Source organism: Spinacia oleracea, chromosome 5 (genome assembly GCF_020520425.1).
Source record: "Spinacia oleracea cultivar Varoflay chromosome 5, BTI_SOV_V1, whole genome shotgun sequence".
NCBI lineage: Eukaryota > Viridiplantae > Streptophyta > Magnoliopsida > Caryophyllales > Amaranthaceae > Spinacia > Spinacia oleracea.
This window is the reverse complement of record NC_079491.1, coordinates 115,367,058-115,439,146: the sequence shown is the minus strand read 5'-3', so window position 1 is coordinate 115,439,146 and position 72,089 is coordinate 115,367,058. Positions and strand designations below refer to the sequence as shown.

General features: G+C 38.5%; 2 protein-coding genes and 2 long non-coding RNA genes across 6 annotated transcripts; 3 read left to right on the top strand and 1 right to left on the bottom strand.

Annotated features, from left to right (window-relative positions):
* The first annotated feature begins 17,556 nt into the window (after positions 1–17,556).
* On the top strand, positions 17,557–21,221 carry LOC110777477 (uncharacterized). 3 transcript variants are annotated; one of them, XR_008920927.1, is made up of 5 exons: positions 17,557–17,838; positions 18,110–18,189; positions 18,902–19,809; positions 20,227–20,839; positions 20,970–21,221. It is a non-coding gene; the product is annotated as an uncharacterized lncRNA (long non-coding RNA). The 3 variants fall into 3 exon arrangements; XR_008920925.1 differs by lacking the exon at positions 20,227–20,839; XR_008920926.1 differs by having other exon boundaries at positions 20,227–21,221.
* A 4,867-nt stretch (positions 21,222–26,088) lies between these two features.
* LOC110783633 (uncharacterized) lies at positions 26,089–32,511 on the bottom strand. The gene is made up of 8 exons (XM_021987986.2): positions 32,382–32,511; positions 32,197–32,269; positions 29,464–30,147; positions 29,000–29,241; positions 28,308–28,523; positions 26,665–26,757; positions 26,474–26,583; positions 26,089–26,340 (listed from the first exon to the last, which is right to left on the bottom strand). The coding sequence occupies exons 3-7, from the start codon at positions 29,663–29,665 to the stop codon at positions 26,560–26,562; spliced, it is 777 nt and encodes a 258-aa protein (XP_021843678.2). The 5' UTR covers positions 29,666–30,147; positions 32,197–32,269; positions 32,382–32,511; the 3' UTR covers positions 26,089–26,340; positions 26,474–26,559.
* Positions 31,171–53,788, top strand: LOC130461802 (uncharacterized). Its single transcript, XM_056830020.1, has 8 exons — positions 31,171–31,338; positions 31,419–31,490; positions 34,803–34,918; positions 35,264–35,366; positions 35,906–36,256; positions 53,170–53,233; positions 53,323–53,562; positions 53,643–53,788. The coding sequence occupies exons 1-8, from the start codon at positions 31,171–31,173 to the stop codon at positions 53,786–53,788; spliced, it is 1,260 nt and encodes a 419-aa protein (XP_056685998.1).
* A 315-nt stretch (positions 53,789–54,103) lies between these two features.
* On the top strand, positions 54,104–58,067 carry LOC130460946 (uncharacterized). The gene is made up of 2 exons (XR_008921184.1): positions 54,104–55,521; positions 57,814–58,067. It is a non-coding gene; the product is annotated as an uncharacterized lncRNA (long non-coding RNA).
* Positions 58,068–72,089: the final 14,022 nt, after the last annotated feature.

The following is a 72,089-nucleotide window of genomic DNA, read 5'->3' as shown; positions in this document are numbered from 1 at the left end:
TTGATCTCATGCATTTTAAGACATATTTAAAGCAATAAATAACTTAAAACATGCATAAGATATTTGTGATCTAGTATGGCCCGACTTCATCTTGAAGCTTTGACTTCAAAGTCCGTCTTGAAAATCTCCGTGGGAGGCACCATTTTCTTCAAATAGGATAAGCTATAACTAATTACAACTATTTGATGGTTCGCAGACCATATTTGAATTGAAAAATAACTTTGGTACTTTAGACCAATTACATTCAAATTAATGGTACGCAGACCATATTTTCTATCCTATTTGGGCCATACTAGTCACTTCATAACCTGCAAAACAGTACATATACAATATATACCATTCACCCATTCATTATCATGAATGGCCCACATAGCTGGTTAGTAAAACACATTATGCATCACGTAAACATTTGCAGCAATTAATCAAGGTCACCAATAATCTACCAATTATTCAGTCCTTATTAATTCTAATCGAGTTGTTTTAACCTTAAGGATTTGTAGACCTAATCAAGAGTTTATGACTAAAAACGCTCCCACTCAAACCAATAAATTCATATGCTTTACTAATTTTAAACATAAAATTGTATTTCTAGTCTAACCGGAAACATACAAATTTAATTAAAATTTAAAGCTCATATAAATTTATAATTGAATCCAAAATTTAATTTAATTTCAGTCGCATTTAAATTAATTCATGATTTTAATTTTAGTAAAATAATTAGAATAAATTCCATTTATTATAATTATAATATTCAAAATTAAAATCCAAGAAATTAATTCAAATTATTAATTTTAAAATTAATTAAAATTACGTGAACTGAAATTTTCAAATTAAACATTCAAAACGATCTAATCGTAACGCAAACACCCTACGCGTTGCACGCCCATGGGCCGTACGCACACAGCCATTGCTGGCCATGTGCGCGCAGCCCATGCGCTCGTAGCATAGCTGCTGCTGTCTCAACGCAAGCCTCCGCATAGCGCCCATCGCACGCGAGCTATCGCTCGCAGCGCGCGCGCGCGACATCGCTCGCTGGCGCGCGAGATCGCTCGCTGGGCGCGCAAGCTCGCTCGCTGCGCGCGCGAGCCATCGCTCGCTGGGGCGCGAGATCGCTCGCTGGCGCGCGAGATCGCTCGCTGCGCGCGCGCGAGCCATCGCTCGCTGGTGCGCGACATCGCTCGCTGGGCGGGCGACATCGCGCGCTGTGCGCGCGAGTGATGCTGTGCGCAGCGCTCGTGGCACGCGAGCTTGCGCTCGCTGCGCGCGAGGCTGCGCGCACTTGTGCGAGGCAGCGCGCGTTGTGGCGCAGCTCGCTTGCTGCCCACACGCGACTGCCTTGGCTCGCCCCTCGCCCATGCCCATACGTTCATTGCTCGTGGCACACGACACAAGGCAGGGCTGCTGCCTTGTGCTCGTGCACTACGCCCTTGCTCATTGCATTCGTGCCGCACGGGCGACGAGCTCCCTTGCTTGTCGTCGCATGCCCGCATTATACAACACCCTTAAGGGTAACACGAAGCGTCCATTGCTTCGTGCGTGCAAGTTATTTGAACGAATCGCATAAAAATTTAAAATTTATATTTAAAATTAATGACAAATTAATAAATATTATTAATTTCATAATTTTAGGGCGAAAAATCGAAAATTTATTATCCAATTGATTTCCGATTGTTATGGATTCAAGTCTAGGTCATAAAAATTTAAAATTTATCGTAAATTTACAATTTTTATGGTGGTTTTTAATCATAGGTTTCTAATTAAATTACAATTAATTATGAAAATCAAATTAATTCTAAATTATTCTAATTTTCAACAAATTAATCATAATTACAAATTAGATTGCATAATTAACAAGACTAGGCATTCAAACTTGTTAAACATATGCAGTAGGTCAATCAAAAATTCAAGATTTATCAACAGGAATCGCAAATATTTAATTTAACATCTTAAATTTACGAAATTTTGCATCCGAAAAACTAAAACCTTCGAAAAGTCATAGTTAGGCTTCGAATTTGAGAATTCTGGGTTCGGCAGAAAAATACTATTTTTGTCAAAATTTTAGAATGCCTTTTACATGCGGAATTGACACAAAAATCACTCAATTCGGATGAGTAATGAAGAAACTGCCGAAAAACTGCGTACATATAATTAAATAAACGCAATTTGCAATTAATTAACAATTACGAAAATTAATCACCCCTTTTAATTCTTGCAAATTTGTAATATTTAACCATGTTCATGCAATTTAGATTATGAAAATAATAAGGGGCTCGTGATACCACTGTTAGGTTATGATACATATGACATTTACATAAATCATGCGGAAACAACCATTAACCCAGGAATCATATTATTTACACATAATCATATAGCATAATTAGATGCATACTCTTTGTTGCGTGCCCTCCCTAGCTGCGCCCGAACCGAACAAGAACAAGTCTTTTAGGACTCCAAATGTCGTCCCTCCGTAGATAGTCCACAGCACGTCCGGATCCGCCTTAAGATTGACCAACTAGAATCGCCCTTAAGGTTCTAGAAAATTCGGCACTTTTATGAGCAAGATGTGTTTTAATTTTCTCTCAAAAAACTCACTTTTGAATACTTTGAAACTTGTATATAAATTATGACCCCTAGGCCTTTATTTATAGAGTTATGGAAAAGGAATCGTAATCCTAGTAGGATGCGAATTAATTGGAATTAGAATCCTACATGAATTCTATTTAATTAATTTATCCAATTAGGAATAGACATTTAATCATACACTGACTCTTGCAGATTCAGGAATCACGCATGAGCACAAACTCACACACACACGGCAGCCACAAGGACTGCCCATGCGTGCGAGCTGCAGCCCACGCAGCAAGGCCCACGCATCCGTGGCCTTGGCGCGCGCTGGGCTTGTGGCGTGCGTGCTTGCTGGGCGACGGCCTGGCTTCGTGCTGGGCCTTCGTCCGGCAGGCCTCGTCCGATGCTAATTCGTACGATACGCTTCCGATTAAATTTCCATTTCCGGAATCTATTTCCGATACGAACAATATTTAATATTTCCGATTCCGGAATTAATTTCCGTTTCGAACAAATATTTAATATTTCCGTTTCCGGAATTATTTTCCGATTCCGGCAATATTTCCGATTCTGACAATATTTCCGTTTCCGGCAATATTTCCGATTCTGGTAATATTTCCATTTCCAATAATATTTTCCGATACGTACCATGTTTCCGTTTCCGGCAACATCTACGACTTGGATAATATTCATATTTCCGATACGATCCATATTTCCGTTTCCGGCAATATCATCGTTTCCGGAGTATTCATTTCTTGCCTGTGACGATCTTAGCTCCCACTGAAACCAAGATCCGTCGGTTCCGAATATTCATAGATGGAGTATTTAATGCCATTAAATACTTGATCCGTTTACGTACTATTTGTGTGACCCTACGGGTTCAGTCAAGAGTAAGCTGTGGATTAATATCATTAATTCCACTTGAACTGAAGCGGCCTCTAGCTAGGCATTCAGCTCACTTGATCTCACTGAATTATTAACTTGTTAATTAATACTGAACCGCATTTATTAGACTTAACATAGAATGCATACTTGGACCAAGGGCATTATTTCCTTCAGTTTTATGCAAATAAAATTGATATTTATTCTAGATTGAAATTATAAAAAATGTATTCACTTGAAACATAAATTTAATTATACGTTTTAATTATTTCATATTTAATTATAAATTATAAACTAAAAATATTATATAGAGAATATTGATTTTAAAGAATTTTCAATACTAATTCAAAAACTTTAAAAATAAAATAAAATAGTGATTTAAAAATATTTATTGCTTTAGTACTAATTCCATAACTGAATTTTTGAAAGAATTCGGACTCGGAGCTCAGAAAAAGGCGAACCAAGGACAAAGCTTAGCATAACGCGGAATTGAGGTAACAGCTATTGCTAGTACCCGCAATCCCCTTATAAATATGATTTATGAAAATATGACGTTATGATTGAATTTATGAATAAACTGTTTTGACATGTTTTATGGATTGCGGGAATGAATTATGATTTGTTTGAATTATTCTTTATAATATGATTTGATTGAGTTTTCTCATAAAATGATGTTTATATGATGCCATGAATGAAATGATGTTTTATGGATCCCAGGATCTAAATGATGTTTTATGATATAAAAGAGTTATGTTATTTCAACTGAAATACTAAAGCCAAGGCTTAGAAAAATTACATAAAACATGATAAATAAAAGTGAAAGACCTGGTTTGTCTGGCAGTATATAAACTACTATCTTCTTATCTATCGGTCATGCATGCACCACGGACACCTGTCCACCCATGGATTACGAGCCCAGGCTCAGGGCCCAGGCCCAATGTTACAGTTCGATGATGAGCCCAGGCTCTTATGGGCCCAGGCCAAGTGGAGAATTCCTTCACGGTTCGTACTTGCCGACAACTAGCATGTTTAATTGCAAAGTTTATGACTGAATTAAATATGATGATTTATTAAATGTTTTACATATTCTATTCTCCCTGTGTTATTAAATAAAATGAATTGAAATGAATTTACGCTGATAGAATATTTCGTTACTGAGTATTCGGCTCCCCGTTTTGTTTTCTGTTTTAGGTACTGATGGGGACGATGGACACGAGTAGTGGCGAGGAAATTTTCACTTTAATAATATTCACCTAGTTTATGCTTAAACTTTTAATAGTTTAATTACAGACTTTTAGTAAGTTATGTATTTTTATTTTGGTAATATAAAGGATTATTATATATATTTTGGAGTATTTAATAGCTTATGATTGATGTTTGCCTTGTAATTTCCAAAAGGAAGTTACGGCAGGTAATGTCCCGACCAATTAGGCTAATTCCGCTGCTAAGTATGCTTTAATACTTGATTTAGAGGTCGGGGCGTTACACTAACCCACTAACTCGGATCGGGTTAACCCATGTGATGTTTTGGTCCGAAAGGACACTTCATCTTACCTTATACTCCTCTGTTTTTTAATACACGCAAGGTTTGGACTTTTTACACTATTTATATAATCTACTTTGACTATTCTTGGTGTTTTTTATATAAGATAAAATATAGTCATGTGAGATATTTTTAGATTCGGCTTAATGTGTATTTTCAAAATATCATCTTTTTATAATTTTTGCATAAAGAGAATTTAAGATATAAATGATCAAAGTTGTGCATTAGCATGCATGAAAGTAACAAACGTTGCAAGTATTAAAATATGGAGGAAGTATTAAACCATCCGAAGTTCTATCTCATAATATGTCCCATTTCGTGTCACGAACAAACAATGCTTTAAACTTGTTGAAAGAATTTCACCTTTTAACCAAAAGGTGGGGAGTTCAATCCCCACTAGGGGCATTTTAAGAGAGAATTTTCCTTACCATTCCCCCATTGTCAAAGTATCTGGCCCGCTAACCCGGGTCGGAAAGACCCCTGCGAGGTTTTGGCCCGAAATGACACTTCATCTAACCTTATACTCCGTAAAAAAAAATCGTGTCCCTAATTATTGAATGATCTATCATTTTAAAAACGTTAGTACTAGATTCTAAATTCCTATAAATTTAAAACTTTAAAACTATCGGGTATTTTTCAAATGAACCACTCAAATTGACCGATTTCTGGCCAAAATGATATAAGATCTCAAAATTTCCGAAGTAAACCTGTACACACCTAATTTGTGTCTCTCCTTAAGGCCGATGACGAAACCATTAGCCTAACTTCAAAGCTAGGGCAACTCCGAGAGGAAGCCCCAATTGCTAAAGTACAATGAACTTATTCCAAGTCCAATTGTCCAAAATGCAATTCCCAAATTCGTTCATATCCCGGAACTTGGTACAAAATTCAATTCCAAAATACAAATTTAAAATCCAAACACAATCTCTCAAAACAGATTCCATCATCGATCTCCGAGGCACATTTCCAATCAAAATGCCATTGAGCAATCCAAAATCGGGCGCCGACCGACAAAATCGAGCATCCCCGGCGTCGACCCGTAAAAATCGAGCTCAAACAGTACAAATTTCCTTGAAAATGTTGCTTTCATGGCGTAAATCCAAGCCTTATTCCCCAAGAAAATGGCTCACGCATCTTTCTCCCGTCCTTTTAGTGCTAACGCGCCTAAAGCACAATCGTCATCGTACTTTTTTGTCAGCAGCACTGACATCATGCGCCGTAGGCATTGCGCCAGGCGCCGGCCACGCTAACATTTCTAACCTCTTGTCCTATAACTACCCTCCATTTTTACACGAAAAGGAGGAGAAAAATTAGACAGAAACAAATCGTCATAATGCAAAAATAATTCTCCACAATATAATTCTCTCCCAAAATACAAACTTCCTAAAATCTTCAACTTCTAAACATTAAAGCAATTGGGGAAAAACCTTGGAAGCATCATCCTAGCAAAACTAGGTAATCTGATGTAGGGGAATACAGTTAAACATACATAACATGTGCGGAACAATCCCCAAAGCCAGGAAATATGTATAAAGCATAGATTAAGCAAACTTACATTCGAAGCGTGTTTTCCCGAGTAATGTATCAACGAACACGAACAAAGAACTCCACTTGTCGTTCCTCTACTTGGTTCACCGACACGTTCAGATCCGTCTCGATAATCGTAGCTTAGACAATCACACAAGAGTATTTACTTTTCGGGATGAACAGTTTTCACAGAGAGATTGCATAATTAACAAGGCTAGGCATTCAAACTTGTTAAACATATACAGTAGGTCAATCAAAAATTCAAGATTTATCAACAAGAATCGCAAATATTTAATTTAACATCTTAAATTTACGAAATTTTGCATTCGAAAAACTAAAACCTTCGAAAAGTCATAGTTAGGCTTCGAATTTGAGAATTCTGGGTTCGGCAGAAAAATACTAGTTTTGTCAAAATTTTAGAATGCCTTTTACATGCGGAATTGACACAAAAATCACTCGATTTGGATGAGTAACGAAGAAACTGCCGAAAAACTGCGTACGTATAATTAAATAAACGCAATTTGCAATTAATTAACAATTACGAAAATTAATCACCCCTTTTAATTCTTGCAAATTTGTAATATTTAACCATGTTCATGCAATTTAGATTATGAAAATAATAAGAGGCTCGTGATACCACTGTTAGGTTATGATACATATGACAATTCATAAATCATGCGGAAACAACCATTAAGCCAGGAATACATATTATTTACACATAATCATATAGCATAATTTAGATGCATACTCTTTGTTGCGTGCCTTCCCTAGCTGCGCCCGAACCGAACAAGAACAAGTCTTTAGGACTCCAAGTGTCGTCCCTCCGTAGATAGTCCACAGCACGTTCGGATCCGCCTTAAGATTGACCAACTAGAATCGCCCCTAAGGTACTATAAATTTTCGGCACTTTTGAGCAAGATGTGTGACTGAATTTTTCTCTCAAAAACTCACTTTGAATACTTGAAAACTCGTTATAAATTGTGAACCCAGGCCACATATTTATAGGGGTATGGAAAGAGAATTGGAATCCTATTAGGATACGAATTAATTAAACTTAGAATCCTACAAGAACTCTAATTAATTAATTTATCAAATAGAATTAGGAATTTAATCATTAACCGAACTCTGCACGTTTTAGGAATCGTGCATGAACACAAACTCACACACACACACACGGCAGCCACGATGGGCCGCCCATGCGCGTGCGTGCGAGCAGAAGCCCACGCAGCGAGGCCCTCGCAGCCGCGGCCTTGGCGCGCGCTGGGCCTGCCTTGCGGTAGGCCTGGGCGCTGCCTTGGCTGGGCTTGTGGCGCGCGTTTGGCTTGCTGGGCGATGGCCTGGCTTCGAGCTGGGCCCTCGTCCGGCAGGCCTCGTCCGATGCTTATTCGTACGATACGCTTCCGATTAAATTTCCGATTCCGGAATTCATTTCCGATACGAACAATATTTAACATTTCCGATTCCGGAATTAATTTCCGTTTCGAACAAATATTTAATATTTCCGTTTCCGGAATTATTTTCCGATTCCGATAATATTTCCGATTCTGACAATATTTCCGTTTCCGGCAATATTTCCGATTCTGGCAATATTTCCATTTCCGATAATATTTTCCGATACGTACCATGTTTCCGTTTCCGGCAACATCTACGACTTGGATAATATTTATATTTCCGATACGATCCATATTTCCGTTTCCGGCAATATCATCGTTTCCGGAGTATTCATTTCTTGCCTGTGACGATCTCAGCTCCCACTGAAACCAAGATCCGCCGATTCCGAATATTCATAGATGGAGTATTTAATGCCATTAAATACTTGATCCGTTTACGTACTATTTGTGTGACCCTACGGGTTCAGTCAAGAGTAAGTTGTGGATTAATATCATTAATTCCACTTGAACTGAAGCGGCCTCTAGCTAGGCATTCAGCTCACTTGATCTCACTGAATTATTAACTTGTTAATTAATACTGAACCGCATTTATTAGACTTATCATAGAATGCATACTTGGACCAAGGGCATTATTTCCTTCAGTCTCCCACTTATCCTTAGGGACAAGTGTGCATTTCCTAATTCCTTTGTCGCTCGATGCTTGCTCTTGAACATAAGGTAAGAGTCGTCATCCTTATTATGTCCAGAGGTGTTCCTCGGTTTCAGAGTTCAACTGATCAAATAAACAGATAATCATAGCCTATGATTCATCCGAGCACGGCCATGCATTTCACAGTTTCTAGCTCTCCGAGTGGCCTTGTACAACTTTTAAGCATCTCATCCCGATTTATGGGAGGACAATCCTAATCTTGCGATCTTGAGATTAGACTTCGTTTGATAGGTGATTACCTGAGCGTTGCCTTTATAGCCTCCTTTTACGGTGCGACGATTGGTCAACGTCAAAGCAACCAGTTCTCAAACAAGTAATCTCAAATCACTCAGGTATTGAGGATTTAGTGTCTAATAATTTAATGAAATTTACTTATGACAGATTTTTATCTCTTACAGTAAAGTTTCATAGGTCTTGTCCGATACTAATCTTCCCAAAGTAAGTATCTATGCAAATGATTATGACATTGCCATGTCCACATAGTTCAAGAAACAGAACTACTAGTCATCTTGCATTCTAATCGTCTGACGTTTTCTATGCGTCCAATTTTATAGAAAACTCCGATTAGGGACCATTTTCAACCTTTGACATTCAAGTTCACTTGATAGACATTTCTTAGTCACAGGACTGGTCCTGACAGTCTATCTTGAATATATCGTCAAATTGAAGGGACTCATGATTTAATAAACCACAAATTAAATGGAAAAATGAATTCTTTTCATTTATTGTGAATGATTAACCAATAATGTTTTACAAAGATTTAAACTCTAAAACTTTAAAACATTAAATAGAGACATCAAAGCCATTCTCCAATATGCTTGATTCCCATAGCTGCAGTGTGCGAGTTGTGCTTCGCTTGCGGCAGAGGTTTAGTTAATGGATCTGATATGTTGTCATCAGTTCCAATCTTGCTTATCTCGACTTCTTTTCTTTCAACGAACTCTCGTAGAAGGTGAAATCTACGAAGTACATGCTTGACTCTCTGGTGGTGTCTAGGCTCTTTTGCCTGTGCAATAGCTCCGTTATTGTCACAATACAGGGCTATTGGTCCTTTAATGGAGGGGACTACACCAAGTTCACCTATGAACTTCCTTAGCCATATAGCTTCCTTTGCTGCTTCATGTGCAGCAATGTACTCCGCTTCAGTTGTAGAATCCGCAATGGTGCTTTGCTTAGCACTTTTCCAGCTTACTGCTCCTCCGTTGAGGCAGAAGACAAACCCAGACTGTGATCTGAAATCATCTTTGTCGGTTTGGAAACTTGCGTCCGTATAGCCTTTAACAATTAATTCATCATCTCCACCATAGACCAGGAAGTCATCTTTGTGCCTTTTTAGGTACTTCAGAATGTTCTTGGCAGCAGTCCAATGCGCCTCTCCTGGGTCTGATTGGTATCTGCTCGTAGCACTGAGTGCGTACGCAACATCCGGGCGTGTACATATCATAGCATACATTATTGAACCAATCAATGATGCATATGGAATCCCATTCATTCGTCTACGCTCATCAAGTGTTTTTGGGCACTGAGTCTTGCTTAGAGTCATTCCATGAGACATGGGTAGGTAGCCTCGCTTGGAGTCTGCCATCTTGAACCTATCAAGCACCTTATTGATATAAGTGCTTTGACTAAGTCCAATCATCTTTTTAGATCTATCTCTGTAAATCTTGATGCCCAATATGTACTGTGCTTCTCCTAAATCTTTCATCGAAAAACATTTCCCAAGCCAAATCTTGACAGAGTTCAACATAGGAATGTCATTTCCGATAAGTAATATGTCGTCGACATATAATACTAGGAAAGCAATTTTGCTCCCACTGACCTTCTTGTATACACAAGATTCGTCTGCGTTCTTGATGAAACCAAAGTCACTGACTGCTTCATCAAAACGTATATTCCAGCTCCTGGATGCCTGCTTCAATCCGTAGATTGATTTCTTTAGCTTGCATACCTTTTTAGCATTCTTTGGATCCTCAAAACCTTCAGGCTGTGTCATAAACACAGTTTCTGTTAAAACGCCGTTTAAGAAAGCAGTTTTGACATCCATCTGCCATATTTCGTAATCGTAATATGCAGCGATTGCTAACATTATCCGAATAGACTTTAGCATTGCAACTGGTGAAAAAGTTTCATCGTAATCCACACCGTGGACTTGCCTGTAACCTTTTGCAACCAATCTAGCTTTGAAAACTTCAAGTTTCCCATCCTTGTCCTTTTTCAGTTTGAAAACCCATTTGCTTCCAATGGCTTGGTAGCCATCTGGCAAATCGACCAAATCCCATACTTGGTTTTCAGACATGGAGTCTAATTCAGATTGCATGGCTTCTTGCCATGGCTTGGAGCTAGGGCTCGTCATAGCTTGTTTGTAAGTCGCAGGTTCATCACTTTCAAGTAATAGAACGTCATAGCTCTCGTTCGTCAAAATACCTAAGTACATTTCCGGTTGAGATCTATATCTTTGCGATCTACGCGGGGTAACATTTCTAGATTGATCATGATTCTCACCAGATTCTTCTAAAGATCTCTGAGTTTCATCCTGAATGTCATTTTGAGCATTCTCTAGAGTTTGTTGTTCGACTCGAATTTCTTCGAGGTCTACTTTTCTCCCACTTGTCATTTTGGAAATGTGATCTTTCTCCAAAAAGACACCATCTCGAGCAACAAACACCTTGTTCTCAGATGTATTGTAGAAGTAATACCCCTTTGTTTCCTTTGGATAGCCCACAAGGATACATTTGTCAGATTTTGGATGAAGTTTGTCTGAAATTAATCGTTTGACGTATACTTCACATCCCCAAATCTTAAGAAAAGACACATTTGGAGGCTTTCCAAACCATAATTCGTATGGAGTCTTTTCGACAGCTTTAGACGGAGCTCTATTTATAGTGAGTGCAACTGTATTTAGTGCATGTCCCCAAAATTCTAATGGAAGTTCGGCCTGACCCATCATTGACCTGACCATGTCTAGCAAGGTTCTGTTCCTCCGTTCCGACACACCGTTCCATTGTGGTGTTCCAGGAGGAGTCAATTCTGATAGAATTCCACATTCTTTCAGATGGTCATCAAATTCATAGCTCAGATATTCACCGCCTCTATCAGATCGCAGTGCCTTAATCTTCTTGCCTAATTGATTCTCTACTTCACTCTGAAATTCCTTGAATTTTTCAAAGGATTCAGACTTATGCTTCATTAGGTAGACATAACCATATCTACTGAAGTCATCAGTGAAAGTGATAAAGTAGCTGAAACCACCTCTAGCATTTGTACTCATTGGTCCACATACATCTGTATGGATTAAACCCAATAGTTCATTTGCTCTTTCTCCAACTTTAGAGAAAGGTTGCTTTGTCATTTTGCCAAGTAAACATGATTCGCATTTACCATAATCCTCTAAGTCAAATGGTTCTAGAGTTCCTTCCTTTTGAAGTCTTTCTAAGCGTTTCAAGTTTATATGGCCTAATCGACAATGCCACAGATAGGTGAGATCTGAATCATCCTTTTTGGCCTTTTTGGTATTTATGTTATATACTTGTTTGTCGTGATCTAATAAATAAAGTCCATTGACTAATCTAGCAGATCCATAAAACATCTCTTTAAAATAAAATGAACAACTATTGTCTTTTATTAAAAAGGAAAGTCCCTTAGCATCTAGGTAAGAAACTGAAATGATGTTTTTAGTAAGACTTGGAACATGGAAACATTCTTCCAGTTCCAAAACTAGCCCGGAGGGCAACGACAAAAAGTAAGTTCCTACAGCTAATGCAGCAATCCGTGCTCCATTTCCCACTCATAGGTCGACTTCACCCTTGCTTAACTTTCTACTTCTTCTTAGTCCCTGTGGATTGGAACATAAGTGTGAGCCACAACCTGTATCTAATACCCAAGAAGTTGAATTAGCAAGTATACAATCTATAACGAAAATACCTGAAGATGGAACGACTGTTCCGTTCTTCTGATCTTCCTTTAGCTTCAAGCAATCTCTCTTCCAATGCCCCTTCTTCTTGCAGTAGAAGCATTCGGATTCAGAAGTGGGTTGACTGACCTTCCTCTTTACAGATTTGGCGCCAGTTCGCTTAGTTGGGCTGGCCTTGTTGCCACCTTTTTTAGCATTCCTCTTCTTTCCAGATTTCTTGAACTTGCCCCCACGCACCATAAGCACATCCTGCTTATCACTTTTGAGCGTCTTTTCAGCGGTCTTCAGCATACCGTGAAGCTCAGTGAGCGTTTTGTCCAGACTATTCATACTGTAGTTCAGTTTAAACTGATCATACCCGCTATGAAGAGAATGCAGGATGGTGTCTATAGCCATTTCCTGAGAAAATTGCTGATCCAGCCGACTCATATCTCAATGAGTCCAATCATTTTGAGAACATGTGGACTTACGGGCTCGCCTTTCTTAAGCTTGGTCTCAAGAATTTGCCTATGAGTCTCGAATCTTTCGACTCGAGCCAGATCTTGGAACATGTTCTTCAACTCACTGATGATTGTGAAAGCATCTGAGTTGATGAACGTTTTCTGCAGATCCGCACTCATGGTGGCGAGCATTAGACATTTCACATCCTTGTTGGCATCAATCCAACGATTGAGGGCTGCCTAAATGACCCCGTCGCCTGCGGCTTCGGACATCGCCTCATCTAGGACATACTCCTTTTCTTCCTGCATAAGAACTATTTGCAAGTTCCTTTGCCAGTCAAGGAAGTTTTTCCCGTTCAACTTCTCCTTTTCGAGAATTGATCGAATGTTGAATGAATTGTTGTTTGCCATATTAAAAACTACAATTGAAAAGAATAAACAAATAAATAACCATTCACAGTTTCTCTTAATAAACTTAAATTCTAGCATACATGCATAATTCAATGTTTATTAAGCATTTTATTCAAGTTATGTGTTCCGGCAGGTGTGAATAAAATGATTCCAAGATCCTAAAATCATTGAAGAACTAAGCACAGTTTGTCGACTTAATCCTAAAACATCTTAGGTAAGCAAAAGCCTTTTGCTAATAGTCTAGAAACTATTCTTGGTTGATAGGTACGTCTAAGAACTTATTAGGTAAACCTATCGATTTTGCCACGACATAAAAGGACTCCTTACTTATATCGTTGAGTTTCACCAAAACTAACATGTACTCACAATTATTTGTGTACCTTGCCCCTTTAGGACCAATAAGTAACACCTCGCTGAGCGAAAACTATTACTAGATTGATGTAAAGGATATCCAAGCAAGTGTATATTTTGGCATGGCACCTTTTAACTCAATTTTTAAGTTTGGAACTTAAGGCTCTTACTATGTTGGTTAGATTTTAAGTGAACTAAAATCCTAAATCATGCAACATAATCAAGCCACAATCTTATGCATAATTAAGACATATTTAAAGCAATAAATAACTTAAAGCATGCATAAGATAAATGTGATCTAGTATGGCCCGACTTCATCTTGAAGCTTTAACTTCAAAGTCCGTCTTGAAAATCTCCGTGGGAGGCACCATTTTCTTCAAATAGGATAAGCTATAATTAAAACTAATTACAACTATTTGATGGTACGCAAACCATATTTGAATTGAAAAACAACTTTGGTACTTTAGACCAATTACATTCAAATTAATGGTACGCAGACCATATTTTCTATCCTATTTGGGCCATACTAGTCACTTCATAACCTGCAAAACAGTACATATACAATATATACCATTCACCCATTCATTATCATGAATGGCCCACATAGCTGGTTAGTAAAACACATTATGCATCACGTAAACATTTGCAGCAATTAATCAAGGGCACCAATAATCTACCAATTATTCAGTCCTTATTAATTCTAATCAAGTTGTTTTAACCTTAAGGATTCGTAGACCTAATCAAGAGTTTATGACTAAAAAGCGCTCCCACTTAAACCAATAAATTCATATGCTTTACTAATTTTAAACATAAAAATGTATTTCAAGTCTAACCGGAAACATACAAATTTAATTAAAATTTAAAGCTCATATAAATTTATAATTGAATCCAAAAAGTTTAATTTAATTTCAGTCGTATTTAAATTAATTCATGATTTTAATTTTAGTAAAATAATTAGAATAAATAAAATTTATTATAATTACAATATTCAAAATTAAAATCCAAGAAAATAATTTAAATTATTAATTTTAAAATTAATTAAAATTACGTAAACTGAAAATTTCAAATTAAACATTCAAAACGATCTAATCGCAACGCAAACACCCTACGCATCGCACGCCCATGGGCCACATGCACACAGCCATCGCTGGCCATGTGCGCGCAGCCCATGCGCTCGTCGCATAGCTGCTGCATCTTCCCATCGCAAGCCATCGCACAAGTGGTGCTCGCTGCGCGCGCGCCAGCGCTCGATGCACGCGAGCCATCGCTCGCTGTGCGCGCTCGCCAGCGCTTGCTGTGCGCGCTCCATCGCTCGATGCACGCGAGCCATCGCTCGCTGTGCGCGAGCCATCGCTCGCTGCGCGCGATCGACGCTGGGCGCAGCGCTCGTGGCACGCGAGCTTGCGCGCGCTTGCGCGAAGCAGTGCGCGTTGTGGCGCAGCTCGCTTGCTGCCCACACGCGACTGTCGTGCCTTGCCTTCGCCCATGCCCATTCGTCCATAGCTCGTGGCCCACGACACAAGGCAGGGCTGTTGCCTTGTGCTCGTGCACCATGCCCTTGCTCATTGCATTCGTGCCGCACGGGCGACGAGCTCCCTTGCTCGTCGTCGCATGCCCGCACTATACAACACCCCTTAAGGGTAACACGAAGCGTCCATTGCTTTGTGTGTGCAAGTTATATGAACGAATCGCATAAAAATTTAAAATTTATATTTAAAATTAATGACAAATTAATAAATTAATATTAATTTCATAATTTTAGGGCGAAAAAATCGAAAATTTATTATTCAATTGATTTCCGATTGTCATGGATTCAAGCCTAGGTCATAAAAATTTAAAATTAATCATAAATTTACAATTTTTATGGTGGTTTTTAATCATAGGTTTCTAATTAAATTATAATTAATTATGAAAATCAAATTAATTCTAAATTATTCTAATTTTCAACTAATTAATCATAATTACAAATTAGATTGCATAATTAACAAGGCTAGGCATTCAAACTTGTTAAACATATACAGTAGGTCAATCAAAAATTCAAGATTTATCAACAAGAATCGCAAATATTTAATTTAACATCTTAAATTTACGAAATTTTGCATTCGAAAAACTAAAACCTTCGAAAAGTCATAGTTAGGCTTCGAATTTGAGAATTCTGGGTTCGGCAGAAAAATACTAGTTTTGTCAAAATTTTAGAATGCCTTTTACATGCGGAATTGACACAAAAATCACTCGATTTGGATGAGTAACGAAGAAACTGCCGAAAAACTGCGTACGTATAATTAAATAAACGCAATTTGCAATTAATTAACAATTACGAAAATTAATCACCCCTTTTAATTCTTGCAAATTTGTAATATTTAACCATGTTCATGCAATTTAGATTATGAAAATAATAAGAGGCTCGTGATACCACTGTTAGGTTATGATACATATGACAATTCATAAATCATGCGGAAACAACCATTAAGCCAGGAATACATATTATTTACACATAATCATATAGCATAATTTAGATGCATACTCTTTGTTGCGTGCCTTCCCTAGCTGCGCCCGAACCGAACAAGAACAAGTCTTTAGGACTCCAAGTGTCGTCCCTCCGTAGATAGTCCACAGCACGTTCGGATCCGCCTTAAGATTGACCAACTAGAATCGCCCCTAAGGTACTATAAATTTTCGGCACTTTTGAGCAAGATGTGTGACTGAATTTTTCTCTCAAAAACTCACTTTGAATACTTGAAAACTCGTTATAAATTGTGAACCCAGGCCACATATTTATAGGGGTATGGAAAGAGAATTGGAATCCTATTAGGATACGAATTAATTAAACTTAGAATCCTACAAGAACTCTAATTAATTAATTTATCAAATAGAATTAGGAATTTAATCATTAACCGAACTCTGCACGTTTTAGGAATCGTGCATGAACACAAACTCACACACACACACACACGGCAGCCACGATGGGCCGCCCATGCGCGTGCGTGCGAGCAGAAGCCCACGCAGCGAGGCCCACGCAGCCGCGGCCTTGGCGCGCGCTGGGCCTGCCTTGCGGTAGGCCTGGGCGCTGCCTTGGCTGGGCTTGTGGCGCGCGTTTGGCTTGCTGGGCGATGGCCTGGCTTCGAGCTGGGCCCTCGTCCGGCAGGCCTCGTCCGATGCTTATTCGTACGATACGCTTCCGATTAAATTTCCGATTTCGGAATTCATTTCCGATACGAACAATATTTAACATTTCCGATTCCGGAATTAATTTCCGTTTCGAACAAATATTTAATATTTCCGTTTCCGGAATTATTTTCCGATTCCGATAATATTTCCGATTCTGACAATATTTCCGTTTCCGGCAATATTTCCGATTCTGGCAATATTTCCATTTCCGATAATATTTTCCGATACGTACCATGTTTCCGTTTCCGGCAACATCTACGACTTGGATAATATTTATATTTCCGATACGATCCATATTTCCGTTTCCGGCAATATCATCGTTTCCGGAGTATTCATTTCTTGCCTGTGACGATCTCAGCTCCCACTGAAACCAAGATCCGTCGATTCCGAATATTCATAGATGGAGTATTTAATGCCATTAAATACTTGATCCGTTTACGTACTATTTGTGTGACCCTACGGGTTCAGTCAAGAGTAAGCTGTGGATTAATATCATTAATTCCACTTGAACTGAAGCGGCCTCTAGCTAGGCATTCAGCTCACTTGATCTCACTGAATTATTAACTTGTTAAGTAATACTGAACCGCATTTATTAGACTTATCATAGAATGCATACTTGGACCAAGGGCATTATTTCCTTCACAAAGAAATATAGAGGAGAGAGACTAAGAGCGTTTACAAAGTTAGGGTTTCGAAAGGTGATTTGATCTGCAATTCACAATTTGGTCCGAGCTTAATCGAATTTACAAAGTTAGGGTTTCGAAAGGTCTATGGAGTTGATCTTCAATTCACAATTTGGTCCGAGGCGTAATCGAATTTCTTGCAAGGTCTAGCCATTGGTTGCGAAAATTCTCTCTCTCACGTCGCTTAATCGAGTCAGAGGGTTGAATTGGAGCAACTTACCAGGACAAATTCTCCTTAAACCAGCCGAGTAATTCACGGTAAGTAATTGATTCACAATTCAGGTTTGTGTATTAATAGTATGAATTTGGATAATTTTGTGAGGGTTTGGTTCGATATTGTTTTTCCCCCTTTTTTACACATTTGTCGAAATTCTCAAAGTTTAATATTGATTGATATTCTGTAAATTTGAAAGATTTGATTTAGTTTTACTAAATTTTGATGATGGAAGGCCTAATAGTTGAAAGATGAAAACAGTCCTGAGTTTATGAAAACAGTCCTGAGTTTAATCCTTTTTTATGTTATTGGCAGCTCTTTTGGTTGGATTGCTGAGATTGTGAAGAAAGGTTTGACACCTCCTCAGATTTGTGTGATTTTGAGGGATTCTCACGGTATTGATCATATTTCACTGACTTGGATTTATGTTTATCATATGCTTGTATGATATCAATTTCCAAATGTACGTTCATCCTAGTGACTGAATTCTCTATGCTATACTGAGGCAACTAGTACTCCATTTTTGGGGAATGCAATGTTATGTTACTGGATGATGTTAGTTGTCAGTCACTTGGTTTATATCATGTCGAATTTTATGGGTATTCCTAGGGGTTAAAGTTAGGTTTACTCAAGTCTATGTTATTACTCATCTACAAAATATTTGCTTAATTAGATTGAAAAAAAATCATCTCAAAATGAGCAAATGAGCACTAATAAAGTTTTGTCTACGCTTTGTTAACACTAGGTGTACCCGGTAAGTAACGAGGGTTTAAGATCAAAGTTCTCGTTTAAATGATGGGGCTTATAAGGAGGCTTCTATTGTGACTAAATAATCAGATAATACATTTTTTTACAATTTGATAAAAGGATAACTTTGTGCATATCTTTGGAGAAAGCGTACTGCATGCTCTTTGTGCTTTATTGATCATAAAAACGATGATGCAGCTGTAAAATCTATATATATATATATATATATATATATATATATATATATATATATATATATATATATATATATATATTAGCATTTAGATGTGCTTGGACCTTTAACTTTGTGTTTGGATTTGCATATAAACCTTTAACTCTTTTTTTTCTGAACTGTCGTAGAGTTCGGTATTGTAGAACGAGAAGCTGGAAACGGTGGTATATTTCAGCTTGCATCCTCTTGGAAATCTGGCATATAACTCTTGTAGATTCTGGAAGTTGCTCTTGTTATTTTTGGTATCTATTCCCTTCAACTCTTTAGATCGAGTTCATCAGTTCCTGTTGTACATTATCCTTCAAAGTGATGATACTTTGTCTTTTCAAATAGAGTCGTCTTTGTACATTAACCTTTATGGGTCTTTCCCCGGCCTTCTCCTTATAACTAATCAAGTACAATTGTGAAATTACCATTTTTCTGATTAATAAATCATGTGCCTACTGCATTTATGTTTTCAGTCACTTGATATGTCAATTTACGAAGGGAATCCTGCTGATGTTATTCATCCCATGAGGCTTGAGTTTGATGTTTTTGCAGCCTTATTTTGTTTGCTGAGTTTTGTTGTAGTTGTTTAGTTTATTCTTGGTGGTTTAGTTTTGTGGTTGGTTTCTTTTTACCGCATACCTACTCAGCACAAAACAGAATTAGAATCATCAAGAATTTATATTTTCTTTATTAGAATCATCAAGAATTAGAAACACCTGTAGTTGTACTTTATCCTTCCTTCACCCACTCCTCTGATTTTATGTTTAATTTGCCATTATGTCCCCCATACAAAATAGATGGCTGGCATAACATTTGTGTGACTTATGTTTGTATAGGCTTCCGTAGTTGTTTATCATTTTCTTCCCCCTATTTAAAAGTTCAGCTTATTACACTTTAGTTCATATCTGCAGTGTAAAACCTGTTTGTGGAAATTCATATGCTTGGTAGTGTTTCAGCTAGTGAAAGCGATTCCAAAGGATGCATCTAGTCGCCGCATGTTAGTGAGCAAAACGGGCAGTCCGGGGGGACAAGTAGGACAATTAACTAGGTAATATATTTGTTTTGGCATTATATTATGTTGCATTTTCTCATTCTCTAATACAAAATCTGATTTCTGTCTCCCTTCTTTTTTTTTTCTTTTTTTTTTGTCTTCTGAACTTCTAAAAAGAAGTGGACAACTATGGACTAATGTATGCAATGTTTATTTCTTGAGATGGGGAAAACTATGGACTGTGCTACTGTTCGGTTCCAAAATTTAAGAAATGATCTACCTTCATAGTTGTTGCACATGATACAGATTGGAGTTTTGAGCTTTTTTACCTTAGCTGACTAATATTGAATTTTGATGTTGTGCTTGGCTGTTTGCTGCACATTAGGAAAGTGTTGCTGTTATTTTCTTTGTTGTTGTACCTGCTTCAGACTGCTTTTGTTGCTTGCTTATTTGTTATTCTGTTCTTCTAACCAGTTTTGGAGTTGCTTGTCTATTCTGATCTGCAAATGTTGTCCTGCACCTCCTGCTTATGTTCTTCCCCTGCTGATGTTATTGTTCTGCTCTTCTTCCGGTTTTGCATTGTTCCTTCTGGGATGCTTAATGTTTCTGCTTTATGCTATGTTTACTGTTTCTGGATAGATGGGAGGTGGTGACATACAACACTATTATACTCTCCTGACAGCTGCTACAAGATCTTCCCAGAAATCTGGCTGCCATACATTGACTACTTCATCTCCCTTTCTTTTATAATTTACTTTTAAATCCTCATTGTGTTTCATTTATTTTTTAAATCCTCTGTAAGTTGATATGCTGGTAAAATAGTTAACTATCTGATTTTTCTCCTTGCAGACCTAGACTCACATGGTTTGAGGGTCTGAAATTGATTTGGCTGGTTATATTAGATTCAATTGCAGTTTATTTTGAGTGGTTCTGCAGTAACCACTTTTGAATAAATATATATTGTTTGCTGGACATATATATATATATTGTCTACATTTCTGACAATCATCATCTCATAGAATGGTTTTTCCAATATATATCATCTCATAGAATTGTTTGCTGCACAGATTCATCATCTCATCTCATAGTAAGTTTAGGGTCTGAAATTTCATGCTTTAGTTGAATAAATATGAAGTTTGTTAAATTATTTAATTTATCGTGTTTTAGCTAGTGCACCATCTCACTAACTTGTGCCCATTCGTGATTTAAACTTGCAGGAGCATGGTGAGCTAAATGGAGAAGAAATGTAGATCTAGCAATGACATGGTGGAGGCTCTTGTTTGTTTTTGAGTCATTTTGTGATTTCTAGTAATGTACGTTGAATTTGTTTATGTGGATTTTAATTTTATGCATTTTGTCATTAAAAACACTAAATTAATTAGTGAACGATTATTTTGTAATGCATGTGTCCTATGGGCATTAATATTATAATATTACTCTTTAAGTCAATGAAAATCTTTTATTATTGACATCCTTTCTTAATTTAGAATAATAATTTTAATTATTATTGTCAATAAATGAACCCGTTGCATTAGGTGCTCAACAGATCGATTTATTTTGACAATAAATTACCGTTGCATTAGGCTAAAACGTGTTGCATTATTTCTTTAAGCCATTGTAGATATCCGTCGCATTAGCTAAAATAACCGTCGCATTAACTAAAATAACTGCCGCATTAGCTTAAATGTCCATCGCATTAGCTAAAGAACTAATGCGACACCCATCTAAGGACCGTCGCATTAGATGTTTATCTAATGCGACGGTATTAATTTTCCCGTTGCATTAGGTCACTGATCGTCGCATTAGGCCTAATGCAACGCCACCGGATGTAAGGGTCATTTGTCGTCGCATTAGGTCTAATGCGACGGATTTTGATGCCTAATACAACGTTTTTAGGCATTGCATCAGATAAGAAATGTAGTAGTGCAGCTAGCTGTTCCGATCACTTGATCTCACCGAATTAATTGTTCGCAATTAATCTGAACCTTGGTATTAGACTTAATGCACCTTGGGTGAAGGACATATTTCCTTCAGTCTCCCACTTGTCATTCAGACAAGTGTGCATTCACATTCCTTTGTCACTTAGTGTTACTTACTGAACATAAGGTAAGATCCAAGCCATCCTTATTAGGTCCAGAAGTGTTTCTCAGATTACAGAGTTCAACTGTTAAACTTTTACAGAAGGTTAAGCCTTAACCATTCTGAGCACGGCCATGCATTTTACAGTATCTACCTCTACGAGAGGCCTTGTTACACAACAACACCATATCCTATCAAAGATAGGAGGAAAATCCATTCTTGCAATCTATGAACACTTAATTTGATTCATAGTACGCCCAATACCTGCTTTTATAGCCTCCTTTTACGGTGCGACGTTTAGCTAGCATCAAAACGAACTAATTCTCAAACGAGCATACATAATCGCTCATGTTCTGAGGAATGGTTCTAATCACCATTAATGAGAACTACCTATGACATGACTTTAATCTCTTAAAGTGTTCTCATGGTTAATCCGATACAAGATCCAATAAGTATCTATGCAAAAGATTCTGACATCCAGTCAATTTAGTTTCAAGAAACAGAACTAAAGAATCTACTTGCAATCTAATCTTCATTAGTCATTGGTCGTCCACCTTTCAATGACCTGGATTAGGGATCCTTTGTGACTTCAATAATCAAGTTCACTTATGGGTGTTTCTTTGTCGAAGATTATTCGATTACTTATTTTAAGTTCACTTCTGAGGAAATTATTCGATTAGTTATTTTAAATTTTCGATTTTAATTTTAATAATTTTGTGTATATTTGAAGTTATTTATTTAAATTAATTTCGAAATTTTTTATTTACTCTAAGTGAGGAAAGGGTAGATTAAGAAGGGCATATTTAGACTAAGTATGCATTTAAGTTAAGTATGCATTGTTAATCAAGTGTTTATGTGATTATGCCTTGATTATGTGATCTTTTACTTAAAGTTTGATCATGTCTTGTTTTGCTTTATGTGATTAATTGCATCACGATTCATGATTAAGCATGTACTTGTGCATTGAAATTGTATGGCTCAACGAACTTACCTTGTTTTTGGAACACTTTAGTAAGACTTTGTAGTTGCTAATTTTCAGGATTTAAGATGTTGATTTCAAAGTACGCAAACCTAGGAAACCTAGAGAAGCTAGATCGTGAAACCCCACACATTTATGTGAAGAAGATCGAGTTTGCTTGCAACTATTTTGCTACAGTTCAGAACCTGCCCGAACTAAGGAAGAAAGATGTTATGGAAGAAATGGTTATTCATTGCTTACCTTCTAGAAACCCATACATAGAGCTTAAGAATCGATTTCGTGATATGCATTTGGAAAATGGTATTCCTAACTATTACAAGTATGGTACTCCAGATGGTAGATGGAGATATGATTTGGAGATTATGACCACAATTATAGAGCTTGCGGAGGAATGTTTTGATGATGGTAAAACTGTGGAAAACATCAACCTTACAGGATTAGATAATGAGACAGAAACTCAGATGGATGAGGATAGTGATGATGATGTTGTTGAGATTGAGAACCCTAATACTATCATTCTTGAGCCTACTATTGAGATCTCCAATGACACAAAGATTGAGCCAGAGACTAACAATGATGAAGTGAAAAGTGAGCTACAACAGAATAATGAGGATATGGAGTATGAGTCTGATCCAGACACTACTAGAATTTCCGTGTTATGGCGACGCTTTTTCAGCTTATTAGCGACGCCTAAAGGCGTCGAGAAAAAAGGCCTCGACGCCTGTCCCTCCGCGTCGAGAAATTCTTAGTCGAGATTTTGCAACGCCTTTAGGTGTCCAGACTTGCGACGCCTTAAGCTGTCCAGGTTATGAATCAGGCGTCCACAATTGCTACGCCTTAAAGTGTCTTCTGTATATTTTGGCATCGACAATGGCGACGCCTTTAATTGTCCAGGCAATGGTGGATGCGTCGACTACCTCGACAACTTTAATTGTCCAGGCAATGGTGGGTGCGTCGAGCACCTCGACGCCTTTAACTGTCCAGACAATGGGAGGTGCGTCGAGAATCTCGACGCTATAAATCGTCGTATTGGTTTTCTTGGCGTCGAGAAAAATAAGATTAAACCTGGATTGAAAAGGTTTGTCGACGCCCTTTTGAGTCCTTATTCTAGAGATCATTTGACATCCACATTGTTCATGACGCTTTTCCGCGACATCACAAAAAGTTATGGCGGGAAATTTAAAACATAATATAAAACGATCACAACATCATAAGATGTCCACAATTTTTTGGTAAGCTAGGTTTTCACCTGTACGTATATATATAGAAATATTGAAATAAGTACGTTACGTACAAATATAATCCATAGTGCATTGATATTTCTAATTAATAAAGTCTAGAGAAACTAAAATTCACAGCTAGTAAAAGGGAAAAAAAAAGCCTAAAATAACTAACTAGGATTGTTCGTAGACGATGGTTCGTAGTAGATAATAAAGACTAAAATAATTAGCTATTACAGACGATTGTTCGTAGTAGCCAATATGAAGCTCAACTGTCCCAAGCTGCTTCATTCTTTTGTTGCTCCTTTATCACGTTGAACAACCTTCAAAACAAAATAAAGAAAAATGTAAAAGCAAAATATAACAAGTAATAGACCGATAATTTTGGTTAATTTGGATTTCTTAAACCCCGCCCCCCATGCATTAACCAACATAGCACCTCAAAACTCACAAAAAACACTAAAAGCTAACAGTACGATGCTGCCAATATGAGAGCTGCAAAACTTGCACAACTAGCTACATAATTCTTCCACTTAAAAGCTCACAGAACTAGCTTGTATCATTCTTTCACAACTTCTACATGCATTAAAATCTAATGGGATACGCAACACAAAGATGACTATGACTACAGTAATGCATAAAAGATTTATATTGGACAAAACATAAATTTACCAACATTCAGCATAAGAGAATGTCAAAGCTCACAAGTTCCATTGCTTGCCAAACTTAACCAAACCCGCGTTATGGCTAGTACTCAAACAACAAACTAATTAACAAATAAAGTTACAACGGACTATTCAAGAGGCAAAACCGCGAGAGAACATTAATCATAAAATCTGATGGTTCATGTCTCTTATGTGGAACTGACATAACAAGTTTGAAGACAATAGACAGGCTATGAATAACAAGTTTGAAGACAATAGACAGGCTATAAAAGCATGGCATTAACACTGATGGTTCATGTCTCTTATGTGGAACTGACATCGAAAGTCATTCCCACATTTTTTTTGACCCTAAACCTTATATAACAGGAAATGCCGGGGGAAGATTTCTCAATGGATTGATATGGGTGTGAAGATTCAGACCCAGAAAGGTACAGTAAGGCTTGTCAGGAAAATCACGTAAAGATTCAAAGTTTCCGTGTTACATTTTCAGTGTATGTGTTTTGGCTGTGATATATCAGATATGGAAAGCCTGAAATAATATCCTATGGCATCAGTAACTGGATATAAGATCACAAGTTATTGCTATACATCCACCTGCTCTACAGACGTACACCAGAAGGAAGAGGAGACAACCACTGCAGCAGGTAGCAGCCACACCAGAGGCTTGGCTGATTGCTTTTTGGTTTAATGCTTTTGTCTTATGTGGAAGTTGTAAATAAAAGGGGGAGGGAGGCAAACAGGAAGCTAAGGGCATCTTGGGAGTATTGAACTAAGAGGGAGAGTAGAGACTTCTCGAAAGTCTCTTGGCTATTTGAATTGTAAAAGCTTCAAGCTTACAACCTTTCTGTCTATCAATACAAACAACAACAGACTTCCCTTTATAATATTGTGGCTGTAATCTGTTAAGAGTTAGTTGGTTCTTTGGGGTTATTCAGTTAGTAGCACCTGGATATAAGATCCAGTATATATGAAATTTATCAACTGCAAAACATATGTCAATCAGTTCAATTCATTTGATTCAGCCCCAGAATATTGCTTTATTCTCATCCAAGGATGATTGACTGGATTAGGATAGACTGTTTTGATTAAAACTCTCTGTGGGATGCTAAGTCTAGCTGTGTACTATTAGTTTGTTAAAGGTATCATTCAGAACAACGCAGCAAACTTTATATAACAACATGCAAAAAGAGTTCAAATGATAAGAGATTAGCATAATTACCCTTTTGTGTGCCATGCTCAAGACTTGTTGTGCTAAACTTAAAGCTTCTGTACGAACTTGACCTACAAGTTGAGCAAGTTGTCCAACAAGATTTGTAAGCAGAAAATTATTCTCTTTAACTTGGGCTTGCAACTTTCCATTTTCCTCCTCAAGTGTTTCATTTTTCTTGCTGAGTGCTGACATTTCTTCTTTCACACTTTCCATCTGTACTACGGTCCTCTCTCGAACTTTCCCATACCCTTGCTTCCTTAGCACACCATGCACCCCATAAACGTCTCTCTTTCGAACTCCAAGTCCGTACCCTACAGGGCGTTCGGGAATCTTTCCACCATGCATAGTGTCCTCAAAAGCTGCATTTTCAAGTTCTTGTTCAAATTTAGAAGGATCTACAGTCCTCAACGTTTCCATCTTAGCCTTTGCATCATCCTATACAAACAGTTTAGGATAATAGTATGAATTTCATAAACAAATTAAGAAGCAGACCCATATTGGTTTATCAATCACCTAGCTTTTTCATAACAAAAGTAGCTGAATTAATCTATTAAATTTGAACTCATACCACAAAATCTTCAGTGACTGTGTCTGTGCCTGGAAGAAAGGTCCCGTCCTTGCCGGAATGAGACTTTACCCAAAGGGCTAATAAGCTCATTCTTTTCCATGCTCGTCTTCCTATATATGAATATCAATATCAAAAGTATTAAAGAAAATCTGAACCAGCGTTAATAAAATAGAAGAAGCCATGATTCATACATAATCAGCTTGTTGATTCGCATAGCTGTTACAACCAGATCTATGAAATTGATTTTGAGCGGCCCGTGCAGCCTTTCCATATTCTGAAAGTTTCTGCACTCAGATTCAAAGAGATATATTAAGAAATAGTTAAGTCTTTTTAGTAAATAAATTAACAAAGATCAACTAAAAACTGTTGCTAGAATTTCTGCCAGTCTAGTTAAGTTTTGATGTAACTCCTATAAGTTGTTTTCATATCTAGCCCTTATTGGCATTTTGGTAAAACACCACTTGTGCTAACTTTTCTTTCTCTCTCTGATGCAGAATTATCTTTTCTTATTACCTCGCGTTTTATAGCTTTCTGTAAAGAGCCGGGAATTGTTTATGGGATGAATGTACCAAAACTACAAACTGCATTTAGTTAGACTAGTAATGTTGGTATAATACTGATACTTATTTTTCTCATATATTTCTACTACTACAGATATCTGCTGCAACGTTCCCAGTAGGACTGGGAGCAATACCAGGTCTAATAATGTCTGAGGTATGCATGCATATTTTTTGAGAAATGATCAGTTAATATTTGTAAAGCCAGAGGGTTTAAAAATCACTATAAGAAATTCCTCAGCTCTATCAAATAAAAAAGAACCTCAACAAAGACCAGTGACATACCCATGCCAAATTATTAGAATAAATACATGTACGAAGGCAAATTAGCTTTTCTTTAATGTTTCTTACGCCAGCAAACTAACTGATTTGTAATGTCTCGCATACTTGGTTGCATCACATAAGAACCAAATACCCTTTCAATTTTAGAACACGTAACAGTTTCCCACTCCACTCTTAACCACACCTGAATATAAATCAAAGTTCTTGGTTATCATCAACTTGTGTAGATTGTAAAACCCTTTAAAATTTGCTCATGATATAGTGCAAGGACCAATGAAAGCTGAGATCTGCTCCCACTGTTCCAAGTTCACCAATGACTTACCTTGTAAAGTCCCCATACTGCTCCAAGTTCATCCCTTGACTTATAATTCATTTGTGTTTGATGCATTTACGGATCCATCAAGTTGGATTAAAGGACGTTAAAATCAAAAAATAGCAAAACAACCCACAAGATAAGTAAGGTCCAAGGGACTGCAATCATGCAAGAATATTTCTACTGGTATGATATAACCCGAGATACACCCAAAAACCATCAGTAATACCAATTACGGAGTAATAAATACTGTATAACCATTTCACATACTTTCTGAGTGACATTAGGCAATTCTGAGGATTTCCTATAGTGAGTGCAACAATGTTCTGTGCAGATTAGTTTGTTGCAGTGTGTACAGTCTGTTCTGTGCAGTTCTGTGCAGATTAGTTGTGCAGTGTGTGCAGTCTGTTCTGTGCAGATTAGTTTTCTGCAGTGTGTACAGTCTATTCTGTGCAGTATGTGCAGATCAGTTCTATGCAATCTGTGCAGTCTGTGCAGATCAGGTCTATGCTGTTCTGTGCAGTCTGTGCAGATCAATTCTGTGCAGTCTATTATGTGCATTATGTGCAGATCAGTTCTGTGCAGTCTGTGATTTCATTTATTAATTGAATCTTGTACTTCACTGTCATTTGTGAAAAAAAAAATACATCACTCAAAGTTCAATGAAGAACATGGTACTTACTTGCCCTTCATCCGAATCCCAATACTTAACCAACTTTCTCCATTGAGCACTGCTAATTCCATGTCGTGGCACAGCATCGCACATCTGAGCGACTGTTTTCTCATTTGGTTTGTAGTAAGTCCCCTTAAGAGAGTGTTTATATTTCCTCCAACTTTTATTGGCACGCTTTAGGATTTGTTTGTTATATTCCGGATGATCAGGAATAACAAAGCGATCCTTCAGGAAAAGCATTTACTAACATCAGGAAAACAAGACATGCTTTGAAGACAAAAAGGATTTCATATAGATCATATTTACTAAAATCAGATTGCTTTGTTCCTAGTTCATTGTATATTATTTATAATATGAGCAAATGAATATTTATAGGTTAAATTAGCATGGTTTTGTCATAATGGATTATCATGACTCATGTAATGACAGCCTACAAGACGTATCTAACCTTACACAATTCAGAGCAGCAGCATCAAATAATTTGTATTATTAACACCATTACTAGTTTCTAGTTTCTTATTGTTGTTCAGTAAGATTGCATTGCTGAAAATGAATCCAGATTTTGTAATATACTATAGTGGCTTAGCCGCGCGTGTTGCAAAACTGACTGAAGCGAAAAGAATAAAACATACTAAGTACTATGCACTCGTGAGGCGAAATAAAATAAACTTCTAGAAACGGGAATAAAGACTTGAACTTACTCTTATTTGTTCTATCATCTTAGCTTTTACATCTGCATCGATATCAGGCCACTCCCGTTCTCCAAGTGGACAGTATTCCTCTACCTTTGCAATACTACCAACGAATCTGACCAACATTTGGCCACCTTTCCTAAGCGGTTGGTAAAGGTCATTGAATTCAACATAGTATTTAACGCCGTTGTTACTCCAGACGTCGATTGTTTGAATAGAACCACTCACCAGTTTAACATTACGCTTCGCATCTGCATAAAAAAAGAATAAGTGAACATATATACTTTATACATAAGATTACGAGAACAAGAAGACGTATATATTCAGCAACTCTACAATTTGGACAGAAGGGAAAAACAGAACAGATATAGAACAGAACATAACATAAGATTGCTTTATGCAGTAGCTTTCTAGTTGATTTATATTGGCCGGCAACTTCTTACAACTGAACAATCCTATATGCACTAACTTACCAATGGTCAAAACCTCCTCCTTGTCATCAAAATCTATATCTACAGGCCAATCCGGATATGACTTCACCCTTAGGGACTTCGATTTTGTTGAGTTCTCTTTTGGTTTTTCATTATTGTTTTGTTGTTGATTGTTCTGAGAAGCTCTTGAGGATGGTTTAATATGAGTAGAAGGTGGGATAATAGGTGGCATATTGGGTGGCATATTAGGTGAGATATGACTAGCAGGCGAGATACGAGGTGGGACATGACCAGAGGAAGTAGAAGGGTGTTTTTGTGATTTTGATGTATTAGAAGGTGGAATACTAGTCGGAACTTCAGGTGAGATCGTGGATGAAAGCTTTATCTTTAGTTGTTGTCATAAGTGAACTTGATGGTAAGGAAGTAGGTGGCCTTTTCCATATAGCTCCGAGTATGTCTTCGGTTTGCAATGCACTTTTTGATGTAATCGAACATGGAGGTGCAACCACTGATGTAAGTGTACCTTGTGGAGAAAACGGTCCAAATTTGACAGCAGTAGTAATAGAAGAAACCTGAGATGATTGTGGTTCAGTAGCATGTTTTTTGGTGGGTTGTGAGGCCTCTTCACTCAAAGATGAGGTATGTGCGGTATCTGGACCATGTGTACCATCTGTTTTAGCAGCAGATCTAACCCTCTTGCGATAAGTCATCTCGTACTATATAGCACTGCAAGACAAGTCACATAAAAAATGTAATCAGTATTATTCTAATATATAAATATAATATAACTGCAAAAGAGGTGACTGAATTACATAATAAATATAGAATATAATGTAATCAATATACTGCAAAAGAGCTGACTGAATTACAGATTTAATATTATGTAATCAGAGTTCAGATTCTAGATTAGCAGCAAGACTCAAGTTAAGCTTCCAAAGGTAAGAACAAAGAATCCAAACAACGAAACAGCAGAAAAAGTTAGAGGAGTACAGACCACTCCCTAACAAACAACACAACAACCGCAAAAAGAAAGGCACGCAACACAAGAATGCACACAGCATAGACGAAAACCACACTCCCTGTAACCTGACTGCAACACCTGGACTTCCTGCAGAGCAGACTGCACACAACAGGAGCACAAAACACAATCTTTAATATATGTCCATCTTTCTTGTCTTATTAACACAACCAGTCTTTCAAGAGTTGGATTTAAATCGCCATTTTAAACTTCTGCCAAGTATTAGCAATACGAACCTCTCTTGAATCAAATTTCATATAATAGATTAAACGCAATCTTCAAGCTTTGTCTTTCTTGTCCTATTAACACAACTACAGTCTATCAAGAAGAGTTGGATTTAAATCTCCTGTTTAAGCATTTTCTGGCATCCAATACATATAAATATATCTAATCCAAATGCGAAGTACACCATGATGAGTCTGACCAATGATCTTGTGAGGTCCAGACAATTCATTAGCATGTTTTCAATCATAAATTTTCAACTAATGAAGCAAGCAAGTAAATACAGATAAATATTAAAGACATAGCATTTGAAAAACAGAAAAAAAAAAAAAAAAAAAAAAAAAAAAAAAAAGGAAAAAAAAACCAAAGTACAAACTTCACACAACCTTCTCCAAGCAGTTCTAGTTAATCAAAGATTGATATTAGACAGATACAAGTACTACCAGTCTACCAGAGACTGTCAACCACCAAATAGTCTTATGAAAGAACTTCATGTTAAAGGAAACGATATGGCCACACATAAGGCACACTGCAACAAACTAATCTGCACAGAACTGCACAGAACAGACTGCACACACTGCACAACTAATCTGCACATGGTCACTCTAGATGAGGCTCTGAAGACAGCGTATCAGGCTGTTTTGTCAGCCACTAGTGCTGTTTCTATTCTTGTGTCTGTAAGAGTTTCTTAATATTGTAATTGAGTTTCAGTTTCTGTTGGTCTTAATGAAATCTGAAGTTAATCTAATATTTGCAGGACACATACAAAAAACACATTCATTCTTTACATGATAACGTGACACAAATTACCATTGGTGAAGTTCTAAAAGTGAGTTCTTGGTTTCCAAGTATGAGACCATGGTACTTTTACTTGGAGACCACCTGCAACAGGCTTGTATAAACTCAACACAGATGCAGCGATTTCGAAAGATGGAAAAGTTGGTTTGGGAATGGTGGTACGGGATGGAGTAGGGGATGTTCTTATGAGTGCAGGAGGTAGAATGGAAGCAACCATGCCAGCAATACAAGCTTAGGTAAAAAAAAAAAATATTGGGCAGAAAAATTCAAGATAAACCCTACTTCTTCGCCTCATTTACCTTTTTTTTAAACTGTTTTTCATCACATAAAAAATATTAAAATACATAAATTATATACAAAATACATAATAATCCACAACACCAACAAATTAAAAATTCCGTTTGCAATTCAACGAGCACAGAACACGTCATTTTCATAATTCACAATTCGATATAATTCACATAATTCTGTAAATTTAATAATTCACATAATTCTATCAACTGAAAATAGCATAATTCACAATTCGATTGAGCCATAATTCACATAATTCTGTAAATTTAATAATTCACATAATTCTATCAACTGAAAATAGCATAATTCACATAATTCACAATTCGATTGGGCCGTAATTCACATAATTCTGTCAACTGAAAATACCAATGAACCGTAAATCCCTCAGAAAACAAAATATCAATGGATTCGATTGAGAAAACAGAACAAATATATCCAATAAATACCTCAGAAATTTCAGCAGACTATTGAGCCGTAAATCCCTTCGAAATTTCAGCACCTCTTGCGATTTTCCACCAACTGTGACTCGTTGAAATATGATAAGAAGAAGAAGAAGAGAATCAAAAATTCAGATAAAGAAGATAAATTAAGAAGAAATAAAACAGAGGAAAGTATAAAGTTAAACACAAACCTTGATGAATATCAATGGCAGAGAGTGAACGGTTTGGAATTTCCAGGGAATTGAAGAGACGACGCGGTTGTGTTTGGTGTTTTAGCTAATTAGGGTTAGTAATACGTGAAGGACGTGTGTTAGTTTTTAGTTTTAGCAATTTTCTTCTTCTTTTTTAATTAATATATTATTTAATTAGAGTATAGGCGGTAAAGTTTAATTTTCACCAAAATTTTGAAGCGCGCAGGCCGGTCTGAGTTGTTTACTAGAAACACGTGCAAGGCACATGTTTTCTCGACGCGCAAATGCGTAGCAAACTGGTTCGACGACAAAAGGCGTCGTCAATAAGGCGTCGCCAATTTTCTCGACGCCATAAATCGTCCTAAAATCACGGAAATATTTTCGCACCCCCAACGCACCCCCCTTGGCGTCGAGGCACAAGCGTCTTCAAATAGGCTATTTTGTAGTAGTGAGAGGAAGACTTTGATGACTTTGAAGGCCATGAGCACTCTTCACTAGTTTGTGAAGGAGGTTGGATAGTAGAGTAACATTTTAAAGACTTTTCTAATGTAATAGCTAGTGCTTAAATTCTAGTGAAGTAATAAAGTAGTAAACTACTATTTATGGTTTTAGTGGTTCAGTTTTGTGGTTTTTCGAATAAAGCACGATCCAAAGGATGTATTATTTTCCCATTGAAGTAATAAAGTTTAGAATTCTTTCTTTTACCTCTAATTCTAAGTTTATGTTCTCTTTGAGCGATTATCTCAAATGAATTTCATGTATTTCTTCAATGAAATTGTACTTGCAAGGTGGTTCAATTTTCACCACTTGAACGTTGTGATGCGGACTAAGAGAGAAATCGGCCCATATTGGCGCCTATCTTGCTTAGGGTCTGAAATTTTCGTGCATGTCTACTAATTGTATGGCTAGTTAGTGCAATGTTTCAGTAAGGCAGTGGCCAAACTCAGTTGTTAAAGTTAGTCTTTTGTTTTGTTCAGGAGAAGGGAAATGACTACCCAAGGGGTTGCCGATGTGGTTAGGAAACTAGCTGAAGTAGTGCAGAACTTAGCACAGAATAGGAATAAGCAGGGAGTTGATCCAGATGGTGAGATGTTTAAGAAGGTGGCCTAGAGTAAGCCTCCTTTGTATCAAGGGGAAATAGACCCATTTGTACTTGAGAACTGTCTAAGGGAGTTCGATAAGCTTATCATAGCTGTCAATTGCCCAGAAAACCTTAGGGTTAATAGTGTTGTGTATTACCTTAGGGGAGAAGCTGATTTGTGGTGGCAGAGGTGTGAGGATGCTTTGAGAGCTACACCTGGATTTGGATGGGAATCATTCAAGGTAGCCTTAAGAAACAAGTTTTACCCACCATATCTGAAGAAGCAGAAAGCCCCAAGACTTCATCGAGTTGAAAATGGAAGGGATGTCTGTAACTGAGTACTATTCCAAGTTCATAGAGCTGTCTAGATTTGCACCTGAAGTCACTAGTAGAAAAAACCCCTGTTGCAACCCCCTTGTTGCAGCGTACATGTAATAATACGCTTCAACAACCAGTAGGTCAACGCGGGTCAAACTTTATAAAGGGTTGTTGCAGCGTACAAATTAATTGCCCGCAGCAAGAGAGTTTTTTGTAGCGTACAAAGTAAAAGCCCCCTGCAATAGCCCATTTATTTTGCAGCGTACAGATAAAAGCCCCCTGCAATAAAAAAATTTCGCTGCAAAGCTAATTAAGAAAAATATTTCATCTCAAACCTAAGGACCATTTCCACGCTCAGTACTCCCTCTTCTTCCCTCAGCTTTCCCTGCGTACTCTCTCACCTCCTCATTCTTCTTCTTCTTCTTCATCTGCTCTCTTTCTCTCTCTAATTCGTGGTTTTTTTGGGTTTTTTGCAAGTAATTGTTGAAATTGGGTGACAATTCGTCTTGGTTTTTGTGAAAATTTGCTCGACTCCTTCTCTTCAAGCATCTGGCCTTCGACCTCAGCCTTCGAACTCAGCCGCCGTCGAACTCAGCAGCCGTCGAACTCAGGCGTTGCTCGGCCCTGCGTCGCTGTCTTCGCCGATGGGTCTGTGTTCTCGCCTCATCTCCCCCATCGCGTTCTGTTCTCGCCGTCTCAGTCCCAAGTATTTCGATCCCTTACTCTCTCCTGCGCGAATCTGTTTGAGGAGGTATAGTTTTCTAACTTTTTGTATTTGTTTTTCCCTAATTTCGTATTTTTAGGGTTTGCTTTCAGTCAATTCTTGATTTTTCCCCTAATTTCGTATTTTTAGGGTTTGATTATATAAATTATTCTTATTTTTTGTGTTAATTGATACATTTTTTCCGATTTTGATTGTTAGGGTTTGATTTTTTTCCGATTTTGATTGTTAATTTAACTTGGGGACATTTATATGACGGTTTATTAATATAATGGGGAATGCCTTCATTATTGCATTTTAGACTTCAGAAATTCATATTTTGGTAAATGTATCAGTTTACTCGACTCAAGCTTGGTATGAAATGTGTGTGGATTATGATTGTATTGGACCATTGGTGTTTAATGTTTATGCTTCATGGTAATACATTGGGTTATAATGGTTTATGTTATTCAAGATTATATTCATTGACTGAAATAAGTACGACTGAAGGTATCAATGGTTATGTCACCAACTCAGCGACCAAAGGGTGTGCTTGGTTTCTGGGCATCCTTGATGACGGCATTGGGGAATATGGAAAATATGCCAGTAAGAATCTCCTTGGTTAAGGGCTTTAGTTGGAGTTCCCTTGCACTATAATCTACTTTCATTGCTCATTAGTTTTAACTTAAATTGTTTTTTTCTGGTACAAAACCAATGGTATCCTTGTTATTTTTTCTGCTCTGTGGGTTGTGGTAACACAATGCTGCATGTCCTTTTATGCAGGACATCGTCTTATGAAGACACCTCTCTTATAGGTCTATTTTTTTCTAACCCTGTGATCTGTGTCCTAGGGTTGGATCTGGTTCAAGGTCCTCTTCTTAAAGGTGTATGTTTTCAGACCCAGACCTTACCCAGATGTGACCCACATACCTTGTATTTTTCTTTTTTATATTACAAGTTGAAAATCTGAAACACGCAACAAGTTAACTGGTTTTCCCTAATCTGACCATTTGTTTCTATTTTGCTTATTGTATGGAAGTGCTGATAGAGAGGTGGTATACAAACTAAGAATCCAGATTTCTATCTTGAAAGTTCTGAAGCTCCTTAATTTCTTTTAATTTAAAATTATAAAAAAGAACCCAACATAGTATGACTTTGAAGGTTCACTCCTATTAACCTGTTAACATCTGAAAGACAAGCTTTCATATGGAAACTCACACAGAAAGTTGATAAGTAATCAGGGTTAGAAGTTAGGGCTGATGGGTATTAAATTAAGTCACTGTATGTTTGCTTTTTATTTTTCTTTTGGATGTATCGTATATACTTCATATAATTCATATGTGGAAGATTTTCTTGATCATGAGATGAATTGCCAGCCTACATTTCCAGAAGCCACAGCCATATCCTAACATTTGTTTATTGCAGGAGAAAGTGGGTGACTTAGGTGATGTTGTCCGAGAAGGAGGTGGAGCACTTGCAAAAATCCTATTCAGAGGAGTAACAGGAATGTTCACAAAGCCTCTTGAGGGTGCAAAATCATCTGGTGTTGAGGGTTTTGTTCAGGGTGTTGGAAAAGGATTAATAGGTGTTGCTGCTCAACCAGTAAGTGGAGTGCTGGATCTTTTGTCAAAAACTACTGAGGGTGCCAATGCAATGAGAATGAAGATACAGGCTGCTCTAACTTCTGAAGAACAACTCCTACGGAGGAGAATGCCGCGTGTAGTTAGTGGTGATAACCTGCTTCGACCTTATGATGAGTATAAAGCACAAGGACAGGTAATTATTGGTTCTGATTGCATTTAACTTTGTATTCACCATTATTTTTATGGCAAGATATGTGTATTAAATATTGTTCTTTTATATATATGGATACCTAGAGCTGCCTGCTTGATTCCTATTACGTCTTTATTTTTTGTCACTATATATCAACAAGCATGTAAAATATAATCCAATCTATTTATGCACATTCATGACTTCTTTGGCCGTTATAGGTCATATTTAGGCTAAAATGACATTTTCGCTCCCAACTTTGATCTAACAAACTTAAAAACTAATTTCAAACTTATTACATGATTCATATGATTATTTTTAACTTTCTAGGACTCATTCCAATCCATTTATGCACATTTAAGGCTCATTGTGTCGTTATAGGTCATATTTAGGCTAAAATGACATTTTCGCTCCCAACTTTGAACTTAAGAACCTAATGATTCATTTTAAACTTATTATATGATAAATATGCTTAGTTTTAAGTTTCTAAGACTTATTCTAATCTATTTATGCACATTTAATGCTTGTTTTATCGTTATAGGTCATATTTAGGATAAAATAAGGCATTTTCGATCCCAACTTTAAAATAAAGAACCTAAGGACTTATTTTAAACTTATTACATGTTTAATATGCTTAGTTTTAAGTTTCTAAGACTTATTCTAACTACTTATACACATTTAAGGTTTGTTTGGTCGTTATAGGACATATTTAGGCTAAAATGACATTTTCGCTCCCAACTATGAACCAAAGAACCTAAGGACTCATTTTAAACTTACTAAATGTTTTATATGCTTATTTTTAACTTTCTAGGACTCATTCCAATCCATTTATGCACATTTAAGGCTCATTGTGTCGTTATAGGTCATATTTAGGCTAAAATGACATTTTCGCTCCCAACTTTGAACTTAAGAACCTAATGACTCATTTTAAACTTATTATATGATAAATATGCTTAGTTTTAAGTTTCTAAGACTTATTCTAATCTATTTATGCACATTTAATGCTTGTTTTATCGTTATAGGTCATATTTAGGATAAAATAAGGCATTTTCGATCCCAACTTTAAAATAAAGAACCTAAGGACTTATTTTAAACTTATTACATGTTTAATATGCTTAGTTTTAAGTTTCTAAGACTTATTCTAACTACTTATACACATTTAAGGCTTGTTTGGTCGTTATAGGACATATTTAGGCTAAAATGACATTTTCGCTCCCAACTATGAACCAAAGAACCTAAGGACTCATTTTAAACTTACTAAATGTTTTATATGCTTATTTTTAACTTTCTAGGACTCATTCCAATCCATTTATGCACATTTAAGGCTCATTGTGTCGTTTTAGGTCATATTTAGGCTAAAATGACATTTTCGCTCCCAACTTTGAACTTAAGAACCTAAGGACTCATTTTTAAATTATTATATGATTAATAAGCTTAGTTTTGAGTTTCTAGGACTTATTCTAATTTACTTATACCCATTTAATGCTTGTTTGATCGTTATAGGTCATATCTAGGCTAAAATAAGGCATTTTCGCTCCCAACTTTAAAATAAAGAACCTAAGGACTCATTTAAAACTTATTACATGTTTAATATGCATAATTTTAACGATCTAAGACTCGTTCCAATCTATTTATGCACCTATAGGCTCATTGGGTCGTTATAGGTCATATTTAGGCTAAAATGACATTTTCGCTCCCAACTTTGAACTAAAGAACCTAAGGACTCATTTTAGACTATTAGGACATTGTCATTAGTTTCTTGAATGTTAAAATGTGATATTTAATTTGTATTTAATCTAATGTTTAATTTAAATTTCTGTTTTTGTAAAGGTCTACACTCCGAGGATTGCGCCTTATGCGAGGAATTTGATGTGGTTCGTGAGCAATGGGCTAAGTTTTTTACCAGCAAGTATTTATTATTGGCTTTAGCGCGCTTGATCGAGTTGGTTTAGTTGTTATAGAATCAATTTTATATTAAAATGTATGTTTATGTTGAAATTGGAACATATATTTAAATGTAATATGTGCACTTTGGTTTTGGGATATATAGTATACAAAACTCCAGTTGTTGTTTTTATATTTTTTATACAGGTTGCGTTATTCTATTATTGTTTTGACAGGTTTCTATATTTGGTGCAAGGCACTCTAGGTATCCCTAAACAAAATTAGAATTTTCCCGCCAAAAGTGCTTTGTTGCAGCGTACATATATATTGTACGCTGCAACAAGGGAAAAAAATTTCGCAAAATTTCAGACTTGTTGCAGCGTACAAATAAATGTACGCTGCAAAAAGTTGAGTCTTTTGCAGCGTACATATATATGTACGCTGCAACAAGTCCAAAATTTTGCCAATTTTTTGGCACTTGTTGCAGCTTACATACATATGTACGCTGCAAAAAACCCCTTTTAGCAGCGAACATTGTACGCTGCAACAAGTTCAGACTTGTTGCAGGCCCCCCAGTTGCAGCATACGATGTACGCTGCAACAGGGGTCTAAAAGCCCGCTGCAATAAGGGTTTTTTCTACTAGTGAGTGGTGGCAACGGAGGAGCTTAGAGCTCAGAGATTTGAGATTTGAGAGTGGATTGACTATGGATTTGCAATTGATGCTTGCTGGAGAGACTTTTACATCTCTTGACACCTGTATGGAAAAGCTGCCCATTTGTATGGCCTGTAGCAAAGGAAGAATGGAATTGGTGAAAAGAGGAAGGATGTTGGTAACCAACACCAAGGTGGTGGCCAGCAGAATCAGGGGAACTTTAAGAAAGACAAGGGAAACAACCATTTCCAGTTCAGGGGAAACCAGGGCAGAAACTGAAACAATTTCCACAATAACAATGGAGATAAGAATCAGTCTGCAGAGAATGGAACGAGAGTCTATGAGTGTATACGTTGCCATACTAATCACCCAGGTCGAGACTGTAGATACCTACTTTTGTCCCCATTCCCGAAAGGGAAGGTTCGATGATGAGAACGTAAATCTCCACTTGACAACGCATCTCCTATAAAATAACGAATCTCAATTCCCCTTTTCATTTCACCCGAAACCTGCTATTTATAGAAACCTGCTATTTATGGAAACCTGCTAAAAATAGTAACTGCCGTAATGGGTAGTCGTTAAAAGTGGCAAGTCATAAAAGATAGAAACCTGTCAGAATTAGGTGTTGCACTCCAACATAAATCCTAAATGAGATAGAAATTGCGAGAGAATCCTATTCCTAATACGATTCGAAAATAAGAGTTACGTATTAATTAAAATCCTAACGAGCCTAGAGTTCGTAACGGGCCCAGATGCATTCCATCATAAAATTAATACGCACTAAAAGACTCGATTAAAGTCTCATACACTCCGGATTCTAAGAATCCTAATCTGACAAAGAAACGGCCCAAACCCTATTTTCAACGCCTGGCTCTGGGCGCCGAAATCTTCGGCGCCCAGCCCTGGGCGCTGGAAATACCTGGGACGTGTTCTTTCCTAATTCCTCGTGGATTAGAGTTCTACAATTCTATCTTTCCACGAACTCTTTTCTATAAATAGGGCCCTAAGTTCGACGTGAAAAAGACACAACACACCATTATTATTCTGAGTATTGACTCTAAACCCCTAAGCCTAAGCCTCACGCTGCAAAACTGATCACGCGTTCTGTCGCAATCGATCCAAAAATCGAACAGAACGTATCCTGTCCCATAATTTGAGATTCGTTAAATAAAAGGAAAAATAGCAAAGTCAAAGTGGTTAGTTTTCTGAGAACCGTGACGCACCTCTCAAGGGTGCGTCGTAATGTGTCCCTCTTCCATGGTTTAATTGCTTTCCTCGCCCTTTTATGAACTGTTAAACTAATTAAATCTGATTGTTCTATCACGCCTAATAAAGATAATATGTTGGGAAATTGGATTATCATGCTAGGTCCCTTAAAACAATCTAAATCAGATAATCGCGTTCGATCTAGTACTATATGTTGCATATTGTTAAAATCAACTCAGATTAGTTTAATAGTTAACGCATGTCCCTTCAATTATTTATGCTGAGCTAGTAAGGATATCCTGCCTCTGGAGTGATCGAAGAGCGAATACTCCTCTCAGTAGTTACAGTCCCCCGAACCCTCAATCTCTACCTTGCGGGTGTATGTTGAGAGATCCCTACACCAAGGATCACAAGGGAACCTACGGCCGTCGTGGTCAAACATAATTGCACTCCCTTTATGTCACGATAACCGGGTTTTGTCAGTTTTTCTCATTGTCGTTAAAAACTAAATGACGACTCCTATATTACTAGTCAATTGGGTGTAAACTCACAGGAAATCCAATTACACTTGATTTGACAAAAAGAAACGTCACACCCACGAGGGACAAGGTCACGCATTAGCCTCGTGCTTTTTCGACCCCCTCACAATGGCAACTCCACTGGGGATAGTGAAGGAAATACTCGTGCTCGTAGGTAATCAAAATAGCCGAAGGGTGAAACGATCCTACCCCGCGTTTATTTCCCCATCAAGTTGGGACGACCTGAAAATCAGCATATTAATGTGAACGGGCATAACCGCATAACGAATCTTGGCTCCCTTGGATGTTTCATCTCGGGAGTTGGGACTAAGGATACCCATCGCCAACCGGGGGGTGCATACGCTTTGAATGTTGTCCACTCGGCACTTTCGCTAGTAGTACACCCGTCCCAAACGCAATCGCTCGCCCATTAGGTCCCTCTCATTGGTGCATGCCCCCTTGGCTTACATCATGATTGGCCTTTTGGGCGAAATTCGTCTGTTGAAGGCACTACCTCGACCGGGGCATGTGTTGGATCTGCGATAGAAGCGATACCAAGCCAGGCGCAAATACTACCCATAGAAGCCTATCATAAACTACATGAAATATTATTATTGCCTCATGATGTAATGTTAGTTATGTGTAGCGAAATATGTGATTGTGTGTGACAAACAATGTTAGAAAACCAACGACCTTAAAAATTGCCCAAACATTCATAAACCAATTGGCCAAAGAGTTATACCGAAACACGTGATCCGCAAACCCGAACGATCGCCACGAAAATAAGCGACATTCGGGATAACCTGTAACGAATCCCACAAACGCTGCACAACGCGTAAGGACGTTATTAGGCAAGCACGCTAAATCAAAGTCGCATAAACAAAAAGTAGACGTAAACAGAAAACGAGAACCAGCCAGGGACGCATTTTCAACGCCCTTGGCTGGGCGCCATAATTTCTCACGCCCTACGCTGGGCGCTGAAGTTGCTGCCTGGACTTTTGGTCAGGCGCAGCAGCCTCGGTGCCCGCGCAAAAAATATGTAGCAAAAAAAAAAACCATTCGTAAAAAAAAAATTGCTGCAAGGGCGTATGAAAAGCACTCGATTCTTAAAGCGACTAAAAAATATATAAATAACTCTTCGAGTCATTGTTAGGCCTCCTACGACGACAATTCTCGGCACCAAAACCGAACATGCCAATAACTATGAATGTCACAATGGGGAAGTGTTTCGAAAATCCAAAGAATGACCAAAAGAAAGAACCAAAAGTGTACCAACAAAAGAAAGAGCGAAGAAACCAATAGAGAGAGTCAAAGTCTAGACTAAGTAATGCTTGAAACTTTGGGGCCTAAACTTTAGCTTATCTTATGCATAGGACTGGTCCTGCCACTTGGTGCCGATCGGGAAATCAAAGGTTAGTGCGTCTCGAAGATACATCGCCAACACCAGGTTTAGTGACTCCAAGCTCCGTCCGTCATCCCTCATCTCAAGGATCTCCGCTTCCCCAACCTCGATTCGCACCCTCAAACATGTCCATCGAAGAATTGCGAGATCAGATGGCCCAAATGACCCAACTCATGGGCCAACTGAAAATGGAAAACGAAGCCTTAGCGGCTGCACAAGCCAAAAATGACCTCGATACGAGAAGAGGATTGAAAAAATGGTCCTACAGCAAACCATGGGGAGCAAGTACTTCTCCCTTGATCCTGAACCTTTTCCTGGCAAACTACTTGAAAAGTTTAGTTCATCTGACTTACCAAAGTTTAAAGCCACGGACAATCCCCGTGATCATCTATTGAGCTTTGTGAATGCTATGAACTTGAAAGGCGTGGATAAGTCCATGTATTTACCTGCCTTTCCTTTGTCCTTGGAACCTGTGCCGCTCAAATGGTACTACCACCAGGACCCTAAGCTCTTCCCCACTTGGGAAGACTTTGTCAATGTCTTCATCAAGCAATACTCGTCGAACATGGATTTTCAAGTCACCATGCGCGAGCTGGAAGTTCTCTTCCAAAAGAAAAATGAAGGTTTCACAACCTACTTTGCTAGATGGAGGGACCAGGCGGCCCAGCTAATCAATAGGCCTCCCGAAACAGAATTGGTCCAAAAATTCATTGACAACCTGGACCCGTCTTACAGACAACACCTTAGATACCTGGGACTTGACACTTTCAAAAGAGTTTATGATGTGGGAATAAAGATCGAGGATGACCTCGCAAAAACAATACAAAGTAAGCCCGCATACAAAAGCAACGCCTACAACAGGGGCAACACATCCCAAGCCCAAGAAGTCCATGCCGTAGAAGAGACTCCCGCCCGAAGAAGCCCTGGAAGATGGGTCCGAGATCGAAAGTTTGCCCCACTCGGGTCAACTTTAGTACAAGCCCTTGAGAGACTAACCAATCAAGGAAAGTTGAGGCCTATAGGCCCCACCCGTGACCCTCCTGTCAAGAGCAAATATTGGGTCGAAGGTACTTACTGCAAATTCCATCAAGGAAATGGGCATGACACCGAAAACTGCTGGAATCTAAAAAACACGATCCAGGACCTGATAGAGGATGAAGTGATACCGCTCCCTAACGTTGGCAAACCCAACAACAACAAAAGCCCACTTGGCTCTTGTCACCTCTCTCTCGACCAACCAGAAAATGAGAACTTCGACCCTACGGTGTATATTACACCTCAAGGTGCACCACTCGCTGTGGTCCCTATGGGTCGAATCGAGAGAGAAGTGTGCGGTGTGTGGGATGATGATGCTGAAGATATCTACCTGTCTCAAGTCTCGGGCCAGGACCTCTTTACTGAAACTTGGCCCGGGTATGCTCTCATTGACACCACCCCTCAGGAACCCGATCCGGAAGGATATATCAATCGGATATTCGCCCACCTCCTATGGACGATATCCCAGTCAGACAAACTCCTGAGAATGGACGGCACACCACTGTCGCGGAAGCCATTGAAAATCCTCTCTTGAAGCAGCTAAAAAGAACCAAGGCCGAGATTACCATCTGGGACCTCATGTGTACTTCAAAGGAACATCACAAAAAGCTTATTCGCTCACTCGACCTCATCTCAGTACCTACGGATATCACACCTGACTCATTGGTTAACCACGTCACGAGAGATGCTGGAGAAAAGGCCATAGTTTTCACTGACAAAGACTTGCCCAAGGAGGGGGGTGCTCATAATAAAGGCCTCTATCTAGTGGTCGGATGCAAAGGACAAAACATCCCCCTAGCGCTCGTAGATAACGGTTCAGCGGTTAACGTTTGCCCATTGCGAACCGCCCATTGCTTAAGGCTAGGAAACGATGACTTCCAAACCTCCACACAAGGGGTGCGAGCCTATGATAACTCTCGAAGGCCTGTGTTGGGAAAAATCAACCTTACCATACAAACCGGGCCTGTGGCACGCACCACAGAGTTTCAAATAATCGACATCAAGCCCACTTTCAACCTCCTCTTGGGGCGACCTTGGCTCCATGACTTGGGAGGTGTGGCTTCTACCTTGCACCAAATGGTTAAACTTAACCATAACGGGGTAATACTGGAAATCCGCGCCCCTCCCCTCGACGTCAATTGTACTATGGTTGGAACGGCCGAAACTGCAGACGACCTTTATGGGTTTCAAATGGATGAAGCAATCCAGTTCGTCGAAGGTTATGATCCAGCATTCCTAGACCCGCGCGCATCCCGAGTCGTCCCTAGAATGCTGTTAGCTCAAGGTTAGTTCCCAGGAACCCCATTGGGCATAAGGAAGAAGGTATGCACATTCCATCCTTTACCCAACAAATCTACTCCCTTTGGCTTAGGCTATGAACCAACGGAGGAAGATATTGCTGACCGCCTGTCTGGGCTACGCCTCAACAAGGCCAAACAAACCACCCTCCTTTCCCCGTATCAAAAGACCCTTAACGGGATGTTCGTTCGGGAAGGAGAAGAACACCCATGCTGTGATTTCCCTGAACCCTTCGTTCAGGATGGCTTGCTAAAACCCGGATTTGAAATTTTCCATGACTGCCACACCTTGGATGAGGCACCCCACCTCACCAAGACCAAAACCGCTGAAATATTGGACAACCAGGCTCTATGGACATTGTTTAACGAATCGAGGCCTATGGAGGACGAGACTGTGATGACTACCCTAGCTTTACAAGATGAAGGTTTCGATCCAACCCGGTTAATCTCTCCTGCATCAACACTAGAAGAGATCGAGAACGGATGGGTGAAGACATTTAGTGGGTCAACGCAAAAGGAATAGAATTCAAGATGAGTACCGGTGAAGGACCAAAATTTTACGAGACTAAACCCAAGGCTTGCGCCATATAGAGCACCATAGTAAAAAGCGCCTAATAGTTCTTTAGATTGGTAGAAAAAATAAAGGCTTTAGATGATCCTAAGACCCCTTAGAATATAGGTTAATTTTATTTCAAGTGTGTTTCCCTTACTTTCCAAATTAATAAAGGCGTAATATTCCTCCTAAAAACTTTATTTCTAACACTAAAAAAAAAAAGAAGCACCAAACGTACTTGCAAAGAGGCGGCCCACTCTAGGCCCAATAAACAAGGCCCACTCGGTCTTGAATCGTGACATCGAAATTCATCAAACCCCAAAAGAGAACCATATTATCATATTACCAAAGCATAAGGGTCTAACCCATACAACCCAAAGAGAGCAAAAGAAACCATACAAATGTTGGTAAAAAAAAAAAACTCATAAAAATAAACGCCGCCCCCGGCATCAACACGCACCTCAGCCCACTCAAAAGCCTATACAAAGATCTTCATATCCTCCACACACTAACCCCATTCTCAAAACTATTTCGAGTCACGAATAGAAAAAATTAATCCGGACAAAAATGCGTCTCACGCTAACAGTCAAAAAAGCCTCCGAAATAGCCTCAAAATTGATTTTAATACGAATAAAAAGGCAAAGCACAAAACAAAGAGAAAAGAAATAAGTGCAAGAACATGTGAAGCAAAGCGTCGAAAAACGACCGCCCAGAAGTCATTTTCAGCGCCCAGGGCTGGGCGCCGAAATCTTTGACACCCCAGCCTGGGCGTTGAAACTCTCTGCTTACCTAAACTTTTTTCCAGAAAGTGTTCGTCATTTTATCCGCACATAACGGAAAAATAACGAACACTTGGGGGGTACAGCACGTATCTAGATATGCGTACCAAAAAATAGCCGTACAAAAAACACATGGAATTTCATTTTTTATACACGGCTTACGGCAAAAAAAAAACAGTAGACGAAAATAATGACGATACTTCACTCATTTGACCGATTAAATAATATGTTTCCACCTCAGGGCATAACTATTAAGATCCGGCATCCTAGAATTTATTCTAGCTAGAACTACGCGCGACCTGATTCTAACAAAGATACGTAGGCAATCCTATTTATGGATTCGGTCCAATTAAAATAGCAAAATATATATAAATTGTGCAAAAAGTGTTAGACATATATTAAAAAAGAGGGAGAAACAAAAAATGAAAATAAAATAAAACACGCCTTTATTAAAATGTAATAAGAAGGAAAACAAAAGTGCTAAGAAGGAAAAACAAACACAACTAGAATAAACAAAGGGCACCTACACCCTAGCAGGAACTACACTATTCTAGTTCATCCGGATCATCAAATAAAGTCTTGTAGAGGGCAAGGTTCGCAGGATCCACCCCCACAGTCTTCTGCGCTGCCCCTATATCAATCTCCATAAGAACCGGCTTCTGGACACTAACTTCCAAAGATGCCAAGACTTCAGAAACATTCTCAGTTACAGCCTGCTCAGCCTCAAGGGCACAGACAGTGGCGGGAGAAGGATTATCAACATCAACTAGATTAGTCACCGTTTCTACAGGCGGTTGAGCCTTCCTAACCCATACATTGTTCCGGCGACGATCTCCGCGAGAGCTTACATTTCTTTTAGCAACGGAAGACCCTTTCATGTTAGGCATCTTCTTAGGCCTAGAACTGGAACGGGGAGGAACTTCCTTTCGCTTTCGATCAGGACGAGCTTTCACAGTCTTAATACCATGGGTGCGAGGATTGGTAGAATCACGACCCTCATATCTAACCCGAATACGAGGTTTCAAAAGCTCAGCCGGCTCCCCATTTCGAGCCTCGGTCCTCACAGATTTATCATCGGAGCTCATCCACAACTTATAGTTTTCAGAAAGACCCACAAAGCCATTTGTAGCTACGGCCCAACGCGGGAGACCATCATAATACTTAGCCCATGCTTGAACCCGTGCTTGTGAAAAGGCCGCTACTTTAGGTGGTACCGTATCAGAAAAGGGGATAGTCTGCCTTAAGCCGTATTAACGCATGACTCGGTAAGGAAAAATATAAATGGGCCGGGATAGCCCCAACAAAGAAACATAAACCGATACATCAGAACCCCCCGTCATAGTAGTCAAACCCCACCACGGTATCACCCACTTAATAGAACAGATACCATGAGTAAAAAAGGAGGCCCACTCGGCCTCGTCCTGGCCTCGGTGCAAACACTTCCGGTTACCCAAGGCTATAGGGAGATAGTGTTTAGGATCGGCAGGAATTTCTAAGAGCCTAAGTCGTTCCATGAGCCAAATCTGCAAAAAACGAGTACGATCAGATCGAAAAATAATAAATAAACAAACGAAGCCCGGGGCGCAGTTTCAACGCCCAGGACCAGGCGCCGAAAATTCTAACGCCCAGCCCTGGGCGCTGAAACTCAGCTCCAGGCAGGACGAGTAAAAAAGAATGCAAAAAAAGATGCGCAAGGAAAAGATCGATTACCTCCAGTAATAGGGGGCTCCCCTTAAAATATTCATATTTGGCATCCTTCTTCAGTTCATCCGCACTCAGCAAAGTCTCGGCAACAACCAATGGTATGATAGAATAGCAGCTTTCCATCTGGCTAATCAAGGGATCAACCTTATGTCACCGAACTCACCATTGTTATTCGACAGCAAATAATGATTCAACAAGCAAAATACAAGGGCTCGAATGTTCAATTTTTGTTTAGTCATATTTTACTAGGTCTAAAGTGGTGTTTTACAAGCTTTGCCAAATTAACCTCATCACCTACAACAATCCCAGCAAGCATGTTAGCATCTAGTCCTAGGAAAGCCCCTATGGTTGTTTTACCCTCTTCAATGGTGCCAAGAGTGGCAGGAGTAGCATTAGTAGGATATACAAGGATCGCGGCAAATTCGTCTGGCAAAGGACATATTTAGTTGCCCCGAAAGACAAAAACATGATGATCGGAATCCCAAAAGCCTAGGGATGCATGCAGGAAGTTATAATCAATATTAATTTGTTGTAAGCCTAAAAGTGCCTCTAAGTGGTATTCTTTCAACAAAGCCTTTTTTGTAGGAGTAAGGGCTCGTAGCCAACGCCTAACAGCCCGTTGGAGTGAGAAAGGAGGAATCGACATAACGAAAGCAAGGAGTGATTAAAAAACGCAGCAATTACAAGAGAGAAGGAAATTGAGAGTGATAGAAAAAATAGGGACGTATCTAGCCCCTATATATAGCTGAAGACATCAAGTGACATCCTGATCCCATTCGGAAACGCGTAAAGAAATCCGAAAACCAAAAATCGCCAGGAGAGGACTTTCAGCGCCCACGGCTGGGCGCCGAAATAATTAACGCCCTTCTTTGGGCGCTGAAAATGCAGCCCAAGGCTCAGATTTCACAAAACGCGGAACATGAAAGGACTTAAAACCGTGTCGCTAGACGCGAGGCCCTATTGCAATTAAGATCAAACCCAAAAGCACCTTTAGCACCCAAATATCAAAAAATGAATGTTAAAACTTGGTCAAAACTTAGACTCGTTTCAAGGAATATATGTGTACACTTTTCAAAACAAATATGAGCAAAATAAATATCAAGGTCATTCTTCGAAACACCAAAAAAATATTGTTAAGTCGTTCGTTTCTCAAAAATGAAAAATTTTTGTTTGTCAAAAGATTAATCAGGGCCAAGCTAAACCGAATATTATTGGAAAATAAACTTTGTCGCCCGGAAACTGAAGTCGCACTCCACGACTTCGTCAAAATAGCATACCACCATAAAGGTCACTCGCACATACGAGCATGACCCCAGACATGATTAAAAGACGTTAATAAGCTACGTATCCCTCTTGGCGAAAAATGACCGACGAGCCCAATTGCTTGGGGGCTCGCGAAAAAATAGATAAGAGTGTGCAAGGTTAAAATCATGCTCCCGGACTACGCTATACACAGTCCCGTGTTTGGATAATCTAAAAAAAAACGGTATTTTAAACAAAAATAATATCGTTAACAGAAATATACACAGTGTGGGCCCACTTATAGGACACACTTAATCAGGAAATATTGCGACCCACCAACAGGTTGCAAACACAAAAGCCCTTCTACATAGGCAAAATGAAAAGAAAGTAAGAAATTCAAAATGGGCTCGCCCACCTTCAACAGGCGGGGTCTGCGTCACTAGCCGCGCAGGTCCTCAGTTTTCGAAAAATAAAGTCTTCAAATTTAAAATAGGCTCGCCATCTTCAGCCGGCGGGGTCTACGTCACAAACCGCGTATGTCCTTATTTTCAAAAAACACAAACAAATTTCAAAATAGATTCGTCCACTTCTATCGGACGGGGTGTCCACCCTTAGCGGACAGGTTCGCCATCTTCAGCCGGCGGGGTCTACGTCACAAACTACGTAGGTCCTTATTTTCAAATTTCAAAAACAGATTCGTCCACTTCTATCGAACGGGGTGTCCACCCTTAGCGGACAGGTTCGCCATCTTCAGCCGGCGGGGTCTACGTCACAAACCACGTAGGTCCTTATTTTCAAATTTCAAAAACAGATTCGTCCACTTCTATCGGACGGGGTGTCCACCCTTAGCGGACAGGCTCGCCATCTTCAGCTGGCGGGGTCTGCGTCACTAACCGCGCAGGTCCTTAGTCGCTACAGCGATAACTTTATTCGGTTTTCCCTTTTTCCAAAAATTAAAGGATTGGTTTTCCGTTTTTCCAAAAAAGAACGATGTGCTGGATTTTCCTTCGTTTTACGTCCCATAAAAACAAGGGGGTTTTCTCGTTTAGCTAGCCCTGAAAATGAGAATCTTTAAAAACATTTTTACCTCGTGATTGGGCTTGGCCAGGCCCAATTACACTTTATAGCTTTAATTTCGAAAACATCTGTAGCTACTCCCAATGACAAAGTGAGGGAGTTTCTACGCCTCTTTAGATACTTCCAATGACAAAGTGAGGGAGTTTCTATACTATTCGTTGACAAATCCCAATGACACGTGAGGGATATGTCGACACTTCAAGTGATGACCCTTAAGTCAAATGTTATCACTCGGGGGCTCGTGAGACCCTCGCAAAAGCAGGTCACCATGGCTTGTGTGACGCACTCCGTCTAATACATTGACCATCGTCTTACTCCAAGACTCGGTCAAAGTGGGGGCTAACTGTAGACACCTACTTTTGTCCCCATTCCCGAAAGGGAAGGTTCGATGATGAGAACGTAAATCTCCACTTGACAACGCATCTCCTATAAAATAACGAATCTCAATTCCCCTTTTCATTTCACCCGAAACCTGCTATTTATAGAAACCTGCTATTTATGGAAACCTGCTAAAAATAGTAACTGCCGTAATGGGTAGTCGTTAAAAGTGGCAAGTCATAAAAGATAGAAACCTGTCAGAATTAGGTGTTGCACTCCAACATAAATCCTAAATGAGATAGAAATTGCGAGAGAATCCTATTTCTAATACGATTCGAAAATAAGAGTTACGTATTAATTAAAATCCTAACGAGCCTAGAGTTCGTAACGGGCCAGATGCATTCCATCATAAAATTAATACGCACTAAAAGACTCAATTAAAGTCTCATACACTCCGGATTCTAAGAATCCTAATCTGACAAAGAAACGGCGCAAACCCTATTTTCAACGCCTGGCTCTGGGCGCCGAAATCTTCGGCGCCCAGCCCTGGGCGCTGGAAATACCTGGGACGTGTTCTTTCCTAATTCCTCGTGGATTAGAGTTCTACAATTCTATCTTTCCACGAACTCTTTTCTATAAATAGGGCCCTAAGTTCGACGTGAAAAAGACACAACACACAATTATTATTCTGAGTATTGACTCTAAACCCCTAAGCCTAAGCCTCATGCTGCAAAACTGATCACGCATTCTGTCGCAATCGATCCAAAAATCGAACAGAACGTATCCTGTCCCATAATTTGAGATTCGTTAAATAAAAGGGGAAATAGCAAAGTCAAAGTGGTTAGTTTTCTGAGAACCGTGACGCACCTCTCAAGGGTGCGTCGTAATGTGTCCTTCTTCCATGGTTTAATTGCTTTCCTCGCCCTTTTATGAACTGTTAAACTAATTAAATCTGATTGTTCTATCACGCCTAATAAAGATAATATGTTGGGAAATTGGATTATCATGCTAGGTCCCTTAAAACAATCTAAATCAGATAATCGCGTTCGATCTAGTACTATATGTTGCATATTGTTAAAATCAACTCAGATTAGTTTAATAGTTAACGCATGTCCCTTCAATTATTTATGCTGAGCTAGTAAGGATATCCTGCCTATGGAGTTATCGAAGAGCGAGTACTCCTCTCAGTAGTTACAGCCCCCGAACCCTCAATCTCTACCTTGCGGGTGTATGTTGAGAGATCCCCACACCAGGGATCACAAGGGAACCTACGGCCGTCGTTTCACTCTTCGGCTATTTTGATTACCTACAAGCACGAGTATTTTCTTCACTATCCCCAGTGGAGTCGCCACTGTGAGGGGGTCGAAAAAGCACGAGGCTAATGCGTGACCTCGTCCCTCGTGGGTGTGACGATTCTTTTTATTCAATCAAGTGTAATTGGATTTCCTGTGAGTTTACACCCAATTGACTAGTAATATACACTAGTAGAAAAAACCCCTGTTGTAGCCCCCTTATTGAGGGGGGCATATATAAGCGAGCCTCAATAACCACTTAGTCAACGCGGGTCAAATGTTTAACTAACAGGTTGGGGCGGGCTTTTGTGGTATTCGCTTCTATAGAGCCAGTTGAAGGGGGCTTTTATTTGCCCGCCTCAATAGACACCCGTCTAAAGGGGCGGGCTTCCCTTTGTTCGCTTCAACAGGTCTTCACAAAATTTTAAACACTTAAAACACGTACAGCGCTATGACTGCCAAACAGATAAGATTTTAGAATCCTTTCAAATCTCTATTCCAACGCATCACCGGCGAGTTCGCACCGCTTCTCACCGCGCGGCTCCACCACCACCACCACCACCTTCCTCGCCTCCTCTTCCATAGTACGTAGTTGCCCCCGACCGTCGTCTTTCCTATCTCCGACTCTGTTTCACGCAATCTGTCAAGGTTAGTTTATAATTGATTCTTGTTTTGCTTGGTCTTAAAATTCAGTTTCCCTTCAATTAGTTGAGCATAATGAGTTGATTATGCAGAGAATTTAGGCTAATGTTCCAATATTGGATGAATTTAAAAAATAGGGTTTGATATTTGTGGTTTTTCTAGTTCAGTTACAAAATAGGGTTTGATATTTGTGGTTTTTCTAGTTCAATTACAAAATAGGTTTTGATATTTGTGGTTTTTCTAGTTCAAAATAGGTTAGTTTACAAAAGCATTTAGATGCAAGGCCACCTGGTAAGTTTTCGAAGCTTCATCAGTAATTTGTGCTATAGTATTCTGGTCAACCAAAGCGATGTTTTATTTTACCCCTTTTTCGACACTTTCAAACAGACGTTCTTGTATTACAATAAACTAAATCAAACTTCTAGCTGAATTCCCCTTTGGCCCTTACGGAGTAGTAGTTAAGTTAGTTGTCTCCGTAGTCAAGGATCTATTAGAAACAACCATTTCGCAGTAATAAGACATCAGCAAAAAAGTGTGTTTCTGCAAGAATTAGTAGGCTGCAGACATCTGACCCATCAGAACAGACTACGCGCGAGACTCATTTGAGGCACTAGAGTAATTGTACAATATGATAGGCTAGAAGATCAACAAACAAAAACCTATAGATTTGGGTTGTAAACTTGTAACTTGTATTATTGGTAAGGTTACTGTATATAGGCATTTGCTAACTGATACATATGTGAAACATTTCCAGATATATAAGATGCCAAAAGATAGAAATATAGTGCATCCGTTTACTAAGATTTCAGCTTCCAACAGAAGCTTAATGGATGATCAACACATTTCATTTAGTGGCCTTCTATAGAAACATCCTACTGTCCTAACAAGATGTGCTATAGTCTGTTCATTAGTTACTGCCAGTTTTGGACCTTCGGGAAAAAAATATTGAACCGGGGATAAAAAGGGGAACTTTCATTGCTGAATTATTGATTGAATACTTTGCTTCCATTGGCTGTTGATGAACCTTGCATATTATTCCTTCCAAAAGCATATTTTGGGGATTAGATAGATAAAACATATTCCTGTTTTGTTTGCGTTTTACTACAAGTGCAACAAGTTCTAGTATTGCCAGGTTCAACGAGTTCTCTTTTTGGTTGAATATTGTGTGTATCCTTTTTCAGCTCACTGTTTAATTTCATTTCTAGGTCCATTATAGTATCTTCCTACATAGCTGTATATCATGAAGCAGAATCTCGAGGAATCTGAAACTTTATATACTTGTGTGCTATTCTAAATACATGTTTTATCTGGTGCAGGCACTTGATAAATCGCAACTTGGAGCCCTTCTTCGTCAAAGAGGCGAAAAGCTTGATTCACCAGGTCTGTAATCATATACGTTGAGAGTATCTATGATATGTTATTCATAATTAGCCTTTTTTACACCAAATTTTATTTTGCTTTACATGCAGTGCTTGAAAATGGGGAAAATTGGAGTGTGGGACAACGACAACTTGTTTCATTGGGCCGTGCTTTGCTTAAGCAGGCAAGAATACTTGTTCTTGATGAAGCCACTGCTTCTGTTGATACAGCGACAGATAATCTTATCCAGACTCTAATAAGGGCAGAGTTCAGGGACTGCATAGTTGTGATGATAGCACACAGAATACCAACAGTTATGGATAGTGATTTTGTGTTGGTCCTCAGTGACGGTAAGTGTGGGGATTCCTTGTTTTTTGTTTTTGGTCTATATTTCTTAATTGTTACCCTTTTTTTCTTGCAAAACTATCAGGGGATTTCATGATTAGAATGCATGCATTGTCTTTGAATCCCCACCGTATTGGCCTAAGAAGACAAATTCCCATGTACTCCCCTCCCCAAACAGAGGCTTTTGCTTTGATTTTTCCAACCGTCTGCTTCAATGCTCATGATTCGTGAGTGTCGTAGTACTCACGATGCATTTCATGCATTCCCATGTAATTTATGATTTGTTTCCAAATCAGTGTGCTCAACAAGTCGGCGCCCGCGAGTGTGGCTATTACATTATGAAGTTCATGCATGAAATAGTCACGTTACACCATAACTCTGATGAGCGGTTAGATAATGTTCGTTCTTTTACCATATTTTAGTTGAAATACTAATACTAGTACTTGTACGTAGTAGAATTCTTAATTTACAAGTAGCATTACTTATCATGTTACTTATTTCAGGCTTACACTCCAAGAAATGCGTCTTATACCGATGAGGAAATAGATGTGGTTCGTGAGCAATGGGCTAAGTTTTTTACAACCGAGTATTTATTTACTTAGTTTGTTTAGACACAAAGATGGAAGCGTTTATATCTTCATGGATTTGGTAAAGTTCTTTAATTTTTCCATAATTACAAGTCTGCTGGATTTGCTAATTTATTGCTTTGAATACTAATCTGTTGGTCTTGCTGCTGCTGTGAATACTGATCTGCTGGTCTTGCTACTGAATACTAATATGCTGGTCTTGCTGCTGCTGTTGTGATTTACTGATATGTTGCTAATTTATTGCTTTGAATACTAATCTGCTGGTCTTGCTGCTGCTGTGAATACTAATATGCTGCTGTGAATAATTGACCTTATCATAAATCTATTGATGTGTATGAATATTATGCTACAAGCCGTTTTTGAGTCTGACATGCAAAGGCCATTTAATACAAGTTGTGTTCAGGAAATTCCAAATGTTTGAACTCTGAAATCAATATATAGGATAGGTGAAGAACTGAGAGCAGTGAAGAGATTGATGAGAATGTTTTTTCTAACCCATTTTATCTGAAAGAAACTCCCCTTGTTCTGGATTGAGAATGTGTAAAGCCCTAGCTTTACTCTCTCCTGCAGACACAAGAACCACAGTAGCAACACCCAAATACAAGGCTAAACAACGAGACCAAGAACAAAACAAATAGGAGAAGGGGAATTCGGTTGATTGGCTCTTTAACTCAGATCAGAACTGTGCAGTTCTGTGCACTGATCTGCGTGCCTCAACTTTGAACAAAACAAATAGGAGAAGGGGAATTCGATTGATTAGGTGACAAGTCTCTTTAACTCTCTATAATTTTTTGAATAACTTTCTCTTTCCTCTCCACCTTTACTTATACTACTTGGCTGTTTACAACCATTAATGACTGCTACAATTCTGCTTGTCAGGTAGTGCCGTAGTGGTAACGGTCTTTAGAATTTCACTTTTGCTCAGTTGAATTCCAATTAGTTCAGTTTAACTTAACACTAATATAGTCCATTTTTCGATAAGTTCAGGTTGGCCTCAGCTGATCTTAAGATATACTGTCGGTGATCTATGCCCACGTATTGTGGTGCTAACTATAGCAGATTGGTAAACTATGGCAACAAAGCAAGGAAAAAAATATTATCATTTTGTGTGCTAACTGTTTCCTTCGTACTTGCTTGGTCCGTCATTGTGTTGAATTGTTTTATCTGTTTGAATTTGCAAAATTGTAGAAATCAAATTATATGGCAGCCTCCTCCTGTTTTCTTTCTTTTTTCTAATTTATTTGTTTATTGAGGTGGTTAAAACATCACAGTTTTTGTTGTTTTTACAGCTTGTTTTGAGTACTGGAAGCGGTGTTAATGGTTTCACTCTAGATCCATCTCCTTGGAGAGTATATTTTAACTCATCCAGACATCAAGGTAAGGACACTTCCTGATTAGAACTAGCTAGAACAGATTGTTGTTACAGTGAGGAATCTATTTACTTAGCTAGTTATTGTCTTTAACTTTAGCAATTTCACAGCACAGTCAGTCCAAGGAAGTATGAGAAACTTCGGGTTTCATATATATCATCATCAAATTTTGGTTGATAGATTATCTGTTAGTCACTTTAAGTTTTCTGAATGTACGAACCAGAACCGCTCATTTCCTTTCCTAATTTTCTTTCTTTGGAATCACTCATTGAACTCTCTCTCTAAAGTCAGCTTTAAAACATAGTAACAAGTACACCAGGAAACAATATTTATGCTTCCAAAAAGTAAGCATATGCTGAATATGTTCGTCCTATGTCTTCTGTAAGCTTCTTCCACTTTCTTTAAATTGATTAGCCCCTTCTCTTGACCTGCACCACCTGTAAACAAGAGTGGCACGTTTCCGGCTCTAATTGCATATGATCTAAAATGACATTTAAGGCTCATAGGATCGTTATAGGTCATATTTAGGCTAAAATGACATTTCCGCTCCCAACTTTGAACTAAAGAACCTAAGGACTCATTTTATTCTTATTACATGACTAATATGCATAGTTTTAACTTTCTAAAACTCATTCGACTCTACGTATGACATTTAAGGCTCATAGGATCGTTATAGGTCATATTTAGGCTAAAATGACATTTCCGCTCCCAACTTTGAACTAAAGAACCTAAGGACTCATTTGATTCTTATTACATGACTAATATGCATAGTTTTAACTTTCTAAAACTCATTCGAATCTACGTATGCACATTTAAGGCTCATTGGGTCGTTATAGGTCATATTTAGGCTAAAATGACATTTCCGCTCCCAACTTTGAACTAAAGAACCTAAGGACTCATTTGATTCTTATTACATGATTAATATGCATATTTTTACCTTTCTAAAACTCATTCTAATCTACGTATGCACATTTAAGGCTCATTGGGTCGTTATAGGTCATATTCAGAGCTAAAATGACATTTCCGCACCCAACTTTGAACTAAAGAACCTAAGGACTCGTTTGATTCTTATTACATGACTAATATGCATACTTTTAACTTTCTAAAACTCATTCGAATATGTTTATGCACATTTAAGGCTCATTAGGTCGTTATAGCTCATGTTTAGAGCTAAAATGACATTTCCGCTCTCAAATTTGAACTAAAGAACCTAAGGACTTATTTGATTCTTATTACAAGATTAATATGCATATTTTTAACTTTATAAAACTCATTCCAATCTACATATGCACATTCTAAGGCTCATTGAGTCGTTATAGGTCATATTTAGAGCTAAAATGACATTTCCGCTCCCAACCTTGAACTAAAGAACCTAAGGACTCATTTGATTCTTATTACATTATTAATATGCATATTTTTAACTTTCTAAAACTCATTCGAATCTATTTATGCACATTTAAGGCTCATTGGGTTGTTATAGGTCATGTTTAGAGCTAAAATGACATTTCCGCTCTCAACTTTGAACTAAAGAACCTAAGGACTTATTTAGTTCTTATTTCATGATTATTATGCATATTTTTAACTTTATAAAACTCATTCCAATCTACGTATGCACATTTTAAGGCTCATTGAGTCGTTATAGGTCATATTTAGAGCTAAACTGACATTTCCGCTCCCAACTTTGAAGTAAAGAACCTAAGGATTCATTTAATTCTTATTAACTGATTAGTATGCATATTTTTACCTTTCTAAAACTCATTCCAATCTATGTATGACATTGAAGGCTCATTGGGTCGTTATAGGTCATATTTAGAGCTAAAATGACATTTCCGCTCCCAACTTTGAACTAAAGAACCTAAGGACTCATTTGATTCTTATTACATGACTAATATGCATATTTTTAACTATCTAAAACTCATTCGAATCTATTTATGCACATTTAAGGCTCATTATGTCGTTATAGGTCATGTTTAGAGCTAAAATGACATTTCCGCTATCAACTTTGAACTACAGAACCTAACGACTCATTTGATTCTTATTACATGATTAATATGCATTAGATCTGTCTAAATTAGAGCTGTTCCACCAACTAATTAATCATGGTTTGACAGGCACCAGCTTTCGTGGACACTTGAATGCTCACAGAGCAATTAGAAGTACATGTTTAGCTGCATGGTTTTCAACAACTTAATTATCTCTATAGTCTGCAACTATATGTTTTTATGCTTCAGTGGAATGTAAACATAATATCGTGAGTGTAAACTTTGGTACTCATGTATATTTTCCTTCCATCTTGCAGGGATCGAGTCGATTGGAAGAAATTCAACACTGCCTTAATTAAGGTTTATAATGCATGATCTAAAGTGAGCTAAGTGGCCGGATTAGAGAAATTTGTTAGACTAGCTCTCTAGCCTTTTGTCTTTATTTGTTAATATTAGTTGTAATTTGTTAGACTAGCTAGGTGTTTAAAATTGCAAACGTACGTACTATACGCTTGGGTTACTATAAATGAAGTTAATGTAATGATTTATTTATTAAAAATAAGCAGATTCATACCTTTGCTATTCTGGTATTGATTGGTGTACAGGTTTCAATACTCAATGGAGTATATATCTAGATTTAGGTATTGCTACCTATTTTATATTTTAAAAGAATTTGGAAAAAAAATTTAATGTTGTTGAAGGGGGCTTTTAATGTACGCCTCAACAACATATGAATTATGGTGCCAAGAATACAGGTCTGTTGTGGGGGGCTTTTAAGAAGTGAGCCTCAACAGAGGTGTCTGTTGAGGCGGGCTTTTGAAATGCCCCCCACAACAGGTCCTTTTTTTCCCCTTTGGTTTAGGGCTGTTGAGGCTCACTTTTGAAAGCCCGCCTCAACAGAGTGCCTGTTGAGGCAAACAAAGCCCGCCTCAACAGAGTGCCTGTTGAGGCGAACAAAGCCCGCCTCAACAGCTCAGTGAGCTGTTGAAGCCCCGTCTGTCGAAGCGGGCAATGTTCGCCTCAATAAGCCCAAAATGCCCCCCTCAACAGATAGTTTTTCCACTAGTGATAGGAGTCGCCATTCAGTTTTTAACAACAATGAGAAAAACCGACAAAACCCGGTTATCGTGACATAAAGGGAGTGCAATTATGTTTGACCACGACGGCCGTAGGTTCCCTTGTGATCCCTGGTGTGGGGATCTCTCAACATACATCCGCAAGGTAGAGATTGAGGGTTCGGGGGACTGTAACTACCGAGAGGAGTACTCGCTCGTCGATAGCTCCAGAGGCAGGATATCCTTACTAGCTCAGCATAAATAATTGAAGGGACATGCGTTAACTATTAAACTAATCTGAGTTGATTTTAGCAATATGCAACATATAATACTAGATCGATCGCGATTATCTCTTATCTGATTTAAATAGCATTAAGGGACCTAGCATGATAATCCAATTTCCCAAAAATATTATATTTGTTAGGCATGGTAGAACAATCAGATTTAGTTAGTTTAACAGTTCATAAAAAGGGCGAGGAAAGCAATTAAATCATAGAAAAGGGATACATTACGACGCACCCTTGAGAGGTGCGTCACGGTTCTCAGAAAACTAACCACTTTGACTTTGCTATTTCTCCTTTTTATTTAACGAATCTCAATTTATGGGACAGGATACGTTCTGTTCGATTTATGGATCGATTGCGACAGAACGCGTGAACAATTTCGCAGCGTGAGGCTTAGGCTAGGGGTTGGAGTCAATACTCAGAATATGAATTGTGTGTTGTTGTGATTTTACGTCGAACTTAAGGCCTTATTTATAGAAAAGAGTTCGTGGAAAGATAGAATTGTAGAACTCTAATCCTCGAGGAATTAGGAAAAAACACGTCCCAGGTATTTTCAGCGCCCAAGGCTGGGCGTCAAAGATTTCGGCGCCCAGCTCTGGGCGTTGAAAATAGGATCCATGCAATTTCAGCGGCCAGGGCTGGGCGTTGGAATTGATGTTTGGGTCGTTTCTTTGTCAGATTCGGACTCTTAGAATCCGGAGTGTATGAGACTTAATCGAGTCTTTTAGTGCGTATCAATTTTATGACGGGATTCGTCTGGGCCCGTTACGAACTCTAGGCTCGTTAGGATTTTAATTAATACGTGACTCTTATTTTTGAATCATATTAGGAATAGGATTCTCTCATGATTTCTATCTCATTTAGGATTTATGTTGGAGTGCAACACCTAATTCTGACAGGTTTCTATCTTTTATGACTTGCCACTTTTAACAACTACCCATTACGATAGTTACTATTTTTAGCAGGTTTCCATAAATAGCAGGTTTCTATAAATAACAGGTTTTGAGTGAAATGAAAAGGGGAATTGAGATTCGTTATTTTATAGGAGATGCGTTGTCAAGTGGAGCTTTATGTTTTCATCATCGAACCTTTCCCTTTCGGGAATGGGGACAAAAGTAGGTGTCTACAGTTAGCCCCCACTTTGATTGAGTCTCGGGATGAGACGATGGTCAAAGTACAGGACGGAGTGCGCCACACAAGCCATGGTGTATGTGACCTGTTTTGCGAGGGTCTCACGAGCCCCCGAGTGATAACATTTGACTTAAGGGTCATCACTTGAAATGTCGACATATCCCTCACGTGTCATTGGGATTTGTCAACTGATAGTATAGAAACTTCCTCACTTTGTCATTGGAAGGATATAAAGGTGCGTAGAAACTCCCTCAATTTGTCATTGGGAGTAGCTACAGATGTTTTCGAAATCAAAGCTGTAAAGTGTAATTGGGCCTGGCCAAGCCCAATCACGAGGTAAAAATGTTTTTAAAGATTCTTATTTTCAGGGTTAGCTAAACGAGAAAACCCCCTTGTTTTTATGGGACGTAAAACGAAGGAAAATCCAGCACATCGTTCTTTTTGGAAAAAACGGAAAACCAATACTTTAATTTTTGGAAAAAGAAAAAAAACTACTCACATCGCTCTTTTTTTTTGGAGAAACGGAAAACCAATAACTACTCACATCACTCTTTTTTGGAAAAAACGGAAAACCAAAAGCTACTCACATCGTTTTTGGGAAAAACGGAAAACCAAAGGCTACTCACATCGTTTTTTGGGAAAAACAGAAAACCAAAGGCTACTCACATCGTTTTTGGGAAAAACGGAAAACAAAAAGCTACTCACATCGTTTTTGGGAAAAACGGAAAACCAAAGGCTACTCACATCGTTTTTGGGAAAAACGGAAAACCAAAGGCTACTCACATCGTTTTTGGGAAAAACGGAAAACCAAAGGCTACTCACATCGTTTTTGGGAAAAACGGAAAACCAAAAAAAGTTATCGCTGCAGCGACTAAGGACCTGCGCGGTTAGTGACGCAGACCCCGCCGGCTAAAGATGGCGAGCCTGTCCGCTAAGGGAGGACACCCCGTCCGATAGAAGTGGACGAATCTGTTTTGAAATTTGTTTGTGTTTATTTTTTTTGAAAATAAGGACCTACGTGGTTTGCGCCGTAGACCCCGCCGGCTGAAGATGGCGAGCCTATTTCATTTTTTTTTTGAAGATTCTATTTTTCGAAAACTGAGGACCTGCGCGGCTAGTGACGCAGACCCCGCCCGCTGAAGGTGGGCGAACCCTGTCCGCTGAGGGGACGTCCCTGAATTCGTTTTTTTTCTTGACTTGGAATTCGCGTGGTTCGTGGCGCGATCTTGCCTGATTGAGGTGGGCAAGTTTCCTACTTTTTTCTTCGGGATTTCTTTTTTTTGAGAATTTCTTTTATTCATTCTTGCAAGAGCGAATTCTTTCGAGGGATGCTCGGATTTAGTTGTAACATGAACGTGGGTTGACAACGGGTTTAGACGGACCTTTGTCTTGCGACCGTCTGCTTTCGTGGTTTTGAGCTAGTCTTTACGGCTTGATTTTTGCCACTACCTGGGTCCTTGATTGGGGGACCATGTATAAGTATCAACGGCGACCTTTGTCTTGAGGTCGTAAACCGGTTCTTTTTTTCTTTTGAGATTATCCAAAACACGGGATTTTGTACAGCGTAGTCTGGGAGTATTGTTTTAAATTTGCATACTTTTTTTTTTTTGAAATATATATTTTCTTTCGAGCTCCCAAGCATTCGTGCTTGACGGTCATTGGGGACACGCATTCTGTAATGTCCTTGATCGTGTTTGGGATTGTGCTCGTAAGTGCGAGCGATCTTTGTAGTGGTGTGTTACTCTTAACAAAGCCGTGAGGTGCGACTTTCAGAAATCGGTAATTTTCGAGTCGAACAGATACGGCAGGGCCCTATAGAAGTCAGGGGCCTTTTGGGTCTGGGATCATTTTCGGCGCCCATGCCTGGGCGTTTAAAGGCTTCGGCGCCTAGCGCTGGGCGCTGAAGATGATTTCTGGCGAGGTCTCTTGATGACACAGTTGGCCTCTTGTTCGTTCGTTCACCTACTTCACTTGGAAATTCTACGTATTCTCTTCTTTTTTGTTTTTTTTTTCTTTATTTTTTGGAACGTAGAGTTGAATGATCGTGATAATTTCTCGAAGAGCCGTAGCCGATTGGTGGACTACGGTGTTTGTCGCTTTGGGGCGATTTTTTAAAGGAACTGTCGCTCTATAAGGTGTACAGTTATTGCAATAGCTGGGCGAGTCTATAAGGCCCGAGGAACATATCTTGAGGCGTAAGACTTTGATCGCTCTTGTTGTTATTTTGAACTTATATATTTTTTCCTTTTGAACGTGTTCGTGAATGTTCGATACTTAGAATGTATGTGCGAACGAGCGTTCATAGAATGGCCGTTGCGTGCGGTCCATTAATCAGTTTGCTTGAATCATTTTTTTTGAGCAATGACTGATTTTGAATAGTTTGCTTAGAAGCTTTGGTAGGGTTCAGGCCCGTTCATGAAGTGGGCTCCAGCGACGTGCCCTTCTTGATCGTTCAAACTTTTTCCTTCGAGATTTTCATTTTGCTATGGTCGTTTCGTAGCTTGAAGCCCCCAAGTATGCATGTTGGGATGCTTCCTTTTGGCGTACGATTTTTGTAGGTTCTTTCGAAAAAGATGCCTTGGGGTTCCTGCGAGCTATCCCTTCCGTGGTAGGTAATATTTTTCCACCTTTAATCCTTAATGTAGAAGTCATGTGGCTTGCATTTTGAATTTGGGCGATAAGTAGTCTTTGCCTCATACTCTTGGTCGTGCCCGCATTAGTGCAATATGCCTTACTCTTTTTTTTAGACTTGTACCGTGGGATGGTTAAACTTATGGTGCGACGTAGGCTTGTGTGGCCTAACAACGTGTCTTAGAAAATTCCTCCAGGTGTTGGGATGTCTTTATTATTTTTTGCATTGGAGTACTTCATCACGCCTCGTTCAGGTCCTCGAACAAGTGTAGCACCTTCTGCGTGAAGGAAATAATGCCCTTGGTCCAAGTATGCATTCTATGTTAAGTCTAATAAGTGCGGTTCAGTATTAATTAACAAGTTAATAATTCAGTGAGATCAAGTGAGCTGAATGCCTAGCTAGAGGCCGCTTCAGTTCAAGTGGAATTAATGATATTAATCCATAGCTTACTCTTGACTGAACCCGTAGGGTCACACAAATAGTACGTAAACGGATCAAGTATTTAATGGCATTAAATACTCCATCTATGGATATTCGGAATCGACGGATCTTGGTTTCAGTGGGAGCTGAGATCGTCACAGGCAAGAAATGAATGCTCCGGAAACGATGATATTGCCGGAAACGGAAATATGGATCGTATCGGAAATATAAATATTATCCAAGTCGTAGATGTTGCCGGAAACGGAAACATGGTACGTATCGGAAAATATTATCGGAAATGGAAATATTGCCGGAATCGGAAATATTGCCGGAAACGGAAATATTGTCAGAATCGGAAATATTATCGGAATCGGAAAATAATTCCGGAAACGGAAATATTAAATATTTGTTCGAAACGGAAATTAATTCCGGAATCGGAAATATTAAATATTGTTCGTATCGGAAATGAATTCCGGAATCGGGAAATTAATCGGAAGCGTATCGTACGAATTAGCATCGGACGAGGCCTGCCAGACGAAGGCCCAGCACGAAGCCGGGCCATCGCCCAGCAAGCCAGCGCGCCACAACGCACCAGCCAAGGCTGCGCCAGGCCCACCGCAAGGCAGGCCCAGCGCGCGCCAACGCTACGGCAGCGTGTGGGCCTCGTGGCAATGGGCTGCGAGCTCGCGGGCTGCGCGCGCGCGCATGGCGCCCCTCGTGGGCTGCTGTGCGTGCGTGTGTGTGTTTGTGTGCTATACGAATCCTAAAGCTATCAGGTTTCGACATATGATTAAATTCCTAAACCTAAAAGGATGAATTAATTAAATAAGAATTCTATTAGGATTCTAGTTTAATTAATTCGTATCCTAATAGGATTACAATTCCCTTTCCATACCTCTATAAATAAAGGCCTAGGGTCATTATTTTGTATAGAGTATTCAAGTATTCAAAGTGATTTTTGAGAGCAAAAATTCAGTCATATAATTGCCTACATTAGCCGAAAATTCTAAGTACCTTAAGGGCGATCCTAGTTGGTCAAGCTTAAGGCGGATCCAGACGTGCTGTGGACTATCTACGGAGGGACGACACTTGGAGTCCTAAAGACTTGTTCTTGTTCGGTTCGGGCGCAGCTAGGGAATGAAGGAAATAATGCCCTTGGTCCAAGTATGCATTCTATGTTAAGTCTAATAAATGCGGTTCAGTATTAATTAACAAGTTAATAATTCAGTGAGATCAAGTGAGCATTAAATACTCCATCTATGAATGTTCGGAACCGACGGATCTTGGTTTCAGTGGGAGCTAAGATCGTCACAAGCAAGAAATGAATACTCCGGAAACGATGATATTGCCGGAAACGGAAATATGGATCGTATCGGAAAAATAAATATTATCCAAGTCGTAGATGTTGCCGGAAACGGAAACATGGTACGTATCGGAAAATATTATCGGAAATGGAAATATTGCCAGAATCGGAAATATTGCCGGAAACGGAAATATTGTCAGAATCGGAAATATTACCGGAATCGGAAAATAATTCCGGAAACGGAAATATTAATATTTGTTCGAAACGGAAATTAATTCCGGAATCGGAAATATTAAATATTGTTCGTATCGGAAATGAATTCCGGAATCGGAAAATTTAATCGGAAGCGCATCGTACGAATAAGCATCGGACGAGGCCTGCCGGACGAGGCCCAGCACGAAGCCAGGCCATCGCCCAGCAAGCCAAGCGCGCCGCACAAACAGCCACGCCAGGCCCAGCGCAAGGCCAGGCCCAGCAGGCTGCGCAGCGCGCCCAGCAGGCTGCGCAGCGCGCACAGCACGCGCAGCGCGCAGCGCACGCGGGCGCTGCGTGGGCTGCTGCTCGCGCGCACGCATGGGGCCCATCGAGGCTGCCGTACGTGTGTGTGCAAGTGTTTGTGTTCGTGCACGTTTCCTAAAACATGCAGAGTTTGGTTAATGATTAAATTCCTAATTCTATTTGATAAATTAATTAAATTAGAGTTCTTGTAGGATTCTAGGTTTAATTAATTTGTATCTGAATAGGATTTCGATTCCCTTTCCATACCCCTATAAATATGAGGCTAGGGCTCACAATTTATAACAAGTTTCAAAGTATTCAAAAAGTGAGTTTTTTGAGAGAAAATTAAAACACACATCTTGCTCATAAAGTGCCGAAATTTTCTAGTACCTTAAGGGCGATTCTAGTTGGTCAATCTTAAGGCGGATCCGGACGTGCTGTGGACTATCTACGGAGGGACGACACTTGGAGTCCTAAAGACTTGTTCTTGTTCGGTTCGGGCGCAGCTAGGGAGGGCACGCAACAAAGAGTATGCATCTAAATTATGCTATATGATTATGTGTAAATAATATGTTGTCCTGGGTTAATGGTTGTTTCCGCATGATCTATGTAATGTCATATGTATCATAACCTAACAGTGGTATCACGAGCCCCTTATTATTTTCATATTCTAAATTGCATGAACATGGTTAAATATTACAAATTTGCAAGAATTAAAAGGGGTGATTAATTTTCGTAATTGTTAATTAATTGCAAATTGCGTTTATTTAATTATACGTACGCAGTTTTTTGGCAGTTTCTTCGTTACTCATCCGAATTGAGTGATTTTTGTGTCAATTCCGCATGTAAAAGGCATTCTAAAATTTTGACAAAAATATTATTTTTCTGCCGAACCCAGAATTCTCAAATTCGAAGCCTAACTATGACTTTTCGAAGGTTTTAGTTTTTCGAATGCAAAATTTCGTAAATTTAAGATGTTAAATTAAATATTTGCGATTCTTGTTGATAAATCTTGAATTTTTGATTGACCTACTGCATATGTTTAACAAGTTTGAATGCCTAGTCTTGTTAATTATGCAATCTAATTTGTAATTATGATTAATTTGTTGAAAATTAGAATAATTTAGAATTAATTTGATTTTCATAATTAATTGTAATTTAATTAGAAACCTATGATTAAAAACCACCATAAAAAATTGTAAATTTATGATAAATTTTAAATTTTTATGACCTAGACTTGAATCCATAACAATCGGAAATCAATTGGATAATAAATTTTCGATTTTTCGCCCTAAAATTATGAAATTAATATTATTTATTAATTTGTCATTAATTTTAAATATAAATTTTAAATTTTTATGCGATTCGTTCATAAAACTTGCACGCACGAAGCAATGGACGCTTCGTGTTACCCTTAAGGGGTGTTGTATAATGCGGGCATGCGACGACGAGCAAGGGAGCTCGTCGTCCGTGCGGCACGAATGCAATGAGCAAGGGCGTAGTGCACGAGCACAAGGCAGCAGCCCTACCTTGTGTCGTGTGCCACGAGCAATGGACGAATGGGCATGGGCGAAGGGCGAGCCAAGGCAGTCGCGTGTGGGCAGCAAGCGAGCTGCGCCACAACGCGCGCTGCCTCGCACAAGAGCGCGCAGCCTCGCGCGCAGCGAGCGCAAGCTCGCGTGCCACGAGCGCTGCGCCCAGCATTGCTCGCGCGCACAACGAGCGAGGAATCGCGCGCACAGCCAGCATTGCTCGCGCGCACAGCGAGCGATGTCGCCCGCCCAGCGAGCGATGTCGCGCGCCCAGCGAGCGATGTCGCGCGCGCACTGCGAGCGATAGCTCGCGTGCGATGAGCGCTGGCGCGCGCAGCGAGCACCAATGCGTGCGGAGGCTTGCGATGGGGATGCAGCAGCTATGCGACGAGCGCATGGGCTGCGCGCACATGGCCAGCAATGGCTGTGTGCGTGCGGCCCATGGGCGTGCAACGCGTAGGGTGTTTGCGTTACGATTAAAGATCGTTTTGAATGTTTAATTTGAAAATTCCAGTTCACGTAATTTTAATTAATTTTAAAATTAATAATTTAAATTATTTTCTTGGATTTTAATTTTGAATATTGTAATTATAATAAATTTTATTTATTCTAATTATTTTACTAAAATTAAAATCATGAATTAATTTAAATACGACTGAAATTAAATTAAACTTTTTGGATTCAATTATAAATTTATATGAGCTTTAAATTTTAATTAAATTTGTATGTTTCCGGTTAGACTAGAAATACATTTTTATGTTTAAAATTAGTAAAGCATATGAATTTATTGGTTTAAGTGGGAGCGTATTTTAGTCATAAACTCTTGATTAGGTCTACAAATCCTTAAGGTTAAAACAACTTGATTAGAATTAATAAGGACTGAATAATTGGTAGATTATTGGTGCCCTTGATTAATTGATGCAAATGTTTACGTGATGCATAATGTGTTTTACTAACCAGCTATGTGGGCCATTCATGATAATGAATGGGTGAATGGTATATATTGTATATGTACTGTTTTGCAGGTTATGAAGTGACTAGTATGGCCCAAATAGGATAGAAAATATGGTATGCGTACCATTAATTTGAATGTAATTGGTCTAAAGTACCAAAGTTGTTTTTCAATTCAAATATGGTCTGCGAACCATCAAATAGTTGTAATTAGTTATAGCTTATCCTATTTGAAGAAAATGGTGCCTCCCACGGAGATTTTCAAGACGGACTTTGAAGTCAAAGCTTCAAGATGAAGTCGGGCCATACTAGATCACAAATATCTTATGCATGTTTTAAGTTATTTATTGCTTTTAAATATGTCTTAAAATGCATGAGATCAAAAGCTTGATTATGTTGCATGATTAAGGATTTTAGTTCACTTAAAATCTAACCAACATAGTAAGAGCCTTAAGTTCCAAACTTAAAAATTGAGTTAAAAGGTGCCATGCCAAAATATACACTTGCTTGGATATCCTTTACATCAATCTAGTAATAGTTTTCGCTCAGCGAGGTGTTACTTATTGGTCCTAAAGGGGCAAGGTACACAAATAATTGTGAGTACATGTTAGTTTTGGTGAAACTCAACGATATAAGTAAGGAGTCCTTTTATGTCGTGGCAAAATCGATAGGTTTACCTAATAAGTTCTTAGACGTACCTATCAACCAAGAATAGTTTCTAGACTATTAGCAAAAGGCTTTTGCTTACCTAAGATGTTCTAGGATTAAGTCGACAAACTGTGCTTAGTTCTTCAATGATTTTAGGATCTTGGAATCATTTTATTCACACCTGCCGGAACAATAAATTCGAATAAAATGCTAATAACTTGTTTGAATTGCATGGTTGCTTTAATTTCAAGTTATTATTCATGATAAATGTTTAGACTTTGCATGCTTCAATGTATGTTTTAATTATTGTTTATAATTAAATATCTTGCACTGCAATAAATCCTTTTAGAAAGGTAACAGTAAATTTCCTCGATTGGTAGTGAATCCAAGAACGATTCACGGAATAGAGAGAAAGTGAGCAATTTAAAATGTACGTTTCTTATATCGACTTTTATGGTTGTTTTCGAATATCAAAATCGAATGGCAAACCAATTGGTGCTTGTGAATTCAAAATACACTGTAGTTTTGAGATCATAAAGCATTGAGCTTAAACGCTCAGCTTTACCAATGGTTAACAACCTAATATCTTTGTCCATTTAATTCTCGAATGAGTCTAGTCACTAGACATTCGAATAGATCGATGCTTAGAGAACTTTAGAAGCTTCTGGTAAGATCATCTAGTTGAAACTTAATATTCAACATAAATTAAATGTTAAGAACCTTGTTGGGGTGACATTGGACATGTCTAACAAAGTATAAAAGTCAACACTGAAGAATTCAATTCTTAAGACTATAAGAAAGGGTACAAGAAATAGGAAAACGAGGAACAAATGAAAGGAATTTACGATTCCGTTTCTACCTATAAGTTTATGTTTAAAGAGAAGTGACCTAGCAATCAAACTTCCTTGGTATCATATACCGCTTGAGATTCTTACTTCGGTAATAACTCAAACAATGGAAGCTAGGATACACTAATGACCTACAAGTGGGAAATGAAGCATGGTAATGCTACATTAATTGTAGGGTCATCTAAGTTTGTTTTAAGTCCTTTCAAAGGCTGGAACTTAATGGCTATTTTGTTCCATAATCAGCATACCTAAATTTTCTGCTTCAAACACAGAAAGACTCATATTCAAGAAAAACAAAAACAGTTTATTTGTTTATTTGAATGAAATGGTCAATTACAGGTTGAGTCAATATGCTTGATTAAAACAAACAACTCTTTAAAGAAGTTTACTAGGTTCAAATCAAACCCTTGATTTGAGTTCCACTAATCTTTGGCATTGTTGCTTAGACCATATCAACAAGTTAACATTCACAAGCTTTATTTTAAATGGACTTTTGAAAGTTGGTTGATTTCTAGATCAACTTAAGACAAGCTAGTCTTACTTGTTGAAAGTAACAAAGAATATGAACTATTGTTAGAACGCCTAGACGATAGAGTTCAAAGCTAAAGAAAGGTTTTATGACTTTATTATTTCACATGGATTTGAGTGAATATAGGTTTATTTACTCAAATGTGATATAAGTTGAATCTGTTTGGCTAGTTCAAAGATTCAGAAGTATAAAATCCACTTGGCAAGAAATCATAAAGATCTAGGTTAGATCATGTTGATGATTACTTGAGACCAAATATGATCATCAATGATTGTGTGGTGTAATTTCACAATCTAGGTCCATAAGATATGACATATCTTAGTTGGAATAATCGAAGTCAATTAGTACTTGATTCAATTAATGATGAATCATAAAGACTTTTCCTATAATTTCTAAAACAAAATACTCAACTACCACCAAACTAAACCAAAATTCGTCAAAGCTATTGAAAAGTAAATTCAGAATAACTTTTCATAAAATATATCTAGAGAGTTGCAAAACTCAGTGGGAGCTTAGTGTTTGTCATTCGACAAACTAAGGCCCAAGTATAGATATATGTTTCATTGTGATTTATTCAAATGAGACACAAGGGTATTGTTTCTACCACGAATTTTTGAGAACATAATGTTTGTTTGCTCGAAATGATGTCCTTTTGGAGATTCGTTTCCAAAATGACAAGTGGGAGAAAATAGAGCTCGAAAGTTTTCGAGGCGAACAACAAACATAAACGGACATTCCGGAGGCTTTTCGAAGTGCTTCAGAAAATCCGAACTTATTCTTTAAGGACTTTAGAAGTGGTTTTAAAGAATAGACATCTCTTAGAAGACTTTAAAAATGCTTCAAAGAGAACAGAATATTCAAAGGACTTTCAAGTGGCTATTGATATTCTATTTGTTTGATGTTCTATACCCAAGTAGGCATAGAATTCAAGTCAGTGAAACTATGAGATTCTTCTATTAGATAGTGAAGAAACATAGAGATCAGGTCAATGAAACTATGAGATTCTTCTATTAAATAGTGAAGAAACCTACAACTTGCAGTCAAACTATTATCCTGTAGATTAATGAGTTTGTGACTTGTAAGAAAGCTATGACGAAACCTAGATTCCCTAAAATGGTTAGAGGCCATATATAGACTGAAATGTTTTAAATGGTTAGAGGCCATAAAACATACTCAATGTTTTGATGACAAAATTGAAATTTTGTTGATTTGCAAGAATAGGTTCACACCTATTGGTTGCAAGTTTGTTTTAAGGATAAAAACCATCAAACATGGAATTGTGTTCACACACAAAGCTAGATTAGTTGCTAAAGGTTACAAGCAAATTCATGGTGTGAATTGTGTTAAAACCTCATGCATAATCGTAATGCTCAAGTCTATAATTCAAGCAATGATTGCATATTGGTACATATAGCAATTGGATGACAAAACGTATTCCTCAATCAAATGTTGGAATAAACTATGTACATGGTATGTCATAGGATTTCTGGATCCAAATAAATGCTTGAAAAAGAAAGCTAGCTTATGAAATCTAAAGTCCAGATTTAAGCAAGCAATTGGGAATTAGAACTGTATTTTAGTGAAGCTAATAAGTATTTTAGTTTCATAAAATGTACATGATTCTTATAGATATATAAGAAGTTTAGTGGGAGTACATAAAAACTTATTTGGTCCTATGTGTATCACACACATATCTCTCTATTGTGAAATAAAATTCAAATGCTAATGACTTAGATTTGAGATTATTCATCAATGATGGACCATGGCGAAACTTAGTACATACTGGGTATTAAGATCTATTTACAAAGATCTTATGATATTGTTTTGGATTAAGTAATGGCATTTACTAAATCAAACACGAAAGTCTCCATTGGAGATATTCGACCCATGTGAATAAATCTAAGTAAAGGATGTTTGAACTATGTATAAGCATTTACTAAGTTAAACATCAAAGAGTCTAAATGAGATTCTTAACCTATATTATATGTCAAAGAATTTAGCTAAATTTAGTATCTACTGAAACTAGATAAGCTAAAGTTACATGAATAGAATTCAATTGGGAATTATTCTGCAAAAGAATTTATCATGTATGATATAATATGAGGATCGCCAAAAACGTATCGTATGACTTTAGGCATGACGAACATATACCAATCTCTATTGATCTAAGTGAAGATCAACTAGATTGAGATCAAGAATACTTATGGTACTTGAAAAGGTACATAGGAATAGTTCTTGATTCAAGGAAATAAAGATATGCTAAATATTGATGCTACACGCATAAACACTGGCAAAGGATCAAGCAAGACCCTTTGGAGTTAACCATTGACAAGGACGAGCTATAGAGCATCGTGTTTTGAAATGGCAACATGGATTGGAGACCATGAGTTGTTGCGTGGGAAATTAAAATAATAATTTCTATGTTCTAAGATATAGTTGGAGAGTCTTCCACATATCTATGAACTGCTTGGATAGGTAAATCCAAACAAAGCATCACTAGCAACCTATACAGTTGAAGTAAAAGTAATTATTGCCTAAAGAGCAATAAAACAGGGTTGTTTAAAGTTCTTCACTGAACTTGGGTAGATCACCTATCTGCTGGCTTGATGGTTCTTCATTGAAAAATGCGTAGAACCACTCTTGAAGCAAGAAAAACGTCTGCTAACTTGATGGTTCTTCATTGCAAAGTGAGTAAAACCACCATCGAAGTAAGAAAGACTAGATCACATAATAAACAAACTCGAAAAGATCTTATCATCATA

Bases quoted from the DNA above. Each gene is read 5' to 3' on its own strand.
- LOC130461802 (XM_056830020.1), top strand. From the start codon at position 31,171: ATGGCCACACATAAGGCACACTGCAACAAACTAATCTGCACAGAACTG. The intron at 31,339-31,418 runs GTAAGAGTTTCT...TAATATTTGCAG, and splicing joins CTGTTTCTATTCTTGTGTCT to GACACATACAAAAAACACAT. The intron at 53,234-53,322 runs GTCTGTAATCAT...CTTTACATGCAG, and splicing joins CGAAAAGCTTGATTCACCAG to TGCTTGAAAATGGGGAAAAT.
- LOC110783633 (XM_021987986.2), bottom strand. From the start codon at position 29,665: ATGCCACCCAATATGCCACCTATTATCCCACCTTCTACTCATATTAAA. The intron at 26,758-28,307 runs GTAAGTACCATG...ATCTGAGTGCAG, and splicing joins GGGATTCGGATGAAGGGCAA to AAACTTTCAGAATATGGAAA. The intron at 26,584-26,664 runs GTATGAATCATG...ATTCATATATAG, and splicing joins CGAATCAACAAGCTGATTAT to GAAGACGAGCATGGAAAAGA.